This window comes from Eleutherodactylus coqui, chromosome 13 (genome assembly GCF_035609145.1).
Source record: "Eleutherodactylus coqui strain aEleCoq1 chromosome 13, aEleCoq1.hap1, whole genome shotgun sequence".
NCBI classification, from domain to species: Eukaryota; Metazoa; Chordata; class Amphibia; order Anura; family Eleutherodactylidae; genus Eleutherodactylus; species Eleutherodactylus coqui.
The window spans coordinates 53,823,533-53,890,127 of NC_089849.1; the positions used below are offsets into that span (position 1 = coordinate 53,823,533).

At 45.2% G+C, this 66,595-nt stretch overlaps 1 protein-coding gene across 1 annotated transcript; it reads left to right on the top strand.

Annotated features, from left to right (window-relative positions):
- Positions 1 to 26,846: 26,846 nt before the first annotated feature.
- On the top strand, positions 26,847 to 46,421 carry TOP1 (DNA topoisomerase I). The gene is made up of 20 exons (XM_066587556.1): positions 26,847 to 26,944; positions 30,983 to 31,070; positions 31,770 to 32,058; positions 32,154 to 32,206; positions 34,013 to 34,108; positions 34,210 to 34,285; positions 34,365 to 34,462; positions 34,557 to 34,672; positions 35,494 to 35,615; positions 35,703 to 35,825; positions 37,946 to 38,133; positions 39,156 to 39,300; positions 39,623 to 39,766; positions 40,461 to 40,646; positions 40,733 to 40,801; positions 40,999 to 41,113; positions 42,586 to 42,713; positions 42,831 to 42,925; positions 43,417 to 43,566; positions 44,793 to 46,421. Exons 1-20 carry the CDS (start codon positions 26,863 to 26,865, stop codon positions 44,893 to 44,895), a joined length of 2,466 nt encoding a protein of 821 aa, XP_066443653.1. The 5' UTR covers positions 26,847 to 26,862; the 3' UTR covers positions 44,896 to 46,421.
- Positions 46,422 to 66,595: the final 20,174 nt, after the last annotated feature.

Here is a 66,595-nt window from a genome sequence, read left to right on the forward strand (position 1 = left end):
GTCCTCCGTCCTAGTCTGTACCAGTAGGTGGGGTATCCCTTTCACCTTCTCATTAGTCACAGACAGGGGTATTGACTCAAGCTACCACCTGTTCCGTAGTCTCTTGTGCCTTTTTTCAGAGAGAGTAATGGTCATTCCATTCATTTCTTATTTTTCCTGCCAGTTACCCTTTTTCTATTCTGCAGTTTAGCAACAGTGGTATTCTCACTTTTAGAGGAAGTGAAGTTCATTCCACTTGCCTCATATTGTTTGTCTTTGGGGAAAAGAGTCATGTAATTGCCCCATAGCTATACTAGAGTATCCTGAATTCTGTTCAGCCTAGTAGAAAATTTCTCAAATATACTTGCAAGTCATAATTTTATACCCGCTGTCATAAAGAAAAAGCTATACTTGGAAAGTGATGTTTTATGGTAGTCTAAGTACACCAAAAATTGGTTAATCCTTTATATAGGTAACCAGGGGGAGGAGTTGTGTTTACAGGTTTTGCCTTGTACACTCCACTACTGCGCAGAGATCCTAAAGGTGAAATGGGAGTAGAACACTAAGATAGTTTGTCTCCGGAAAATACACTCTGTTTTAGAGGTGCCAAGGTCGGCTTATTTTAAGTAGGGGTGAACTGTAGTGGCCCAGAACGTCTATTCTTGGCCCCTCCATAAATGTCATGCATGTAATGTCTTGTGTAGATTCACTGTGCAGAAACTGTCTTGTCATTTGCTATGTGTATTGCACAGCTGCAGTGGATGAAGAGTTAATGTCTGTGAATGTATCTATCTCATGTCATGTGGTATGTGTGGAGTGTATAAATATGAGTGATTGAGTGTGATAAGGAGTTGTTCTTCAGAGATTGTTCATTAGTAGTTCTTCTTCAGACATTGGTCATCAGGATTGCTTCTGAGTGCCAGCCACATGGGGGTACCTTCAACCCTCATGTGGTGAAGAGAATGGAAGAGAAAGAAAGGTATCTTCAGGACATCAATGTAAAGAGCCAGTAGTGATTGAGGAGAGAGTGAGAGAGAGAGAGAGAGAGAGAGAGAGTACAAAGGCGAGCCCAGACTGCCATGCAGAGGTACTGTGTGATTATCTCTGGAGAGTCTGCCCCTTCCCTTTTTCCAGGAGCGGTCTCAGACAGATAACTAGGACTGTCAGGCCGGTGTCATCCTGAGTATACCCCTTCCAGGAGTGGTTCTGTACAAGTCCTAAGGATTGTAGGACCAGCATCATCTGGAGTTCCTACCAGACCGTCTTTCTCTGTATTGCATGCATTGGTGTATTACTGTACCTTGTGAAGTGTTCCAGCTACTAAAGTTTTCCCAAGCCCTGACCATTCCAGGGACTGAGGTACTAAAATGTTAACAGCATGTGGACTCTGCTTATTACCACCGATGTCCTATACCAGTGGGAAAGGAACGGTTGCATCACCCGTGACAACCTAAAAATTTCAGTAAATGTTTATTGGCCATCCCTATCCTAGGGGTGTCCGGAAGCGGCCTGGTGGCACTTGGGCTGAGGTCATGTGAAGCCCTCCAGGAAGGAGGCTGGTGAGTGCCGCCATGACCTGTGACAGTTTTACCCTCCCAGTTCCTCTGCGTGGGCCTCGTGTCCCGAGTAGACCCTCTGGGTCACTACAAACCTGTCATCAACAATACGCATCATAGACTAAGTTGTGTTGCTTATAGTTTAGATGAGTCTGGGGAGAATCCTTTTAATATCCACCTAGTCCCCTGTTCCTATGATGTCCCACAGCACTTTTTCAGAGGGATGTGCTTTTCTGTTTCAAGAAATTTGGATGGTGATAGCCACTGGACTGGACAGGGATTGAAATTTACCCCAGTATTTGAAAGCACACAGGCTTATTTAATTTGTTGTGAATGTAAAATATTTTTGTTCACAGAAGATCCTGGCTGTTTAACCCCTTAGATACACGTGGTCAATTGTGACCGCTGCATCTAAGTAGTTAGACACAGAAAGGGGCCTCCCACTATGACTCCATCAGCCTACAGTAAAATGATATTGGGGTGCTGATTCCTAGTCTTCGCATCAGGGGTCTAATGAATGCCCTCTAGAATTGCAGTCCTTTCCAACCTATTAGGCAAATTACACTGCAATACAGAAGTAAATGAAAATAATAAAAGGTTTTTATTTTGTAAAAGTAGTAAAATGTAGCAGAAACTATATACATTTGGTATTGCTGTAATAGTACTGACCCTCAGAATAAAGTTAATGTATTACTTTTATTGAGCAGTAAATACCATAACAATAAGACTCAGCAAGAATTCCAAAACATTGCTCAATTGCTGCTTTTTCAACTTAAATGCAATACATCCCGTCAGGTCCTGAATATTTGGGCAGTAAATTATGTGGAAGCACATCGATGCTTCATTCACTTCAATGGGACTGCTGGAGATAGTCGAGTTCAAGGGCTCAGCTATACCGGTGGTCCTACTGAAGTGACTGTAGTAGAAACATGCATGTGTATCTTCTGCTGCCCATATTCTAGGAAGCGCCAAGGCTAAACTCTCAATATTGGGGGGGTCCCAGTGGTTGAACTCCCACTGATCAACAACTTATTCCCGATCCTGTGAATAAGGGATAATTTGCTCTACTGGGAATACCCCTTTAACCCTTTTGGGACATGGCCTATTTTAGGCTTAAGGATGTAACGATTTTGGGGGGGATTTTCATTTCCACTTTTCAAAAGCCATAACTTTTTAATTTTTCCGTCGATACGGCCGTATGAGTACTTTTTTTTGCATGACAAACTATAGTTTTTATTGGTACCATTTTTGGGTACATATACTGTATTGTAAAAGTTTTATTTATTTTTTTGAGAGCAGGGAGAAAACACATCTATTCTGCCATTGTTTTTTTAACTTTTTTTTTACAGCGTCAATCATACAGCATAAATAACACAATACATTTTTTTTTGCAGGTCGATATGATTACGACGATACCAAAAATATTATCTTTTTTTAGTTTTTTCCCTTTTTGCACAATAAAAACCCTTTTTTTGGAAATTATAATTATTTTTACATCACTGCATTCAAAGTCCCATACCTTTTTTTTATTTCTCCATGGACGGAGCTTTTATTTGGGATACATTAGACTTTTTTGATTGCTTTTATTGCACTTTTTGGCTGTGCAGGATAAATTTTCTTACACTCTTTATGTCCCTAAAGATAACTTGAGGCATGACAGCTATGATCGCTATGATAAGGCATTGCAGGACTTCTGTCCTGCAATGTCTTATCGCTTCTAATAGCAATCATAAACATTGGCAAGTCGAAACGCCTGTATCTGGCACCCTGTTGCAATAGCAACCCGTCAGCCCTACGCAATTACATGACATCTACATAGATCAAGGCATGTAGGGGGTTAACAGCAGGGGTTGCTGTCCTAATGTACCCCCAATGTTGCAGGGGGAGGCTGGCTATCAGCAACAGCCGGCTCCCGCTGTGCGATCGCACTGGTTCACTTCTGATCCTGCACCATCCACAGGGCGTAAGCTTACATCCTATTATGTTAAGTACCCTGCAGTCAGGGTGTAAGCTTTCGCCCTGTGATGTTAAGGGCCACCAAAAGAGCAAGAAAAGTTAATTCAAAAAATATATATAATCCTAGCAGGAAGGACGGCCCCCGAAGAGTTTTTGAAAGCCCATATAACAGTTATTCCTAAACCAAATAAAGACCGCACCTCACCCAAACACTACAGACCAATCTCACTCCTAAACCTAGACTACAAGATCCTGACCAGTATTCTAGCTAACCGTTTAAATGCCTTCCTTCCCACACTGACCCACAAAGATCAGGTTGGCTTTATCCCCTCCCGACAGGCATCAGCCAACATCAGAAAAGTCTTCAACGTTATCCATGTCTCAAAAATCTACAAAACCCTGCTAATAACCGTGGCCCTTGATATTGAAAAAGCCTTTGACAACCTCTCGTAGGACTATTTTTTCGCAGTTCTAGAGAAGGTAGGCGTCCAGGGAAGTTTCATCACAGGGCTGCGTTCCCTCTACTCAACCCCCCTCAGCGGAACTAAAAATCCCCTCCTCAGTAGCCAATAAAATATATGTTCAAAGAGGAAAACGACAAGGATTCCCCCTGTCCCCGGCCCTTTTTGCATTGGCGATGGAACCTCTTGCCCAGGCCATTAGAAAAAACTCGAACATCTCAGGAGTTGTGGTGGGGGACAAACAATAGAAAACTAGTCTCTTTGCGGACGATATTCTCCTCACCTTATCTAGACCCCTTACCTCTTTACCGAATCTAATATCTACCCTAGATGCATTTGCAGAAGTCTCAGTCTTGGTAGCTAACATGGACAAAACGAAGGCCCTCTTCTAGGGAATTTCATGTGCAGATCAAATATTAGAAGGCAAACAGGGTGGGGCAACATAGGGAGGGGCAGGGGACTAGACTTCAAAGCCTGTCCACATTATATTACTTACCTGGGTATTAAACTCACTCCCTATATAGATGTACTATATAAATGGAACTACCCACCCTTATTTTCCTCTCTAAAAGCAGAATTGAAAAAATGGAGCCAGCCCTCCCTCTCATGAATAGGTCGTATTAACTCGGTCAAGATGACAACTCTGCCCCGTCTCTTATATCTATTTAGATGTCTCCCTATAGATGTTTCTACAAAAGACATGCAAGAAATGCAGAAATCTATTTTCCAATTTATATGGGGAAATAAGAGACCCAGAATTAAACAAAAAGTGATGCATTATCATAAAAGAGTCGGGGGCCTGTCAGTTCCTAACCTGAAAAATATTACTTAGCAGCCTAACTATCGCAAATCCACTTATCTTCGCAGGTACGGGAAGAACCCTTTGGGTTGACCTGGAGGCTTCTCTTTTAGCTCCGATGGACCTTGGAGCGCTGTTCTGGGACAAAAACTGGAAATTTACAGATACCCACCACTTATCCCCACTAACCCACCACCAGTTTCTGATATGGAGGAAAAACAGATTCAAATATGTCATGATGTTGCCTATCTCCCCACTGCTACCTGTTCTCCCAAACCAGGCATTCCTCCTGAGCTTACAGGATGAAAGGTTCCTGTGGTGGAGAAATAGGCGCATCACGGTTCTTTATCACTTTATGCCACACGGCAAACGCCTTACCTCGCAACAGCTGATCGAGAAATACTCAGTCCTGGATCACTTATGGCTAGAAATGAGGCAAATCTATAGTTTCCTTCACTCCCTGCTAGGCGCCACTGGCCCCACTGTCACTCCCACAGCCTTTGAAAGGTCCTGCATCTGGTCCCACTTCAACCAGACATGATATCTTCACTATATGCCAGCATGAATAAACCCCTATCAGAAACCAAACTCCCTTTCATGACTTGCTGGGAATCGGACCTCGGCATCTCCCTTTCTTTACCCCGATGGCAGCACTGCTGTACTTTCATCTCAAAAGGTAGCCATCAAGTAGCTCTTATTGAATCCTCGCTAAAGATATTACATAGGTCCTATCTAGTCCCCTCCACGATCCACAAATATTCCCCATCTACATCCCCGAACTGTTTCAGGGGCTGTGACAGCCTGGGCTCGATGGCCCACACATGGTGGACCTGCCCGTTGGTTAAGACACTTTGGAGTCGAGTGACCAGACTTATTTTTGGAGTTCTGGGCAGAACATTCCCCCTTATCCCCATCTGCTTGCCTCCTGGCCGACAAGCCCTTGAGTTTCAATTACCAGCAACATAAGCTTTCACAGCATATTTGCATGGTGACTAAAATTTATATTGCTTCTCAGTGGTTGTCATCCACTCTCTCTTTGGACCCTATCATAGCAAGAGTATCGAGACTGATGTTATATTAAAAATGTCGGCCATGAGGGGAGACAGTATGGAACTGTTCCTCAAGACTTGGAAGCCTTGGGCCGATCATCTAGACACACCGGGCATCTCCAGGCCTCTTAGCTCGTAAGGCGTCGGTCCGGGATTGGTGACCGGCTACCACTGGCGCCCTGGCAGTGGGGGGTGAGAGGCAGATCAGACTATATGACGAAGCAACAGCGTTGGAGGGGCTGTGGGTTGGGCTGAATGTTTGGGGGTGCAGGGGCGAGGGAGGAGAGGGTCGACAAGGACTTCACACAACACATACTTCACGTGGGGGGAGGAGAGGAGAGGGGAGGATTCAGGGTTTGATGACTAGCTTCATGGAACTCAACAGAGTGTGTGGAATCTTAGTTGTTCATTTATCTGTTTTCTATGCCCCCTGCGTGGGGAACTCAGTAAAACAGCTTTTTATGTTTTATTACAAAATCTCGATAAAATATTTTGGGGAAAAAAAATAAATAAATATATATATATGCATATACATACATCAAAGACAGTAATATAAGACAACTTTAATAACACAATAAGCTCAGTTACAGCAGCTTAGCTCTATCTCACCATATAATAGTCAGATACTGGTTCTACACAGTGAGGGCTTATTTACACGAGCGTATATCGATCGGTGTTTTCACGGCTGGCTGATATGCGCTTCTATCTATGCAGTTCCCCCCTTCCCTTACCCTCACCGGCTCTCTGTCTCTCTCCTCCACTCTGGCATTTCCAATGGGAGGGGGTGGAGCTAAGCTCCATTTTGTCCTGCCCACTCCAATTGCTGGCTATGGACAAGGAGCGGGGAGGGGTGGGAGCTTAGCTCCACCCTCGTCCTGCCCACTTCCATTGCAAATGGCTCGGAGGGGAGAAGAGAGACAGAGAGCTGGTGAGGGACTGCTCAGATGGAAGCGTATATCGGCCGGCCGATATACGGTCGTGTAAATAAGCCCTAATAGTGATTACAGTGTGATTACTTCCAGTGATCACTGGTGATGTCTTCTATAGTTGGAGTCATCCACTTTTGTCTGGCTTCATCCAGGCATGTATAGGCACAGACTTCCTGTCCTGCTACCCTAACATCCTATACACAGTAATACCCTCTTTGTGCCCCCACACAGACTAATAATGTCCTCTCTGTACCTGTAAACATATGCTCTTTAATAGTGACCCCATGTTCAAAAATAGTAATAGTCTCCACATTCAGGAATAGGGCCCCACATTTAGTAATATGCGTTCCCGTGTTCAGAGCGTACTCCTCTGTGTCCCAACATTCAGTAATAGTGCCCCTTTGTGCTCCATGTAGAGTGAGAGCCACCATGTTCATATAGTGCCCCCTCTGCACTCCCACATTCAGACAGTGCCCCCTCTATGCCCCCATGTTCAGATAATGCCTCCTCTGTGCCTCCATGTTTATACAGTGCCTCCACATTTAGATTGTGCCTCCTCTGTGACCCTTATTCAGATGGTGCTTCCTTTGTGCCTCCACATTTAGACAGTGCCCCCTCTGTACCTCCATATTCAGATAGTGACCTCTCTGTGTACGCACATTTAAATAGTGTCCCCTCTATCATCTCAAGTTCAGACAGTGCCCCCTTTGCTTCCCCACATTCAGAAAGTGCCCCTACACTAAAGATAGTGCCCCCTCTATGCTGATCACAGTAACAGCAACACCAGTTAATAGTCTTACATAGTCCGCCAACCAGCATCCTCTGTATCTTGAATGCTTCTCCCCTCTCTCCTATGCTCCAGTTCTTAGAAAAACTAAGGAAAAATGGTGAAGAGGTTGGTTGAGGCAAGAGCCATCAGCCATCTTGGGAGAAACCTGACCTCCTGGGGGAATTATCTTGTGTTGCACAGTCCTCTGGGTCCCAGAGCGAGACGGCTTTTCTTCTTAAGAAAGTACTACATTGTTGATTTGGTCACACCTAATGTTTCTGCTCTTATATTCTCCATCCTATTGATGGCCTCCTTCATCTACATTGACACCTTTTTGGATCACATATAGAGAGTTCCCATGAACGACTGCCAAATGCAAATTGAACACTTGGAATCAACTCCAGGCCTTTTATTTTCTTAATTTGTCATTAAATAGTGAGAGAACAGGCGGCACTGAACCATAAAACTGCTCATCAGTCAATTGTCCAATTACTTTTGAGCCTGTAAAAATGGAGGGACTATGTAACAAATGGCTGTAATTCTATAACAGTTAATGCTAATTTCACACAAGCGTATTATGAATGTATTTATATGCCCATAATACGGATGAGTGTTCCGGCCCACTGACCTGAACCAGGAGAATCATTGATCTCTATGATGTTCTGGGTTCGGGTCAGAAGACCTCTGAGTGGGCCAGGGTAGTAGTCCATACTATGGGAGCATAAATGAGCTCCCTTGAGTGAAGCTAGCCTAGTGCAATATTTTTTGTTAAAGGGCTTATCTCAGTCAAGATCTTAACTTATCCCCTATCCTCGGGATAGTGGATAAGTCACTGGCGTAACTATAGGGGATGTGGTTGCACCCAGGCCCAGGAACCTTAGGGGCCCTATAAGGCCTCTCCATATAAGGAGCCCAGTACAATGAATAAAGCATTATAGTTGGGGGCCCTGTTACAGATTTTGCATTGGGGTCAAGAAGCTTCAAGTTACATAAGTGTCATAAGTGTCACAAGTGGCATAAGTGTCTGACTTGTGAGGGGAAACTGCTGCGACCTCCAAACATGAGGATGGAGATCCTGTGGCCCTCAATCCCCATATGAATGAAGCAGCCATCAAGTGTAGTGCTTGGCAATATCCTGCAGTCTAATAGACATTCATGGAGTAGCAGCAAGCATGCTTGTCTGCTTTTTTTACAGGCGAGCACTGGACCCCCCCGTTCTCGTTATCGGTGCACATCCTAGTGGTTGGACTTCCAGCAATCACTTATTCCCTCTCAAGATAAAATCTTGGGATAGCCTCTTTAAATGGATTGTACCAAGATAGACTTGTATCACCTATCCATTAGATAGGTGATAAAAGTCTGCTAAATGGGGTTTCACCACCGAGACTCCCACTGATCCTGAGAATGGAGGTCTTGTGTCGCACTGTTCTGTCACTATGGGGATGCTTGTCTCACTCTCACTGATGTCAGATTGAGTGTAATGATGACTGCCCATGCATGGCTGCCACTCCATTAATTTCAGTGGGGCTGACAGAAATAGCCAAACACTTGTTTTTGGCTATCTCCAGCAGTCCCATTGAATAAAAATGGAGTTGCAACACGCATGTGCAGCCATTGCTCCATACATTCTCCTCCTCACTGCCAGGGATGCAACAAGCCTGCAGTGAGAAAGAGAGGGGAACATGGGATCCCTGTTCTTAGGATCAGTGAGGGTCTCAGCAGTGAAAACCCCACTGCTCAGACTTCTATCACTATCCTGTGGATAGGTGACAAAAGTCTATCTTAGAACAACCCCTTTAAACCCCTTGAATTAAAGGGGTTTTCCAGGTAATTTTTATTAATGACCTATCCTCAGCTTACTGAAGTAAGCAGCAGAGGTAATTGCTGAACTACTCACCGTAATCTTTGAAAAATTCTGGAGAACAGGAGAAGTCATAGAAAATTGGAAAAGGGCAAATATTGTCACTATCTTCAAAAAAGTGAAGAAGGTGGATCCAGGAAACTACAGGCCTGTGAGCCTGACTTCTGTGCCGGGAAAGATCTTTGAACAAATTATTAAACTGTATGTATGCAAGTACTTGAATGAGAATGGAGTAATTAACCAGAGCCAGCATGGGTTTGTAACAAACAAGTCATGCCAGACAAATCTAATTTCCTTCTACGACAGAATCACCGACTGGGTTGATCAGGGAAATGCGGTAGATATAGAATATCTTGACTTTGGTAAAGCATTTGACAAAGTATCTCATACCATCCTTATTGAACAAAATGACGAAATAGGTGGATTTACAACTGGCTGAGTGATGGCACTCAAAGAGAGGTCATAAATGGCTGCACATCCAAGTGGAAGAATGTATCAAGTGGGGTACCACAAGGCTCTGTCCTAGGCCCGGTGTTGTTCAACATTTTTATAAATGATTTAAGGAGAGAATTGATCAAATTTGCAGACGACACAAAGCTAGGAGGGATAGTCAACACTAGGGAAGAGAGAGGGGATTCAAAAAGATCTGGACAAACTTGAAGAGTGGGCGGCGACTAACAGAATGGTATTTAACAATAAGAAATGTAAAGTACTACATCTCCTTCAATAGAAGTCTTCAAACAGAGGCTGGAGAGACATCTGGCTGGGATGATTACTGAATCCTGCATTGCGCAGGGGGTTGGACCCGATGACCATAGGCATACCACTAGGGGTCGCCATTACGAACCAGCCCCTGTGCAGGCGTGTGATTGGTGCAGCCGACTGCGTGGCTGTTGAAGGAGGGGAGGCGGGGATGCTGACGCAGCAGGACATAGCCGGATGATGATGTCATCATCCTATCATCCTGCTGCTCTCAGAGACTAAGTGCACTACTCTCCTAATGCTGCGCCTGGGCACTAGTGAACAACAGTCTGTTAGAGAGGTACAAAGCAGCGGTCCGGTTCTGCAGTAACTGCTTCCATTTCAAGTGCGCTGGTCTCATGGCTGTGTGCTCCCTGTTTTTGTGCATTGTGAAGAGAAAAAAAGTCACCCCCCAAGGCTAAATACACTCAGGCTAAAAAAATCCTCCTACGAGGAGCTGTCGAAATGGGATAAAACGTTCTCTGTGTCACTGTACCATTGATATAAGTAAGTGATTACAGTATCAGAGCAAAAGAATAATTTGTTGCGGAGAAATGAATACTTGTGGGGCGGCTCTAGTACCCTGTTTTACCGCCTCTAGTTTGGATGCAAGATGTGATACGTGGGCATGGAGGCTCTAGTACCCTGTTGTATCACCTCTAACTCAGATATGATATGCGATACGGGCGGCATAAAGGCTCTAGTACCCTGTTGTACCACCTCTAGCTTGGATGCAAGATGTGATTAGATATTTTAAATACTGCATGCAGTATTGAGATTCAAAAATGCAACCAAAAACATGAACACAGCTTAAGGGGCTACAAACACATTTTCGTGTATCCAGGGTCTAAATGAGTAGTCCCAATGAAAGCTTATGCCAAGGGGCTTGATCATAAATGTAAATTCATTTTGCAGCTGTACACAGCACAGTTTAGGTATGGGTACGGGTACAAGTGTGGCCCACGAGCTGAACTTTTGCACCCGGGCTCCTGAGCCTTTAGTTACGCCCCTGCTAATGACCCTGGAGGTCCCTTCAAACTCTACAATTCTAAATCATCAATAGTTGATCATCTGGCGACCGTTGCTCAAAACCCCAACAGACCAGCTGTTCCGATGCCTGCTATCACTGACATATTTTGGGATCCAAGGATCCGGATCCCTATTGTGGCGTGCACAAGGTTGGTCCCACCCTGTGGGTAAAGTGGAAGAGTGCTATCCTGAATTGTACTATACACAGTGCTATCACTGACATTACACAAAGGGTACGGCGGCGTGGACCCCTATGTAGTAGTCTGCGCTAGTAATTGCAGACACAGCTGTCATTGATTTCAATTGGACCTGCAATTACCAATGCCAACCACTATACAGGGAGCAATATGCTTCAGCTCTGTACCCTGTGTTTTTTGCCAGGGCACCGAAACAGCTGATTGGTTGGGGAGCTAACCTAAGCCGATCAACCCTATTGATGACCTAGGTCATCAATAAAAAATAGCTTGGAAAACACCATTCAAGCTGCCGGTCTACATTCAATTATATATTGACAGCTACTTTCAACAGAACAGAACAAAGTTCATCTGATCGAATGCTCCGAGTATAACCCCGTCCTGATCCTCTGAGGACACAGCCACTGTGATGCCGGGAGAGAAGTTCTAGATCGCGGAAGAGGAGCGGCCTGCGTCCTCTATACTCCTCCTTGTCCTTTTAAATTCTTAGCGCCTGCGCAGTGCGGCCAAATCGGGACTTAGTTGTTACACAATCTGCTGAGCGTCTCTGCCCACTCTCATTTTGCTTTTGCTTCTCCTGGCTGTGCCCGGCTCCTTCCCCCCAGCCGCACAATACAAGCACACAGCGCCCAGCAGCCGTCCTCCTGCCCAGCCGCCTCTGTGTGCTCCCCAACCGGCACGAGAGCCCCGCTCCCAGCAGCCCCCCATTCATTCAGTGCCCCCTCCTGTACTTGGCGAGCCATGAGTGGGGATAACAGTCAGAACGACTCACAGGTAAGTGCCCCCACCCCGCATGGCAGTGCCCCAACCACATGGCTGGTCGCTGGCTGAGGCAGATGCCCCCTGGGGTGCCCCCAGATTCCTGCGCAGTCCGATCTGTGACCCTGTGCACTTACAGGAATAGTTGTCTCCCCTTCCGTTCACTTCTGCTGCCCCTGAATGATACAATGTAACTCCCTGACTGCTGTATCCCATATACTGCGGCTGCTATGGGGAACCCCATCCTATTACTGGGGCTTTAAACTTTGTGGCTCCCCACGCCATGAGCTGTAGGCTGGTAGAGGGGGCACCCCACTCCTTAGTATAGTGACTAGTACCCTCTGGGGTGGCACTGCTGGGTAGAGATGCCCATCTTTATCATGTAATACCCGTTTTTTGCCAGCTCAGCCCTTGATTTGTCTTCTTGTTCCCCTTCTTTTCCCTAGATTGACTCGAATTTTCGGGCGAACGGTGAGTAATCGGGGTCCCCCCTTGTGGTATCGGGGTGTGGGTACAATGTGGGGTGTCGTGAGTGTGTCTTGGCGGGTGTGGGCCCCTGTTTTCCCCTCCAGTCTCTCCCTTCCCCCTCCTTCTCACTCTCCTTCCTCCTCTAGAAAGGGCAGACATGGCGTCCAGAGACTAAGTCCCGTCTCCTCGCTCACCGGCTCCTTTGTTCACCTCTAGCCCCTCACATCTCGCCCATCCGGGCTCCTATCTGCCAATAAAGACGATATTCTGCTTCAGCCCGAGCCGTACTCCCCGTTCCCCGCCTCCCCGGCCTCCTCAGGCCTCGTTCCCCATGTGTTTTTCCCGTGTGAAAGTCAGCAATCAGTCGGTGGGGACTTAGTCTCTGCGCCATTTTCTTTTTCTCTGCCTGTCTGTGAGGGAGGCTCGGGCCTGGGCTGCGGGGTTGACATGGCTGCTGCTTCTGACAGAAAGCACGGCCCAGCTTGGAGGAAGGCACCGTTCTCCTCCCTGCCAGCTCGTTTTTTTAGGTCATTTTGTGTAAATTACGGCTATTAACAGTCCATGTGTGTCTCCAGCTGTTGTGGCACTACAAGCCCCAGCATCTCCTCACCCACAACCCCCTGCAAATAAAGGACTTTATAGGCACATTATTCATGCAGAATAGGTCAGATTTTGAGAAAAAACGGAGGAAAATAGTTGATATTAACAGCTTTTTCAAACTCCTGAACGGCAACTTTTTGTCTATTGAAATTTTGCGTACGGCGGCGAGGCGGTATAAGTAGGCAGAGGGGCGTTCGGGAAAGCTGGGTGCGGTAATGGCGGTCAGCTGTCACCCGGCTGTTCCAGAAAGAGGTTTCTGTCAGAAACGTATTTACAGGGGACTTTTATTTTATTGAAGGGACTGATTGTAGGTCACAAAATGGAGGCTCGTCGGAATTTACCAAAACTGCACGTGATAATGACTCGCAGGTGTCGTTAGTAATTATACGTTACCGTGTGTGGAGGTAGTGATGAACGCCGTAGTCACCGCTGGACGGGCACAGTCACACTCTGTGCGTATGTAGGTGTAATATATATATTACACTCTGAGATACAGATTACCAGAAATGGCGCAGCTGCGCTATTTCATACTAAGAAGGTTCAGCCAGAAGTTAGATGCGGGCGTGAGCGCAGTCTTAATGACAGTCGGGTGAACGATGGCACCAGCGCAGATGTCACCGCTAAGGTCGTTCACACTCGTGCAGAGCGTTTAGACTGACAGACCACCGCTGGACCGCGGGCTTCTCGCTAATATGTGAAGCGGGGAGCGTTCACACGGGACAAGCCCGCGACCCAGCCATGCTTTTTAAGCTGACTGAAAGTCTGCAATTAAAACCCGTGAAGTAAAAGTGCGACTTTTGCGTTGATGCTGCACAATTATCGCTCAAATCCACTTGTTTGAACGAATTTTGAGCGATCATCTTCTGTGTAAATGGCGCGTAACCTAAGGGTGCTTTTAGACGGAAGGAAGCAAGCTAAAGGGAATGGTATTCATTCGGTCTTAACGCGAGTGAACGGCGAACGAGTCGTTCGCTTTTTGCTCGTCACTTGTTTTACGTAGGCGTAAACAATCATGGTCGACTCGTTTACTTATCGGTCACTTTACACAGCGCTCATTCAATCTTCCACATTTGCTTAGAAAGCGAATGTGAATGAGCCAACAATGCCTCTGCCAATCTAAACGGGCTGCACGAGTGCGAACGAGCTAGCGGTGGCGGCAGTCGCCCGTTCAGATGATGATCGGCTAGTCTAAAAGGACCGGAAGTGGATGTAGGCTCCGAGCGGCGGGCGTTCAGTTGGGGTGTCGGTGGCCGTAGCGAGGGCTCCTTACAAATCTGCACGTTACGGGGTCCGTAAAAATAAATGTGGCGTCCATGTTGGATCTGCTCCTGGCTTGCATTTTGTTAAATAGCGATGCAGGCAGGTCCTGGGCCGGCTTCACACGACCGTAAAAATCGTGTGAGATTTCTGCGATGTGAGACGCACGAACATGCAGCCGGCGGATGCGCTTGGGAAGTCGACGATGTGCCACGCACATGCGCCATGCCTTACCGCTGCATGGATGCAGTGACAGCTGCGGACATGCCACGGATCCGGGCGGCTTCCCTTGGTTTCAATTGGAGCCATCTGTGCGGGAAAAGCGCATAAAAATGGAGCATAAGTCTATTTATGCCGTGGACACGAGGCCTTGGGTGGATTTCCCGACTTGGCAAAAAACGCAGCTTTTTCGCCAGAGACCATCAAAATCTGCACCATCTGTGTGGAATTTTTTGACTGAAAATCGGCGGCCCTTCCGTAGCTGACTTCCGAAGTGTTCGCGCTCTCGGCCCTTCCTTCATCCGGCGGCCTTTAGTGAGTGCAGCCCCGCTGATCAGCTGATGCGGAAGTGGTATCACCTGACCAGCGCCAATGCGATCATTAGATGCCACCGAGTGGAGGAGTGCCAAGAACTAGAAGGTGGTGAGCGGGAGCGAGGGATCTGAGATGGTATGTAAGGCTGCAAGAAGACGCGTGTGCAGCCTATTAACCCCTGATATTCATCCGTATTCCACAGCACTTGCGCTACGTGTAAACCTACCCTTAGGCTGGGTTCACACGGAACTGAAATCTCACAGAAATGCCACAAGATTTCCGTGTGAGAAATGCGGCTTTCCGCTGTGGGTTTTGAAGCTGCTTCACCGCCTGCATTCCGCTGTGGCCATGTTTCCCCATAGAGAGGACAGAGGCCGCCGCGGAAATGGGGAAAGAATTGACATGCTGCGTCTTTGAATTCCGCGCTGCACATCGATTTCAGCACGGCTTGACCGCAGCGTGTGGACGAGAGTTTTGCAAGTCTTGTCTACTTTGCTGGCTAATCCCGGGATGAAAAGCCACGCAAATGTTCCGCGGCAATTACACCCCATGTGATCCCAGCCGGACGGTCTCGTGATTTCTTTCCAGTCCGGCACTGGAAGCATTTAATGCCGGCGTAGTTCTGGATTGAGTTGCGGGATGCGAGACGAACTCTAGATCTGTGTGGCGTCGCCTGCAGGAGTGTTCTCATGCTCGATCTGCAGAAATGGCTGGCCTGTAGAGCGACCGGTGAGGTTGTAGAAGGGCCTGGTCAGATTCCTTTTAGAGCCCCGGTCTTCAATTGTACTTAAAAATCTAGAGGACAGCTGGACAGAGAGTGGAAGCAACCCCCATTATATAGTCATTGGGGTCTCTTGTTTGGTTCCGGCATAAGGTAATCCCTTTGGCCAGTAGGTGCAACTTTCCTGCTCCTATGGACAGCTGAGCCCGAGGTGGGGCCTCCCTGTAGTAGTTGGGTTGGGAATCGGGCTGTTTCTACAATTGACTCATCGACTATCCATAGGTTAGCTGATGAGTCTGATTGGTGGTGGTCCCATCACAGATGATGCAAACGGGGGTCCTGTGTCACAGTCCTTCTCACTGCACCCGCTGAACGGAGAGCTTGCGCATGGCTTTCGCTAGTAGTCCCATTGAAATAGATGGAGTAACAATCCACTTGTTTGGCTGCTACTGCTCTATTCAAACTTCTCACTGCAGGGGGCAGTAAGGAGAGGAAGATATGGGACCCCATAGTCATGGCCTAGCATTGGGACAACCATAATCAGATTTATCACCTAGCCTGTGGATAGGAGAGTTGTCTTGTGGGAATACCCCTTTAACTATCCCTTTTGCTGCACCACGAGAGGTTTGCTTCCTGCCCGGGGTGCTTCCATGTTGTCGTCTGACGGCACACGCCATGGTACACGGTTTTCTAGACTATTGGAATAATTTCTTTCTATTATAAATGGGTATTTATGGGGAAAATGGCTTTTCAGAAGTTGGTGGCTTTCAGTAAACTTGCTGCCGAGCCTCCATGTTTGTTAGGAGCAGATGGTAGCGGAGGGGGTATTGGCTGGAGCAGAGCAGTCTTCTTGATCTAAGGGGCCGTTTGACCAAACGGTTATTGTTTGAATGAGCCAATGACGCTCGTTCGCTCTTGTGCAGTCTGTTTAGACAGGCAGATACATCGTAGGCTTGCTCAAATGAGAAATCATTCCCATTCACTGTAAAAGTGAATGAGAGGGACTGCCTATTTACTCTGAATGTAGGCGGGTGGCCTCCATTTAATGAGCAATTATCGCTCCTATATGAAAGCACAGGCGCCATAATTGTTGGGACAGCTGAAGCATCTGGCAGTAGTCCCATAGTAAAGTACCCTTAGGATAAGGAACTTTAGATATTTGTGCACATCTTAAAGGGTCTTTTTGGCTATCAGGGTAGGTCATTAATAGCTGATCAGCTTTAGCCCGTCATTTGGGACCCCGAACTATCAGCTGTATGGACACCGCAATGCAGGGTGCGGAAACAGATTGCGCCGACCCCTGTGTAGTGGCTGGTAATGGTAATTGCAGGTGCAGCTCCCATTGAAATCAATAAGAGCTTCGTCTGCAATTCCCGGCACGGACCCCTATATGGGTCAGCGGGATCTAGTTCCAAGCGGGAGACTAGCTCATCAATAAAAATAGCCTTTTACATGGATTGTTAACAAATGTTCCTTTGTTCACACGAAGGTGCCTCGGGTCACCCGATAAACACGTAATCGGTCGTTGGTCGAGTGATCTTGTCTTTTAGGATGCCTTTACAGGTGGCGAAATCACAGTACAAGCCATGGGGAGGGGGTTTAAAATAAATCTCCTTTTTGTGGAAGTTTTCCGCAACAAATCTGCAGTGTTTTTGAAAATCGCTGTGGATTATGAATGCACAGTGTGTATATTCACATTCAGAATTCAAGCAGTTACATCCTGCCGCTGGTCCGCACATAAATAGTCCAGATATGGCGGCATTTTTAGGGGCGGATTTCCAGCGTAACTGTGAGTATTCCGCTGCGGAATGCCTGCCGCAATTTTGCCATGTGTGAAGTCGAACCAAAAGTCACCTGTCTGCAGCGCATTGCTTCGTGTAAGGGGCGATGTGCTGCGGGCAGCGATGTTATACATGTGCTTGAACTCACACTAATGAGCATACAGGCACTTACAGGCGTGAAGGCTGCTCCAAGTGAACGGGGCTGACCCAGCGCAGATCAACCAAAGGCCCTTTAGCTTTATCTCCGTATAATGCACTAACGGGTCTGTAAAGTCGATGCCAATGTTGGTACTTCTGTATGGTGGCAGCCTAATACAAACCGGTTTATGTTGGGTAATGGGGTTTTTGGAGTCTCGCTGTAACTGGGGAGTAACTTCTAGATAGCCCAGCGACCCTGTAATGCAGACAAGTGAGTAATTAATGACAAGTAGCATACGGCCTCCGCTCCCACCTTCATACTTGGGAGCCTCTTTGACTTCAGGGCCCTGACACGTGTTTCCCAGAAGTTCAAGAGTGTTCTGCTCTTTGATGTAATTGCCATCTGTCATGTGTAAAGTCCCAGTGCAAAGTCATCATCTGCCGAGGAGCGCTTCCCCTAAAGGGAATGGCCAGAGGTAAAGAAAAGGAACCAGCGGGGGTTAATCTGCATACTTCAGAAACTGCTAAAAAAATAGAAATCATTGCAACCACACTAACACGAGCGTATGCAAAAACATGTTTACCGCTGTGAGCCGTCCGTTAGTCGATCGCTGCATAAGGCAGTGATCGTGCCCTGCACATGGCGGCGTTTCTCACGCACGCTGTCATGGGCAGTGTGCTGGGATCTCACAGCGGAATCGGACCCTGTGACCCCTGTGTCTTCTCTCTCCTGTGCGGATGTGCCGGCTGGCATGTCGCCACCCACGCGCAGTGCAGACAGTCGCGCTGGCGATGACTTAGATCCGCCGTGACTCGCCGTTGGACGGACTGTTTCTATTGACTGCGATGGAAGCTGTCCGTGTGAGGCTCACACTAAAATAGGCCATGCCGCGATTTTTTAAAAAAAGGATTTTTTTTTTCTTCTTCCCCCGCGAGCAGAAAATCACAGTGGATTTTCACTCTTAGACATAGAAAAGCGTTTTGCTTAGCACGTCCTATCGATATTTGCTGCGGGATCTGGAGGTGAATGCCCACGCCGGATCCTGCCGTGCAAATACGCCCATGTGCACTGCGCCTAACACAAGAGGTTATGGTACCGTTCAGCAGATGCTTCTAACTGACTGATCGGGCTACAGAACAAAACCCAACTCTGACAGTTTTACTGACTTTATTGGGGTGTTCCTGGTAGAATAGCGCGCCCAGAGCCTTACTGGACTAGATCTTCATGTTCCTTGTAAAACCCAGGCAGCTGGACTCATCCACAGAAGTTACATGGTTCTGATCAGGTCATTCATTTATTAGTTGTCCATGTGATAGATGGTAAATGTATGATCGCTGCGACCCACAGGGATCATGAGCGCATCCGGGGTCCCCCTTAGTGAACAGGGCAACAGTGTATGTGTGTCCATTGTTCACTTCTGCTCAACTGTGCCCCGTCTCACATAAGTGTGGTGTTCTATCATGTTCCACCTGCGGGCTTTGGGCGCAAAATCCGCTGTACTGCTCATTACGCCTGCGTAGATGCCAAGATGTTGCTGCCAATCGCCATGCACTTACATGCGCAGTACTCTGCAAACTACGGCCGTCTGATATAAACGCAGCACCGGGCTACAGAGCAGTGGTGGTCATGCCTATCCATCATTGGGGTTCAAGGTGCACCCTTTTTGGGATCCCTGAAGGTCCCTTGAAGGACAAATCGCTTGCTCTCAAACTTGCTCGGTTTTTAACCAGACTAAAAGTTAGGTCCCTGTTGGCCCATGTAAACGGGGCAATGGAGGCGGGCAGTTCTAGCGATCCCCGACCACCCCGCCTCCATTCACAGGAACAATAGTCGGGCAGAAGCCTTTGGGTCTTTCTAGACGGTTTACATCGTTGGCTCATCCAAACGAGAATTGTTCAGTCCCTCTTATTTGCTTATACAACAAATATGAAGGACCGAACGAGCCAACGGGGGTTTTTGCGATTGCCTAAAATGAACGACAAACAAAAAGCGAACATTTAGACTGAGCGATGCTTGTTGAACAATAACACTGCTCAACAGCATTTTTCCATCTGGTGTGCGATATATCAATTGTTATGGATTTTTGGGTGTAGAATCCGAATTTACCTTTAGAAATGATGTATCACGTAAGGTTTTTATGTAATTTAGGTTTGTTTTTTTAAAGGTTTTTGTGTGTTTGCTCATTTTCTGGTGAATTTATATAAAATTGAATCAGTGACTAAGCTAAACTCTTTATTTGAATGTAATACACAGTGGATGAAGTTCTAAAAATGGTCACTAGATGGCAGAACAATGTAGTTGAGCAGGAAGGTCACCGACATGAGCCTATCTGTACTGCTGTTTAGTGTTTGTAATCTGCATGAAGCCCTTCTCTTCAGTCTTACCTCAACATATCGGGGGTTTTTTGTTTGTTTCATTCACAAATGCATTACCAGAAAAACATTATTTAGTTCTGAGTGTTTTTTTTTTTTTTGTATTTAAAACCAGACAATATTTGGCAATACTGTATTATTGTCTGTGTAATAGTGCTATGTATCTCATAAATGTGACATGATAGACAGAATTCTTCCACTGAATTCAGCACTAGAGATGAGCGAACGTACTCGGTAAGGCCGATTTCGCAATCGAGCACCGCGATTTTCGAGTACTTCACTACTCGGGTGAAAAGTACTCGGGGGCGCTGTGGGGCGGGGGTTGCAGAGGGCAGTGGGGGCAGCAGCGGGGAACAGGGGGAGCCCTCTCTCTCTCTCTCCCCTGCTCACCCACAGCGCACCCGAGTACTTTTCACCCGAGTAGTGAAGTACTCGAAAATCGCGGTGCTCGATTGCGAAATCGCCCTTACCGAGTACGTTCACTCATCTCTATTCAGCACCCCAAAATTAGTTGAATCAGCCTGTTTTCAAACCTGATACAGAAAAAAAAACCTTTTGTTTTGTTGACCAGTGAAATTGTCGCGTCTGAAAGCGCCTTATGGTGCGGCTGTTGGGCACTTACACACCCCACAGTCCTCTCGTGTAAAAGTACCGTTGGGCTCAGTTCACACTAGCGTTTTTGGTTTCTATCTAAGCTCTTCCAGCTAAATGGGAAGAAAATGCTTCAGTTTTTGCGCCCACACATATGCATTGAGACCAAAGACCTTCAGTTTCAATCCGTTTTGTGACTTTTCCATCGCCGTTCGGCTGGGTTCACACGGGGCGGAATGTCTGCAGCCGGTCCGCATGGAAATTCCACACGGTTTCCGCAGCTGAAGTTCAGAGACATTTGGCTCCGGTTTTGAAAGCAACTTATTCCGCTGCGGCCGTCTCTCCCCATAGAAGATAGCCGCCGCGGAAACTGCGATACAATCGACATGCTGCGGCTTTGAATTCCACGCGGCATGTCAGTTTCAGCATGGCTTGGCCACAGCGGAGTGTCTGCAGCGTGTGGAGGAGATTTTTGGAACTCTCGTCCATGTTGCTGCTTAGTCTTAAAGGAGATGTCCCGCGCCGAAACGGGTTTTTTTTTTTTTAAACCCCCCCCCCGTTCGGCGCGAGACAACCCCGATGCAGGGGTTAAAAAAACCACCCGCACAGCGCTTACCTGAATCCCGGCGGTCCGGCGTCTTCATACTCACCTGCTGAAGATGGCCGCCGGGATCCTCTGCCTCCGTGGACCGCAGCTCTTCTGTGCGGTCCACTGCCGATTCCAGCCTCCTGATTGGCTGGAATCGGCACGTGACGGGGCGGAGCTACACGGAGCTACACGGAGCCCCATAGAGAAGAGGAGAAGACCCGGACTGCGCAAGCGCGGCTAATTTGGCCATCGGAGGGCGAAAATTAGTCGGCACCATGGAGACGAGGACGCCAGCAACGGAGCAGGTAAGTATAAAACTTTTTATAACTTCTGTATGGCTCATAATTAATGCACAATGTACATTACAAAGTGCATTATTATGGCCATACAGAAGTGTATAGACCCACTTGCTGCCTCGGGACATCTCCTTTAAGATTCCGCATGGAAATTCCACCCTGTGTGAACCCAGCCTTACAAAAGTGCAGGCTGCTGTGCTTTTTTTTTTTTGCTTTTCTTTTCTGTTTTTTCCCCATTGACAACCATGTTAAAGAAAACCGGAAAATTATCAATTTGCTTCTGTTTTGTTTTTTTTTTTTCACTTCGGTGTTCTTTCCATTTAGCTGCGCCAACAGCGGAACAGGTAGACAAACAAAAATTGATAGTGTGAACTGGCACTTAATGGGTTGTTCAGTGCTTCAAAAAACTTTTACTGGTTTACAAATGTATTAAATACGGAGAAGTCACATAACACGCCTACTTCAGGAACTCCCTGCCCAGCACACGGAAGCTGGCAGTCACGTGCTGTTCGTTGTGCAGCCAATCACAGGCTTCAGCAGTGATTCTGCCATAACCAATCAGAAGCTTGATCGGCTATGGCAGAATGTGTCGGCTTCATCTGGGTTCCTAGCAGTTGGCTGGATGGGGCTTCACTGGAGCAGATCAGGATGCGGTCTTTCTTTTTTTTTCATTGGCTCAAAAATGTTTGGGTTTTTTCTTTTGTCATGTAAAAACCTTTTAACCCTTTGAGAACCACGGGGCATATTTGTTCCACAGTTTTAAACTGCCTCAAGTTGAATTGAATCTATTACGGACCTTAAAGGGTTAGTAGATCACTCTGATAATGTGCAAACCTGCCTTGACTCATGAAATTGGGGACGCTCACCGTTTTAGTGGTCCGTAGACTGAAGGACTTCTGGTGATTAGAATGTGTAAGAATGACCCCAAGGTGGAGGGAAAGGGTTAAAAATTGGCCTCTCTTTCAGCATATTAGGTCTTGAGCTTTGGCCCCCACGGATCTGATATTGATAAGTAGTTGATCGGCGGGGGTCCTTCTGGCTCTGCGCTGGGGTCGGAATCGGAAGTGTAATAGTTGGCTTCGCTCCAATTGATTTTACTGGGTATTATACTTCCGGCTCCAACCCAGATGACGATGACCAGCCCGCTGCACTGATGACGGGCCTGATAATCAGCTGGGATCTCGAGCGGCGTCGGGCTCCTGCTGATCAACTATTGATGACAGCGGGTAGGTCATCAGTAGTTAAAGCCCCCAAAACTCCTCTTAATATTGAAAAAGCCTAGTAAAGTAGTTCAGTTCGCAGTCGTTATGTACATAGATCAGCAGCAGCTCGCTCACTTCTCCTTGCATCTAAATGCTTCCTGCTCAGTATTTACTTAGGAATGTGAAGCACAGAATGAAAAGTGAACAATTCTCAGCGATCTGCCTGTCTAAATATTCAGCGCAGGCTTGAACAACTGGGAATCAATTAGCAGTGAAGTCACACGCTTGCTGAAACGAGCATCTGCTTATATAAAAAGGGGCATTGGACCATGACTTTATGGCCTATGGGTGCTACATATGTTTCCCTTATCAATAGGTGTCTAATTGTTCCATCTTCCTTATTTGCATGTATTTCCCAGAGGAGCGTGCATGGCCTTATAAGTCTCCTCACTCACCTTTATAGGTGCTCTCCTTAAGGAGAGATACCCTTCCCGACCCACATCATAGGCCAAGCCAGGATCCTACTGTACACTGATGAGGGGCAAACACCCCGAAACGGCTGTTTGTGTATGGATTCTGGCTTGGATTTCAATTCCCAATCATTGTTTCAAAGACCTATATAAAGGGTCGGACATTGATCTGCAGGAATGCTGCCATCCAATGGGTGGCGCTGCAGAGGTATTGTTCTATCTTCCTTTTAGTGGCGAGTGTGTCAGTAGACACCATACCATAGGTCAGGCAGCTGCTGGTCTTCTGTTGCCGTCAGGACTATCAATAGAGGACAGACCACCAGTTAAAGGGGCTTTCCAGCTGTCGGTAGCAGCAGCCTCTGCTCCGAACCCCATGTATTTTGGCGTTGATCGGCCGGCGTCTTGAGCGGTGGACGTCGGCTGATCAATAGTATGGAGCTTCAGATATTGGCACGTTGCACAATTGCTGTGGTGAAGCAGCCTGTCTGGTGATGGGCTTCAGGGATGACGTAAGAAATCTCATTTGCTCTTGTTAATTATAATGAGAATATTCATTATCGCGTTTCTTAATCTACAAGCAGTGACTCACCTTTAGTTAACCCACTGAGAACCTTCATGTTCATACAAGATGTAACTTGAGTCTTGTATCTCCTATCGATCACTGGTTAATGCACAGCAATTTGATTCCTGGTTTAGTCGTCCTTATTGGCAGCTTCAAGGGCAGTTCGTATAAAGCGAGGTTGACATTTCATTGAAGGTATACAAAGATGTCCAGTAGCATCCGACACAGACATTAGCAGCTGGTTCCTTAAGTCCTATAAACTGTGAGGTGTGGCCTTCACGGATCAGACTTGTTTTTCCAGCACATCTCATAGATGCTTGATTGGATTGAGATCTGAGGAATTCGGAGGCCAAGTCATCATCTTGAACTGTTGTCATGTTCCTCGTCTGTTCGTGAACACTTTTTTCCATGTGGCAGGGCAAATTCTGCTGCGGAAGGTCACTACAGTAAGGAATATGTTGCCATGAAGGAGTATACTTGGCCTGTACAATGGCTAGGTAGATGGTACGGGTCAAGGTGGCATCCCATGAATGCCAAGACTCAAGGTTACCCAGAGCATCATATTGTCTCTGTAGGCTTGTCTTCTTCCCATAGTGCATCTTCCTCAGGTAAGTGTTGCTCACACCCCCATGATGTAAAAGGATATGTGGTTCATCAGTGTAGACCACCTTCTTCCATTGCTCCAGGTCTACTTCTGATGCTCGCATGTCAATTTTAGGCACTTTTGGCAGGGGCAGTATGGGCACTCTGACACCTTTCTAAAAGCCAGCAGTGACTTTTTCAGCAATTTGTGCTAAAGTAGACTTTCTATAGAATCCTACTAGACGGAATAGCCTTTTTCTCCCAATGTCTGTCTGTGAGCCTTGGGCTCCATGATGCATGTCCTCAGAGCTCCTCTATCCAGTGCAAAAGACTGACCGGGATGGAGACTAAAGACGTCTCTGTCTCGTATATTTCACCTTCCCAAAAACTAGCCCCAGTCACATAGCCTATCGACTTTTGTATGTGAAAGCACTACAGGAACCAGTGTGCCAGTCGTTAACTTTTTAGCTTCTGGAAAACCCCTTTAACTTGGCAACCCTATATATACATATACTCAGAATACTAAAATTGCCATGGGCCATGTTACCTCTAACTAGTGAATGAGTGAGTTAGCTATCTAGAAGCACCTCAGAGTAGTCCAGTGCCAAAGTATTGCCATAATTTAAAGGGAACCAGTCACCTACTTACTGCACCATAAATTAAATTATGGTGCCGTTAGGGAGCAAACATAGCTGGGGGAGCACAGTGCTCGGAGAAGGGCTGCAGTCCCCTTATTTTAGCAATCAGCGGGATCCTCATTGATCAGAACTTCTGACGTGTCAAAAGCTTTCTGTAAGTGCAGGTACCCGTTAAAGGTGTTCTGAGTAACATCCGCTTCCTATGCACTAACCTAACTAAGCACATACTCGCCGCTCCCCACTGTCTCGAACAGCTGCTCCACGTTTACTGGATGTCGCAGGCACTGCAGCCAATAAGTGGGGAAAAAATAAGAATCAGCTCACCATTAACGGGCATTTAAACCAGCATGGACAATAGCAAGGGCAGAGAAGGGGAAAGCCAAGCTGGTCCTCGGGTAACGACATCCAGAAGTCTTCAAAATCCAAACTTTGTTCAAGCAAGACTAAAAATTATAATGTCTAAATCCATAGATTAAGAAGAAGAAAAAAAACACGTTGACACGTTTCAGATCTCTGGGGTCTTTTATCCGCCTCAAAAACTGGCAGTAATTCATAGACATACCCTTAAATATCTGGATTTGCACACAGGTTAACCCTTTTCCAATGGTCATATCCGTGCAGAAGAAAGTCTGCAACATATAGCCTATAGTGCGTTTTCTCATTGACAGTAATTGGGTACTCCATGGTTGCAGAAGCAACAGATTCCATGTAGATTCCACATCAGAATACCGCCATGTGACTATACCAGACTTTTTGAATAAGCTGTTATGTGTTTGAGGTATGACACTGTATGTGGCCATTATATGGCTTGTATCCTGTATTTTTCATTAATTTCTTAATTTTTTTTGCTTTTACCTTGAGCTGATGCCAGGAGCCTGCTGCTTTGATAGTTCTATACACTGCATATGGGGAAAACTGCTTCCCTAACTCTTGGTAACACACAGATATAACTGCATCATAGATGACCGTGTACAGCAGTACTGCACAGTATAGATGTGATTTCAGTAGCTGTAAAACAGTAAATCACTTGCTGTTAGCCATTACCGCACGTCTTTAAGAGGCCCAATGTCCACGTGCACGGATTACACTGCTTAATCCCACAGTGGTATCCATGTGTGCCTGCGGACATGAAGAGGAAAAGATGATTTCTTACCTCTCCGGATCCAGCGTGGGTCTCCTCTGAGCCGGACGGATCTTCTTTCTTCAGCACGGCGGATGTGTCTGGGCGCGCCGCTTAGCACATGGGCAATGCGTTCTCTTTTTTCAAATCTGCTTTCCTGCAGATCCGTGGCCTGTCCACAGTGACAGCTATGGGCGGTCCATCGGACGGCTTCCATTGACTTCAGTGGAAGTCAGCCACACGGGATCTGCAGAAAATTGGAGCATGCTGCGGTTTCTTCCGGTGCGTGCATTCCGCTCTCCAGGGGGAAAAAACGCATTCACATGCTTTTTACTGTCCTGCGGACGCTAATGCATTCCTATGGGCGCTTGATTTGCAGATCTCCCGCATGGTTACCGCAAATCAAATCCGCCCGTGGACATTGGGCCTTTGTCGCTCTGTAGCATCCTTAACCTGTCCTGGCCTCTCCATAGACGTCTGTGGGCAGCATGGGAACAGTCTCCCCCACTTGTCCATGTCTAGTAACAGATTGATTAACAGGTAGTGGACAACAAGAGACACTCCTAGGACCAGCAGTTTAGAGGGACTTTTCAGCACATTAAAAAAGCCATTTTGGGTAGTGATTTGCACTCTTCTATCACATAAACACAAGCAGGAGTCTTTTAAAAAATCGGTGACCGTTTTAACTTTAGTTTCTTCTTCTTCCAGTTAGCCTTACCAATAATATCATGTAAGAGCAGATGTTGTCATCCTGATTAGACACACAGGCCCTTTGTAAATTCTCTAGATCTCGTAAGGCGTTGAAAATAATACAGAAGTAATTTGGACCAGACAATGGGGACCTGTGTGACACAATCAATGTTGATTTGGTATGAACTACAATATAATCCCTCCTGGGTGCCGAATATTGGGAGCTATCAAGCCAATTCTATTAACCCAGGTGAATATAGGTAGTGGGGGGGGGGGGGGAGAAAATGTTGACTATTTAACTCTTTTTATGAATGTGGATGGGTCATTGGATTCTCTCTGATCACTGCTTACAAATTGTTCCACTGTTATACATTTAGGGGTGTAGATTCTTTTTGGAAAATGCTAAAAATCTTATTGGAGCCCTGACATTAAACCACTGGACAGATGAAGTGAATGGCATCAATTATCTTGTGAAAATGGTGCTTGTCAATCAATTCTCAAAGTCAATGTATTGGAAACAAGAAAATGGGCATATGTAATGATCTGAGTGACACTACTTCTGGTCATTATGTTTTATATGCTGCATTTTCCTCTGAAAGGTGTACATCTGATTCTCAATTCTCTCAGAACTAGAGGGAGGAGCCTTGCTGCTGCTCTGTGTTCTACAGACCGTGCACAGAACTGCAGATCCTGCTCTGTTACACACATCACGTAGGAGTAGTGTGCATGTTAATAAACCGCAGCAGCTATATCTCCGTAGATCGCCTCTTATCGGATAGGGTTATATATTTAATTTTCCTGGTATTTTATTGCAAGTATTGTAACTCGTTGCAACTATTGGCTTTAGTAACAAACGTTTGCGGTTGACTGGTGCAGCTGTGTCGGGAGTCTACTGCTCTCTACACCTCTGGAATTTCCAGCCACTTCTTCTTGCAGTAAAGACTGACTGTCTCCCAACACTAGAACGTGGAATCTTTGTCCACCATTTTTCCCTCCAACATGACTGGATATGATCCCAACGACTCGATTATGATGTCGGTTATCATTAGTGGACTTTCTTGCACTGAAATCTTACTATATAATGTAGAAACTTCATTGGAACCAGGAATATACAAAGACGGTTAATTATTAGGTCTGTAGAAAAGTGCCCATAACTGTTTCAACCTGCCGGTGTGTTGGGCCGGTCTTGTTATGTGACACTACTATGTCAACTAGTATTCTCTCTGTGGATATATGCAAGCTGCTATAAATAGTGACCTTCCAACTCGTCATGGCGAAAGTTTGTCAACCTTAACTACTTCTGTGTAAACAGTCGGCTAGAGAGGAGCACCCAATTACCATCTTCCCATGACATGGTCACTGAGGGCCAATGGGCTAGTATGACTGCCTGGAGCCTAATGAAGACTCCCAGGATTGTTGTGTATGGATTCCCATTAAAGGCTTCATAGACAACATTAAAAATCACTACATAGTGCAATATTGATAAAGTATTGCAATATAGTACAAATGATCGTAAGCTTAAGTCCCCTGTGAAGACTAAAATAAAAATGCAAAAAAAAAGTTTGTTTTAAAAAAACTGCAAAAAAAATAATTTTTTAGAAAAAACATTCATTTTTTTTTCTATTAAAAATTTCAAAAGAAATTGAAAATGCCCAAATTGGTATTTCCATGTCTGTAAAAGACTGAATTATTAAAATATCTCTATTTACCTCACATGGTGAAGGCTGTTAAAGCAAAAGTATTAAATGCCAGAACTTGCAGTCTGCAAATCATGTCCTATGAGGAACGGTTAAAGGATCTGGGAATGTTTAGCTTACAAACAAGAAGGCTGAGAGGAGACTTAAAGGGGTTGTCCCGCGGCAGCAAGTGGGTCTATACACTTCTGTATGGCCATAATAATGCACTTTGTAATATACATTGTGCATTAATTATGAGCCATACAGAAGTTATAAAAAGTTTTATACTTACCTGCTCCGTTGCTGGCGTCCTCGTCTCCATGGTGCCGACTAATTTTCGCCCTCCGATGGCCAAATTAGCCGCGCTTGCGCAGTCCGGGTCTTCTGCAGTCTTCTATGGAGCCGCTCGTGCAGAATGCAGGCTCCGTGTAGCTCCGCCCCGTCACGTGCCGATTCCAGCCAATCAGGAGGCTGGAATTGGCAATGGACCGCACAGAAGAGCTGCGGTCCACGGAGACAGAGGATGCCGGCGGCCATCTTCAGCGGTAAGTATTGAAGTCACCGGAGCGCGGGGATTAAGGTAAGCGCTCTGGTAAGCTTTCTTTACCTCCCTGCATCGGGGTTGTCTCGCGCCGACTGGGGAGGGGGGGTTGAAAAAAAAAAACCCCCGTTTCGGCGCGGGACAACCCCTTTAACGGCTGTCTACAAATATCTGGAGGGCTGCACAGTGCAGAGGGATCAGCCCTATTCTGATTTGTACAAGGAAAGACTAGAAACAATGGGATGAAACTGAAAGAGAGGAGACATGAATTAGATATTAGAGAGGGAGGTCCTCAATGAGCGGAACAGGTTGCCACGGGAGGTGGAGAATCCTCCTTCAATGAAAGCCTTCAAACAAAGGCTGAACAGATCTGTCTGGGATGATTTAGTGAATCCTGCACTGAGCAGGGGGTTGGGCTCTAGAACCGTGGAGGTCCCTTCCAACTCTACCATTCTAAAAGTTAAGAGATGTATGTAACCCAAAAATGGTACTAATAAGAATTTCAACCTTTCCTGGGAAAATGAGACCCTCACAGAGCCCAATTGATGAAGAAAAAATTATGGATCTCAGAATTTGGTAACGTATGAAGCAATTGTTAAAAGAAAAAACAAAACTATTTTGGTATTGCTGCAATCATACTGAAACAAAACAAGGCTTATGTCCTTTTTTTTTTTTTTTTTTGTACCAGAAACGCTGTAAAACACCCCAAAACTGGACATTTAAAAAATGCTGGTTTAAATACATTATATGGTACGTTAAAATAATACAAAGATTATAAATCCACAAAAAACAAGCCCTCATACAGCTATGCCAACGGGAAAATAAGTGGTAGCTCTTGGAACACGAGAACGCGAAAACAAAAACTCTGATCCTGAAAGGAGTTAAATAATCTGATGCCGTATGTTTAATGTGTGCCAATATAGTGCCGCCTTCTGCAAGGGAACCTTCACTTGGGATGGCTTCTGTCCTGCTATTAAATGGTTCCTGACCAGGGCTTCCCTGCTGTGTTCCGGGCGCAGTACGTAATGTCTCAGGTGTTGCCATAATTGGTTCTCACGTGCAGCAATAGGGGTGGATTCACACTACCATTTAAACTCTATTTTAACCTTCCATGTGAAACGGATCCATTTCTGCCGCCACAGTCTTGTTTTCTTTTATTTCCTTTTTCATTTAAATAAATAATTGTAAAAAATAAAAATCTTTCCATCTAAAAATCACCCCAATGGGGTGGCTGCACATGGACTACTGAATAACTGCTCAAAAAAGGGAACTTTGCAAACTATTATGTAAACAAGGCTAATTTACTCATTAATAGTTTCTGGTCAGCTCCCCTAAAAAGAAATAGTCACTTGTTGATCAAAAGCTGTCTGTTGTAAAGTCAGTTATTTGTATTTGAGCAACTTGGGGCCCTTTTACACGGGCGACCTTGCTAGGTGCAGATGCCCAACAGGTTGTCCCAGCAATGATCACCCCTGTGCTTTTACACAGGAGCGGTCATCACTAGTGAATGGAGGTGGGGCGAGTTGGGGATCATTCCAGTCTGCTCGCCTCTATTATAACCAGGTAGTCGTTCATAAGTGTAAACTGCCTGTTCACATGGACTGAACAGTTCGGTTTTCTGCATGAGAACAAATTCTCGTTTGTTGTTCAGTCGGGATATGCGTTTATACTAAACGACATTGTTCAGATTCCGGCTCGGTGTAAAGGTACTCTAAGCGGTCAGTCCGGCCTCACTGATGGCCCTTATTGAGACTTAGACTGCAGTGTCTATATACAGTGATATGCACAAACTGCAGAAGATCAATGGTGCAGCAATTAAGCCCTATTGCAAAAATGACTGACAGCCCAAAATGCATGCATTTAAGGAAAAAAAAGACCCCCACCCCCAAAGATGTCCATAGCCTTTAGATATCTGACAATTGCATATTGAGTACCAGCTTCCATCATCTTCATCATGCGGGCCGTGTTAGTAGGATCTTTCCATCACTCTAGTTGGCAGCATAGACAGAATCTACTGCTTATGGCTACATAAATGTCTCTGCAGTTTTATAATTTCCTGTTTTTGTTTCAGATTCTCATAAACATAAGAAGGACAAGGAGCATCGTCACAAAGAACATAAGAAGGACAAGGATCGGGAAAAGTCCAAGCACAACAACAGGTTAGTCCATGGTTCCTGGAAATGTCACTAGTGTTGAACATCTATCTTCACGTACATCGTATCTGGGGTTGTGCTTTGGTACTTGGGAGTCTTTTATGATGTGAGGTTGGCGACCACTAAATGAAGCCTTTGCAGTTCTTTTGGCATTGCCTTGTGCTTTCCAACTTGTCTGCGCTGCCCATCATTTTAGGGTCTGAGGTCCAGTAATCTCTGCTCCTAGAAACTATGGGCATTGTGATCTTGGTGCTATATGCAGATGCTGATTTCAATGGGAGAAAAGCCACTTATTAGACTTCCTTCTCTGACCCCAATTACCACGTCCGGTCCTGCTGCATTGACAGGGGGCCGGATCTACTAATCAGGCTGCGATACCAAAGTGCATCATGCTGCCAATCTACTATTGATGACCCAACCTGAGAATTGACCATCAATGGTAAAATCCTGGAAAACCTCTTTAAAGAGCAAGACCTATGCCTGCTCATAGTGGGATCACCACCCAGCTGGGAGCAGGCAGAGCCACAGCACTTGCAGTAGGATAGGATGGAGAGCGAGACCATTCCACCCCACTTCCCCCTTGTTAATAGCCGGGTGGTCTGCTATCACTGATAGTATATAACCATCTTCAGCCTTATGTATTTCAGTCTTATTTTTATACATTATAAACTAGAATGTGATGATATTTTGTCTTTTCACCTTTAGTGAACACAAAGATCCTTCCGAGAAGAAACACAAGGACAAACACAAAGATGGGGAGAAACACCGGGAGAAGGACGGTGAGAAGCATAGAGAAAAGGATGGGGAGAAACACCGGGAGAAGGATGGGGAGAAGCATCGAGAGAAGGATGGGGAGAAACATCGGGAGAAGGACGGTGAGAAGCACAAAGATGGAGAAAAGCATCGGGATAAAGATGGGGAGAAGCGTAAAGATGGGGAAAAGCATAAAGAGAAACATCGGGAGAAGGATAAAGAGAAGAGGAAGGAGGAAAGGGTGCGTGACATGCTATTGGTGACCGCTTAGTTCAGGAGATCTCCTGTGCTGCTCCTGATGTAGCATTCATTCATTCAGTGTATTTTGTCTTGCAGCTCAAATCTTCTGGCGACAGCGCCAAAGTTAAGAAAGAAAACGGTTTCTCCAGGTAAGATGAGAACTAAAGAGGGGATTCTGTGATTTTTTACGATTGAGTCCTCTTTGCTGCTAAACATGGCTGACTGTGTAATATACCAGCGTATGATAAAACCAACCCTTTTACATAACTGTATCCTGATGAGTCGTGACTTGCGGGAACAGAAACAAAAGCATAAGCAACTTTCTAGTGTACTTTCAAAAAATGCAAATGAGTCCAACAGCAGAAAATGTGGAAATTATAAAAATAGGCACTTTATTAATACATTTTTTATTTCCCCCGTCTTGTAAGTGCTGTGGAATATGTTGGCGCTATACAAATAAAGATGATGATTATTATATTGTTACATTGAACTGGATTAACAGGACTGCCTATTTAGATACTTTCCACGTTTTCATGTTGGACTTATTAGTATTTTTTGGATTTCTCCCTGAACTTATCCAAGGTTAGTCCGTGCACAAAACCCATTTATTATCCATCGTTGGGCATTCTCCCCATTGCAGTGGCCTTTTTTATATCCTTCTAATGTACGTTATTAGTTTCTGTTTTCAAAATCTTGTTGCTGACAAGTCATCTCACAGCTGAAAGGCTGATTGTTGGATGCAGTCTACAAAATGGTCCAACTAAGAGCTCGTTCACATGGGCGTATGCGTACAACACTGCGGGCCTCGGTCTGTTGGCGGACCATTTGATGGGCTGCCAACCTCTGCAAGCAGTCCAGGCTCTCTTTTTGCTGCTTCAACTAAAGACCCCTTTTTATGCTGCTTGACGTCACTGTGACCCCCTCTTGGCCAGGAATGACTACCTGTGCATGTGCTGTCCTGAGTGTGGTGCAGCCACATTGTAGGTGGAACACTTGAGGTCTCCAGTGGCTATTGCTGGAAGGGTGCAAGGGCGTTTTGTTTTTTTTTGTTTGTTTTTTTTTTAAGCTGAAGTGGCAGGGAGAGAGCCTAGACTGCTTGCAGAGGTGGACCACCCCTTCAATGGTCCGCTGAATTAGAAAAAAAAAATCTACAATTTCTTAGTAGGGTGACCTGCAGTTTTTATTGGTACCAGGTTGGAGAATATACAGCTTTTTGCCTGCTTTTTATTCAATGTTTTCTCTCTCTTGGAGGCGGGATGCCAAAAAAAGTGCACTTCTGCCGTTTTGGGTTGTGTGTTTTTTTTTTTTTTTTTTGTTTGCTCACAGCGGTCAATGTGTGTGCAGAATAAGTTATATAATTTAATAAACTGCACTTTTAAAGACCTGGGGATCCACATTTTTATTGGACTGGGATAAAGCTTTTTTACTATTTAGGAAAAAATGAGTAATCTTACATTCACACCTTGTTTTTGTCCCCAATGGGGATTTGAGCTAGCGCTTGTCTGATAACATATATAATATACTGCAATACTTCACAGGCAAGGCTTAATAGGAAGCCATTCATGGCAGGCCTGAGGGCCTTCACAAGGCCCCAGGCAGCCTCATTAACTGAACAGTAACCCACATTCTTGTTGGGGGCAAGTCATTCAGGTGACAGAGGGAGCTTCCCCACTCGAGCCATTTTAATGCTGCCATCAGAACGGACAGTGACCTCTAAAGGATTAACTGTTAAGATTAAAGTTCTTTGATCCTTGTGGCCCGGCGTCAGCTGAGTATAGAATAGGCTCTGCTCCCAAGCCCACTCTGTACAGCAACGCCGACATCCAGCACACATGTATGGCAGATGCCGGGAAGAGGTTTTGAAGAGTTGACTTACCTGATGCCTTGTATCTGGTTATATGTGGTAATACAAGGTCATTGTACCTCTATATTCACCATATTACTTTCTTTACCAGTCCTCACCATATTAAGGATGAGCCCGAAGACGACGGCTACACTTTGTCTCCTAAAGAGCAGAACAAGGCACTGAAGAGATCCCGGGATGACGAAGAGTATGTGGGGAGAAGGGAGCGTGCTCATAGCGTTTGTGTAGGGTTAGGTATACACATTCTCAAAATCCACCATTCTCTAAATCACTCATCTCCCTTTGCAGCTCTGATTACAAGCCCAAAAAAATAAAAACAGAAGATGTTAAAAAAGCCAAAAAACGAAAACAAGAGGAAGTGCCGGTAAGTAACCCGCATGTCTTATGATAAAGCTTTTAGGGATGAGCCATGTCTTTATTTTCATTGACTGAATTGCTTCTAGGATGTCAAACCTAAGAAAACAAAGGGCAAAGATAAAGGCCAAGTGGTAGAAGGCAAAAAGAAAAAGGTGAAGAAGGAGGAAGAGGAAAAATGGAAATGGTATCAATGGAACCTGCTTCTGCATTTTGTATGTTTTCTCTGCTGGTATGTCCTACTTTACTCATCAGCTATTTGTTATGTTTTCTGCTCACAGGTGGGAAGAGGAGCGTCATACTGATGGTGTCAAATGGAAATTCCTGGAACACAAAGGCCCTGTATTTGCACCGCCCTATGAGCCTCTCCCAGAAAATGTGAAATTTTATTATGATGGTAATGATTGTTCTTTGACGAGCAAGACTTTATACTCCATGTTCGTTTACATTGCTTAGTCCTTTCATTGGTCCAGGAGTGCTAGATAATGATCTTCTAATATGTTTACTTGCTTATTGCTGTAAATGGGTAACATTGTTTTGTGCAGGGTAAAAAGTATATGTCGTTTTATTTTATGGGTCGTTATGTAATACCAACATTTTTGGTTTTTGATGACTTAACAAAAAGCACGCCAAAAATGGGTGGCTTTTTTTTTTCTTTTTCTTTTTTTTTTTTTTTTTTAAACGATTCCTGTTTTTTCACGCCCCTGCAGAGGACTTGAACCTGCAGTGCTATGATCGCTCTGATAATATGCATTATTGCTGATTTATAGCGATCACTGGCCATGCAGACCTGGTAACATTTATCGCTGCATGTAAGGGGTTGTTAACAGCGGGGATCAGTGTTCTCATTATCTTTTCTTTTTCCTCCTCCGCCTGCTGTTGCAGCAGGTGGTCAGCTGTTAGTCACAGCCAGATACCCCTGTGGATGGCATGGGTAAATGGCCCTTTTTAGATATTTTATGCCATCACCACAATCAAGTTACTTCCCTACATCAGAGTATTTTATTACCCATCTACCTGTATTGTCGAAGGATAGAGGGAGTTTGAACGACTGTGACATTCATGGCTAGGATCAGCTGCTTTTGAAGAGATGGGCATCTGGCTTTCAATTTCTAAATTAAAATCTACATAAAACTGTATAATCGGGGTTCAAAGGTGAAGATGTTTTGAGTAAAAAATATCCAAAAAGTCCAAAAGAACACGTTTTGTTGACTGCAGGTAAAACCGTGAAGCTCAGTCCCAAAGCCGAAGAAGTAGCCACATTCTTTGCAAAAATGTTGGACCATGAATACACTACAAAGGACATCTTCAGGAAAAACTTCTTTAAAGACTGGAAGAAGGTAAGTTAATGAATGCTTTTCTTTTATTTTTGCGGTTTCATATTCATCTATTCTAGCTCTGATTTTCCCAAACCAAATTTTTTTCAGGAAATGACTGCTGATGAACGAAATCTCATCACTGGCCTGAGCAAGTGCGACTTCACCGAGATGAGCAGCTACTTCAAAGCCCAGTCCGAGGCCAGGAAGCAGATGACCAAGGAGGAGAAACTGGTATTGTAACAGTTTTAAAAGTGCTGTCTACTTTTAGCGCGGTATTACACGGACCAGCTATCGGTCGAAAAATCGCTCAAGCAAGCAATTTTGACCAATAGCTGTCCTGTTTTAAACCAAGAACCCATCAGGATACTGAGAAACGGCTTAGTTTCTAGTTACTTCATATAAATAGCAAGTTGCTGGCCTTTTGGATCACTGCCTGTTCAAAGAGAATGGAGGCGGCAAATCTTTGGTGCGCTCCACCTCCATTCACTGTTTTTGGGGCAACTTTTAGGCACTTTTGTGCCCAACAGTCGTCGCGTTTAAAGCCACTCTTAGACTTCGCTTTCTCGACTTTTGCCTATAGGAAATGCACCAGATTTTCCTGCAGCCTCTTAAGGTGAAAGGGGCGATCAAAGCGCCATTCTGTAGGGTGTAAACTCTGCACCGTTAATAAACTGCAATTGGTTTATTGGCATGTCTTGACACTGGCAGTTGGTGTGCCAGTAATGAGCATTTTTTTTTGTAACTTGATTGGCATTTGCTTTATATAAATGGAGCTGAACAATCGGCTGCCTACTGTATATTCCCGTGTGATTGTTGTCTCCATTACTTGGGCACATACAGTTCCATTGTTGGCAGCACATCACTGTTTACACAGCTGACAACAGATTTATGGTGCCCCAGGGAAAAAAATCGCCCAACAAACAAGCTTTTGCTAGTTTTATCAGCTAATTAGCGAAACCTTAATGGACCATTTAGGCAAAGGATCCCTGACACTTGTCCCCACACATACTGCCTCCTGTGCTGCTGAAGCTAATATTGCTGACTCGTGGAGGCCGGTGGAGATTTCTCTCCTTGCTCTCCCCCACTTCTCTCCATTGACCCAACATGGCGGCCGTTCAGTACTACACGGCTGCTATTTACACTCGGCGATCTGCTCATCGTCCATCGTTTATGCAGCATGAACTATGGGCGATGAGCTGATCGTTCAGTACTGAACGGGTGCTTTGTTAAGGCAATGGAGAGGGGCAGGGGAGTGCGAGGAGTGAAATTTCCTGCTGGTTGCTCTGTGAGCGAGCTGGAGATACTGACTCCCGTGCAAGAGCACAGGAGCGAGGGCACACAGGGATGAGTTTTGGGCATCATTTGCCCGACATTCGTCCCGTCTAAATGGGCCTTAATACTGGTAGATGATCAGAGGCACTTCCCTTTTTGATCATTGGCCCATGTAAAAGAACCTATTGTTTAGTTTGCCTCAAGTATCCTCCAATCTCTCACGCATTTTGATTTTGCAAGGGTGTTGGATGTTATTTAACTCCTTAAGGGCAGGGCCTTTTGTTCTTTTTCCTCTCCTTTCAATTTATTTAGGCTTTTCCTCCCCACTTTCAAAAAATCATTACTCTTATTTATCAATCGATGTCGCTGTCTGAGGGCTTGTTTTTTGTGGGATGAGTTGTATTTTTCAATGGCAATATTTAATGTACCACATAATGTGCTGAAAAGCGTTACAAAAATCTCGAGTGAAAGTAAGAAAAAAAACAATTCCGCCATCTTTGGGGGAGCGGTCTTGTTTCTGCATAGTACACATTACAGCAAAAATCACTTTATTCTACAGGTCAATCTGATTTACTGCACTACATTTAAAAAATAAAATTTCTGGAATAAAATTATTTCTGCCATCTTCAGACAGCCGTAACGTTTTCTGTCGCCCTAGTTGTGTGAGGGCTTGTTCTTTTGCGAGACGTCCTGTAGTTTCTATTGGTACCATTTTGGAGTTATATACGACTGACCGCTTTTATGAAACCAAAAAAATTTCTCTGGTGAGATGGTAATGACCAAAGAAATAGCAGTTCGTTTTTTGTGTTTTTTTTTTCTTCCCCTGAGCCCCTGGAAGCTACTGTCAAGTTCTCTTGACTGGTAATTGGTTACAGTGGTGGCCTGACCAATGAATGTAAGGACATCACTGTAGGAGCTTCTGGGAGTGAGTTGGCGCTGCTGGAACACCAAAACATTTAAAATGGGAGTAGACTCGTTCTTAAAAATTTGACAACCCCTGTGATTTTAGGTTTTTTTTTAGTTTTTTTTTTTATGCTCTTTACAGAATAATTATTATATCCTTCTCAAATGTCTTGCAGAAAATCAAACTGGAGAATGAGCGATTGGTTGCAGAATACGGCTTTTGTGTTATGGACAACCATAAAGAAAGGATTGCAAACTTCAGGATAGAACCCCCTGGCTTGTTTAGAGGAAGAGGAAACCATCCAAAAATGGGCAAGCTAAAGAGGAGAATCAGGCCGGAGGACATCATCATTAACTGCAGCAAGTACGTAATGAAGAATGGGGGACCATGCAGACTGGTGCAGAGTACTGAAGTGCCAGGGAAACCAATTCAAGTTTAGCAATAAAATAAGTTGTCCGGTTACTGGTCAACATTCCTGTACAGGTCCACCGGTGCTAAATTATTCTCAGCCCCCATGATCCAGCACTGCGGCCCCATCGATCTCGACTGGTATTATGGAGGGTGACGTCACTGAATGTTACCTCACCGCAGCAGTGTTGGCGTTCTGAACTTCTGGCATCGTAGCGCCCAGAATGGGAGCTCTTCGTTATTTTTTTTTGTTATTTTTTAGCAAGGTTGGATCTGTATAGGGAATGATTTTTTGATATTCTGACAATGCCTTTAAGCACTGAAGAGTGTAATATCTAATGTTCTGGCTTCGTAGAATAACTACTTAACTACACCTTTATGAAGCAGAATGTTAAAGGGGCTTTCTGGGACCAGTGAACTTACATTTGCATCTTAAGCCCAGCCACAATGCAATATTCTAGAAGTTCAAGATCTCTATGGGTCACCCGATCACATCGCAGGTCATGTGGTGCCACCAAGACCTTCTGCTGACGTGTTGTACGTGATTGTGTGCCCTTCCGGCAGGCTCTGTGTAGCCTTTCAACCATCCTCTGACTATGCTCGGTTCAAACACATGAAGTTTGCTCCATACATTCACAACCTTTACTGCACCTCTATGACTTTTCCTTCGCTCGGCTGAGTAGTGGAGTGGGTGGGCAGTGTCTGTTACCAAGCGGGTGTATTGGAAGGACTTTGTTTGACTAAGCCAGCGCTGTGCAGAATAGGAAATGTAGGCTGTGACTGCAGGAAACTGCCACAGACCTGAACATCATGATGTAACTGCACATGCCTGCAGACTCTGAGAAAAGCAGCAAATTACTGAAGTATTTGGGAGACGATACATAATGTGCTTGGACCATTTTCCAAAACCCCCCTTTTAATGGTCTCCAATGAACTTGGTGCTATTAGGGTCTCAATAAACTTCTTGTCTAATTTAGAGACTCCAAGGTTCCCACTCCTCCTTCCGGTCACAAGTGGAAAGAGATTCGACACGACAATAAGGTCACCTGGTTAGTGTCCTGGACGGAGAACATTCAGGGATCCATCAAATACATAATGCTGAACCCTAGTTCCCGTATTAAGGTAAGTGTGGCGCTTTTATAAATCTGTGTATTCTGTATATAATCTGTTGTTTTTATGATCGCCGCAGTGTGTAATAACAACATGACCAGTTTTTCCTATTACTGTAGTCACCCCTTGGTGAATCCTGTTGCGCTCATTTAGTGTCTCTTACTTTTTGTGCCCATCTGTGCTTATATATAAGCATTTAATACTTATGAATACGTTTGCTTCAGTTGTCCTCCTAGTTGGTGGGGGATCACAGTAATGCCGCTTCCTGTTTTAGGTATATTTTGTCCTCAATGCCTTGTATTTTCTAATCCAGTGTGTTCCTCCTTTTTATCAGGGAGAGAAAGATTGGCAGAAATATGAGACGGCTCGTAGGCTCAAGAAATGTGTTGAGAAGATCCGAAACACATACCGGGAAGACTGGAAATCCAAGGAGATGAAGGCCCGTCAGCGATCTGTTGCACTGTACTTCATAGATAAGGTGAGAGTACTGGTGCTGTCAAATCTGACAAGACAATATATGCATTCAGAATGGTTCCTGGTTTGTTTAAAGAATATACTGTACCATAGATGTGGGTCCACCCATACCTATGTCAAGAACTGGGTTCCCCCAGCCCAGCTGTATGCTGTGGTTGGGGGTAGTCAGGAGTATAGAAACTGCATATTAGAGCCCACTCGGCTGTTTCCATACTCTCAACTGCCATGTAAGAGTGGTATTGCCATCTTAGCCTTTGCCTTAGATGACAATGCCTCTTTTTTAACTTGCAACGGACTGATTAGTCAGGTTCATTCTAAGGCCCAATGTCCACGGCACACATGGATTTTCAATGCGGATGCACCGTGGATCATCTTTAAAAATGATTTTATTTTTTTATCGCTTGCTGGTGATCGCAGATTGGGAGGTTTCAATATAATAGAGCATGCTGCAATTTTAGATACGCGCAGGGCATCCGCAAAGCGCCTAAAAATCAAATCCACGGGGTTTAATTCAATTGTGGACACTCCATTGTTTTCTACGGGCGACTAGAGCTGCGGATCTCCCGTGCGGGAGAGCCACTCGGTTTTATTAAATCAAATCTGCATGTTGGCCTTGGGCCTAAGAGGACAGCTCGTGTTTTGTTCTTCTATTGCCTGCTGTAATCTATGCTCATACATCCACCTTTTTGTATATCTAGCTGGCTTTGAGAGCTGGTAATGAAAAGGAAGAAGGAGAAACCGCGGACACAGTGGGTTGCTGCTCTTTGAGAGTAGAACACATAAAACTTTACCCAGAAATGGATGGACAAGAGTACGTGGTAGAGTTTGACTTCCCGGGTAAAGATTCCATCCGTTACTACAATAAGGTGCCTGTGGAGAAGAGGGTATGTACTAGTGTTTTGTAGTGTACATTTGTATGACCAGATCATTATGCCTCCTGCTTCACACTTGTCATATGGTTCGGTAACAGGTCTTCAAGAACCTGCAGCTTTTCATGGAGAACAAACAACCAGAAGATGACTTGTTCGACAGGCTTAATGTAAGTGTGTGTTCTGTCATGCCTTTAAAGACCAGGATGAATCTGTTGTAGATGTGAGAAGGCACAGATTTGGGTCAAGCACGCAGTGTTTGTATCCATTTCTCCTTTTTTCTGTAAAAATGTTAATTTTTGAAAAGGCGTTTCGAAATATTTCTTCCTTGAGGAAAAAAAAACAACCCCCTTTTTTTTTTTTTCAGACAACTATTCTAAACAAGCATCTTCAAGATCTCATGGATGGACTAACAGCCAAAGTGTTCAGAACATACAACGCCTCCATCACCCTGCAGCAGCAGCTGAATGAACTTACCAACCGTAAGTGTAAAACTTGTGTTCAGAGAAGGAATTTACAACTTGACGTGACTTCTTGATATTTGTGGTAGTGAAGTCCTTAAAATGGCCTAGTACATTCACACAGGACAGTCTTTCCAACAACTTTCATACAGGGGCGATTAGTCGTTCCGTGAATGAAAGCGGAGCGCCCCAACGATCTCCTCCGGCCTCCATTCACTGTGACAAGCAGTCATTCAAAGATTGAACAACTCATGTTTACATTTAGCGTGATGGTGCTCACTAGTCGTTTCGTTAAGCTGAAACAAAGCGACTACTGAGCAGTTTCTCACTCTGTGCCCTGACGGTGGCTGAGTGTACACGATATACAACGATTACCGAAAATTGCTATTTCAGGCAACAATCATCCTGTGTAAAGCTACCTTAAGTGTCAAGTTTAGTATACAGTGCAAGGTCGGGTTCGTACAACCATACTTTGCGGCCTGCGAGAGGAATATGCGTGGCAAGTACGTAATTGCACTGCGTACTTGCTGCGACCCACCCATAGCCATGTACTATCTTGGAATATATACATGCATAATGAGTACCATGATAGAACATGCTGCAATGTCTCTTGGTGCCTATGGTCTATTGGTAGAGCCTATTCCGCATGCAATACACTGTAACGAAATGGTCATGTGAGCTCGGCCTAAGGCTTCTGACAACTGAGGAAGCAACTTGGTGGATACTCACTAGGTTGTCCCTTTATCTTGTAGATGCCTATGTTTAAAGTGTACCCATCTGATGGTATAGACAGTTATGACACCATTAGTTTGTTTTTTCACACAGTTTCCACTGTGTACTTGTCGGAATTCTGTCAATCCTCAAAAATTGCATTCAGATGGAATCTTGACTAGAATCATAGACTTTAATGTGTCCAACGGAGATCATTTTGGTCTGTGGTTGACATGGTTTCCATGATATATCAACTTTTGTTCCCATTCCTCTGAACAATGAATGCTTGGTCTAAAAGCACCCTGAGCTTTTCTGTTCTCCCTAAATGACAAATGGGTGAAAGTGAACGAGAAGCGTTCGGTCTGAACACAAGCCGACAAATGAGAATTGTTCGCTTTTCATTCGTCATTCCATGCCGGCATAAAACCCATCGTTGGCTCGTTCACTTGTTACAGTTTAAACAGCATTCGTTCAGTCTCTGTATTCGCTTATTCAGCGACTGAATGTTTCTCCTTTTGAAGGAGCCAACGATGCATTTGCCTGTCTAAACCGGCTACATGAGGAACAAGTAAGCCATGAAGTCGCTGGTTCAAACGATAACCTGCTTCTCTAAAAGGACCCTTAATCTGCACTTTTGTTTTTCCTAAATGAGAGAAGGAACAAACTGCCAAACAGACCACAAACGTCTATAGATCAGTCTTCAGTTATTCAAATAGAACCAATGATTTTTGCGCTTGCAAATATTAGTGTTTTTAAGTTTTTTTTTGTGTTTTTGTCTGCAGCCGATGATAATGTTCCTGCCAAAATATTGTCTTACAATCGTGCGAATAGAGCTGTGGCTATTTTGTGTAACCATCAACGTGCTCCTCCTAAGACTTTTGAGAAATCAATGTTGAATTTGCAGACCAAGGTATGAGCTCCCTAATTAACATATATTGCTACAATGTTCATCGCCTGGATGGGACATATTTACACATGGTGTGGATATAGATTGTGTATATACGTATATTGTTTTTATTTGCATTAGATTGATGCCAAAAAGGATCAACTAGCAGATGCACGCCGCGAGCTTAAAAGCGCCAAAGCAGATGCCAAGGTCAAGCGTGATGAGAAGACCAAAAAGTATGTCAAGTTTTTTTGTTTTTTTTTTTGTTCAGCATCTGATAGTAAATTAAAACTTTATTCATTGTATTCTTTATCTTTCGAATATCAAATTGTAACTTTTTTCAATTTAAGACTTTTGCTGGCATGAATGAGACCCTATATCATTTACATCATCCTGTCTTGATTAAGGTGTGCGGCTCATTAGGGCACTTTCAGACTAGCAGAATATTTCCACAAGAGACACTGAAAGATGCAGAAAATGTGATGCCCCAATCTGCATGTAGACACGCAGCTGCAGATTAAGCTTCATCTTGTGGAAATAGTCTGCACATCTGAAAGCACCCTTAAAAGGCCCAGCTCTGAACCGGCATGATTCTAGATGGATGCGATCAGTGTGGGTGTTCAGCCACTGCATGAATGTTTCCATAAAATGCTCTGTGATTTCTATACAGTGTTAATGGAAGGGGTTTCATGCTCTTCAAGCTAACCTTTCGTCTTCCTTTATGCAGGCTTGTTGAAAGCAAGAAGAAAGCCGTACAAAGGATAGAGGAGCAGCTGATGAAGTTGGAGGTTCAAGCAACAGATAGGGAAGAGAACAAACAAATTGCTCTTGGAACCTCCAAACTTAATTACTTGGACCCAAGAATCTCTGTAGCCTGGTAAGAATGTTGTATTATGCGGACTATAATCATAAAGGTTTTGCCCAGTACTTTAAATATGGATGGCTTGTCCTTTTTAGGCTATCCTATCGGTGGGGTGACCCCAGCATCTCAGTTGCATGACGAGACTGTGGCACTGCAATACCAGGCACTGCTGTTACAAAATGAACAGTATGCTCCCTGGTATACAATGAACAGATAGCAATGCTGCAGCTCCTTCAAATAGCTGATTGGCAGGGGTGTCAGTAGTCAGACCCCGGCCATCTGATATTGATTACCTATCCTAAAGAACTAAATTAAGGGATCAGCCTCCTTTTATAAAGGGATTTTCTGCCACACACACCCTTCCCTCCTCCCTATTGATTGGTGGGGACCCGCCGCTTGGATCTCTGCTAATCGTCTGATTCCCAGGACTGCTGTCACTGTGGTTAGCGCAGTCCTGGAAAACCCCCTTAGGTCTGCGCTCTGTGAGACTCGAATAGGTCTGCCAATACAAAGTAACACCAAGGGTCTTTTGCGACCTGCTTTTATAAAGGGAGCAAAACTGACCAAGCATTGGGGTACCAGCACTATGGAGAAGCAGTGATCTGAGGTTATGGTCATGTCATTCTAGTTCTTGTGACTTAGGCCTCATGTCCACGGGGAAAATCTGGCCCGCTTCGAATTCTCCATGGAGAATCCGTAGCGGGTCCCTCCTGCCCCGCGGTCATGAGCGCTGAAAATAAGAATGAACTTACCCGCAGGGGTCCGTGCAGATCTTCTCTTCTCCGCGGCCGGATCTTCTTTCTTCGGCCGGCGGATTTGCTCGGCACGGTGGCGGCATGCTGCGCGCATCCGCCGGGCCGAAGAAAGAAGATCCGGCCGCGAAGAAGGGAGGATCTGCGCGGTCCGCTGCAGGTAAGTTAATTCTTATTTTAGGTCTCCCGCGGATCCGGACGGCTTCCATAGGCTTCAGTAGAAGCCTGTGGGAGCCGTCCCCACGGGAGACCCGCACGAAAATGGAGCATGTCCATTTTTTTAAATTCACTTTTATTGACCATCGGCGGGTATTTATCTACCCGCGGGTGGTCAATGCATCCCTATGGGGTGCGGATCCGCATGCAGGAGAAGAGTTAAAATCCGCTGCGGATTTTAATTCTTCTTTTCCCCGTGGACATGAGGCCTTAGAATGTAGTTTTTTATTGTAACCTTTTGTGTTTAACTTTATTTGTTTTTATCCACGACAGGTGTAAAAAGTTTGGCGTTCCTATTGAGAAAATCTACAACAAAACTCAGAGAGAGAAGTTTGCATGGGCTATCGATATGGCAGACGAGGACTTTGCATTTTAATGAGTGCGAGAGACAATGTTTGTTTTATAATTTGTTTTTAATTATTTTATTTTAAGCCTGGATGTCACCTCAGAAAGGGATTTTTTTCTAGAGAGCTGTGAGCCTTACCTTTATCAACTTTTATTATATGACGGGAAGGGGATATGCAGCAGATTAATGGGGGACAAAAAAAAAAAGACATGGGAAACAAAAACCCCACCAAGGCTAAAGCCTGCTCGCTAAACATTGGCTACTATAATCTCCATGCTGCCGTTAGTATTGTCCCATGGACAAGTAGTATATACATATGTACAAAATGGGATATCTAAAATTGTGATTTAAAAAACGTTGTTTTTATGTGTTTTAAGATGGGAGGTTTTCACCAGGCATAAAAAAAAATCCGCTTTTCAAAAAAGTCTGTATTATAGAATTAAGAAAATATCCTGTGTGTTTTTACAGTTTTTTTTTTTTTTTCAATAACTTCTATTTTAATAGAAAATATAAACTTAACCCTTCCCTTTCATCTGAACATATCCCCTTACCCCCCCTGGTTACACTGAAGAGAGAGGGGCCTATTGTCTGGCAGCTGAGGGGGTCAGTTTGACTCCTGTTTTTTTTTCCCAGTAAACGTGAAACTTTATTCAAGCCGATCGTAATTGTTTGGTTTTGAAAAGTTGCATCAAATGTGATTTTCTTTTTTCTCAGATTTCTCAGTTTTCTGAAAGGGGCGGGGGGGAGGTTTTTCTGAATTTTTATTTTGTATTAATGTGAATTTTTTTGCTTTCTTTGCCCAATCTTATCTATTGTACTATTACTTCAAGTATTTAATCCTTTTTATCTTCTAAGAGAAAAAAAAAAAAATCTACCAGTTGTACAATTGTAGGGACATTTTAAATTCTTTTCATTTCAGCAGATTTTACCACGGAATTTAATTTAATGTGAAGAGTAACTTTCTAGAAGTGCAATGAAGACCAAACTTGTTGTAACCTTTTTATATAAGAAAAACCCCATTGTCAGACTGAACGGCAGCGCCTCACTTAAGCGGCAGTCCCTCTTTGTTTTATGTGGTACTCCAAGTTTTTAGCTTTATGAATGTCATTCGGCAGCCTGTTTTTGAGGGGCTGAGGGTCAACGGCAAGACTTGATTAACTATTAAAGATCATTCGGTTTCCTGGAAGGAATGGTGGTTGAGAAAACGATAAAATGTCAAAAAAAATTTACTTGAATGCGATTTACACTATGGACTTCCTCATGTTTGTAAAATCAATTGCAAAAGATTGGTGAGTTTTTGTGCTGATTGCTTTAAAAAAACATAATAATGCCCTGTAAACAAATTTTTGTGACACTTTTGTTTTGTTTTGCCTAGAACGCTTTTTAATATTTTAATTTTTTTTTGTTTTTAAATATAAAAAGCAAGTGTTCAGAAGACTCCTTTTTTTTTTTTTTTTTTCTTTTTTTGGACATTTCCCCTCCTATCTTCTATTTTTATCATGAATTGCCATTATATTGAGTGTAGGTTATTTAAAATAAAACCCTACAACTTGCAATCTGCCTATGTGCCGTTATTTTCTTTTGCGTAGTTACTTTAAAGAGCCATTCCCGTAAAAAAAAAAATTATATGCATGCATACATACATACTCACACACTTTTTCCTTAAGTAGCTAGCCCCCAGTATACATGGCGGCTTGTTGGCTAGCATTACTTTGGTTATATTTCTACCTAAACGTCTCTTCAGATAGGTCATGTGATCTCATTGAGTCTCCCATGAGACCGTCGGCACCACATAAGCGCTCCACAACCATCCCATCGACTATTGCTCCTGTGCTTTCACACAAGAGCAATCGTTGTCCTGCGAGTGGAGGCGGAGCGGCCAGAGATCTCTTCCGGTTACCTGCTTCCATTCATTGCAGGCAGGCAGTCCTTCATTGAACGGCTGCCTGTTTACATGGGCCAATAGTCGCTTGATTTCAGGTGAGCTAAAAACCAAGCAACTCCAACAAGTGAGCGATTTCATGCAATGCCTTTCACTGCATGTACACAGGGAACTATCACCCAAATTCACGGTTTGCAGCGACTTGGTCGATAATCGGCCCGTGTAAACATACCTTTTACTGATGATGATTAGAGGCATCGGTCACACAGCTTTATAATGCAGGAAATGATCCTCCTTTCTGGTTCATACTTATGGTCTTAGCTTATTTAGGTGTCTATAGATGGTAGTGAAGATAGTTACATTGTCCTCCCAGAAGGCAGAGGTGGTACTTTTTCTAGTTCATATGATGCATCACATGACTGCTAGAGAAAGCAGCAAGACATGTTTAAAGGGAACCTTTTGGCATTTTTGAGCTTGGCAACCTCTATTACGGATTGCACAAGAGCATAGCCATCTGAAAAGAGTCATGCTATGTCTGTGTGCTGCTCTCTTCACACAGCATTGGAATGGGTCACCTAGTGAGTAGGAGACACAGCTCCCTGGACCTCCCTGTCCCCTCACCTAGTAACCCCATAGCATAGTTTCTGGAGCTCAAATGTGCGGACAGATACCATCTTGTCTGTAAAATTGAACCTAAGTATCGTCCAAGGCTGCACTGCACAGAAGTGACTGCAGTATACATGAGACCTTGAGTATGATAGGCAATGATGGCAAAATGTGTTTTTGCTCGAGTGGCACTTAAGGCAGAACGGATTGTTACGTTGCCGCCATGAGGGCAGTACAGGTAATGCTGTACTTTGCATCCTACACTTGTCAGCTACCATTTGCCACTGTATGGGATTTAGTTACTTGGGTGTTCACATACAGCTGATTTGTGGCAGAAATGTCTATAATTGCAAATTGATTCCATACATCTGAATGGCATTTTGTCAGCAAGTTCATAGATTTCTGGGAGCCGCATTCAGATGACTGAGGCAGTCAGAAAGTTGTGCAGCAAATACTGTATGTGAATAAGTTTTAATAAATCTGCACCATTTAATAGACCATAACATGTAAACAGGCAGATGTAAGGAGCCATGGCCATATGACTTCATGGGCCCGAGGTATTTCACAGTATGGCCCTGGATGGTTTGATACAACTTGATAAGGAACTCTGCAGGGACTACTTCCAACCCGGAGAATGAGGGTTTGGGCTTTCAGGAATGAAGAGGGCAGCAGTTGCATATTTGCATCATTCATTTCATTGGGGCTTAGTTGAAGTATTTGGTTCTCTCCGCCAGTCCCATTTCAATGAGTAGATCTGCAGCGTGCATGTGGCTGTTGCTCCATTCATTCCAAGATCCGCCTGATCGATGGAGGTCTGACTGTTGGGACTTCTCTTATGAAACCACCCCTTATGAAATAGATTTAGGCTTCAGTTGTTCTATGCCACACAATCCACAGCAGTAATTACACCGCATAATACGGAATTGGAATTACTGTTGCAGATGTGTTGTGGATTTCATTTTCAGAAATTTTACTTAGCTCTGAAGTCTGATTAAAATGAGGCGTTTTAAAAGTTGCAAGGGTCAGGAAGGGTATTTTCACCTTTAGGGAGAGCGCCTAGAAGGTGTGAAGAGACTTGGCCACCCATGCTCCCCTGGGAATTATGCAAATAGAAGATTTCTTTGGCTCATAATTCTCAGGCATTGTTACAAAGCTTGTTTAAAAAGTCTGGTGAAATTGACTTGCAGTAATGCTGCCTTCCAGTAGGTGGCGCTGTAGAAGTATTCCATTTTCCCATTTAAAAGTTGCAAAGAACGGAAAATGCTGCAGAAAATATTTCTGCAGTGGAAACTTTAACTGTAAGCGGAGGATCGGGTTTTCAAGCAGGGAATTACAGGAGGCCGATGTCTGCTGTGGCTTTTTGTTTTGTTTTCCTCCCCTGCACGAAAAATATGCCACAGCTTTTTCCAGCAAAATGACAGACCCCTCAAATTTAATGGCAAATCAGTTTTCAGATTGACCATGAACACACAATATTAAAGGTAAACAGTTGTTTTACCAGCTAAACTATGCAGGGTGGGCTCTAGTACCCTGTTGTACTGCCTCTAGCTTGGATACAAGATGTGATACTGGCAGGTACAAGTTCCCCCATAGAGTGGGGACGCATAACTTGTAAAAAGTGTAACTTTTTAAAATCAAACACTTTTCCAATTTATAAAAACAAAACACTAATGTTAAGGTAATGTCGCGATGGAATGGATTTCATGCGCATCAAAATCCATTTGGTGTGGCTTTTGATACAGAGCTCACACCCCTCATTTAAAAAGGTGGCATCTACACTGAAAACAGGGTGCTATAAGGCTAACTTCACACGTCCAAGAGCAATATGAAGCTGTGAATCGCGCTCCCTATCCATGTGAAATCCCCATGGTAAAACAGCCTTGCATCGCTTCGGAGATGCAGGGATCCGCTGACACAGCCATGTGGAGAAAAAGGCAATGAAAATTTTTAAAAAAGACCTTTCCCCATTGAAATAAAATGGGGAGAAAAACAGATCATTATTTTTTCAGTTTCTCTTCTCCTACAATGGAGCAGAGAGATCGAAACTCTGAACTGACCCTAACGCAGGTATGAAAGCGGCCTTATTTCTTCAGCACAATTAAATGACTGACTTGCTGTAGCGGGCTGAGTAAAACCAGACGCAACCACAAGAGGGTGGTAATAGCTTGACGATTAATTGGTGGTTCTGCAGCACCTCCGCCACAATCCAAACTGCTAACAGAAATGTTTTATGGGGCCTGCACCCAGAGCAACATAAAAATGTGCGGATGTCTTTTTTTCTGTTTGGGGTTCAACGTAACTAGCAAATTTTAGCTAGTGGACATTTTACCGTAATTGATGATCACCATTGTACATTTGATGTACACTGGCCTCAGCGGTGTATGGCACAAGACCACTTGGATCAGTCGTCAGCTGCAGCAGTCACACATCGTGTGATTTTTCTTGCCCATGTAAAACCACCCTCAGAACCCTTTCACACGGCCATAGGCGTTTTTACATGCGCCTGCTGGTACCGTAAAAACGTGTAAATGGGCACGACACATATACGCCTAGGCTGCAATGCTGTTGCCTCCCCCTTGGCGGCTCACCTCCTCTCTCCTTCCCTCCTGTAATTAGCAATGGGAGGGGGCAGAGCTAAGCACCCACCCCTTGTCCGCAGCCCGCAATGGGAGGTAGCGGAGCTTAGCTTCGCTTTGCCACCTCCCATTGCAAACAGCCAGAGGGGAGGAGAGAAGATGAAGGGAGTTTAGCAGTCACACTGCTCAACTCCCTCCCTTCTCCGGCCGCCATCATTGGCTCCCATAGAAGCCCATGCAGCGGCCAACATAGTCCAGAAGCAAAGATAGTTCCAGGACTATCATTTCAACCCGGCATGAAAACGCTCAGCGCTATATTGGCTGGACGGGCGCGTTTACATCACGGAAATACAGCCATGTGATCTGATGCATTGGAACCCAACGCATCAGATCACAGAGTATATCAGTCGGGTGTGAAAACAGGGTCCGATATACTCTCGTGTAAAAGACCCCCTAAGCATACGTTTCTTTCTTGGTATTCCACTAAAGAAGACGATGAACTCCATCCTTTCATCAAAATAATTCTAAATCTTCTCCAGGCTGGGATTGAGAAAGGCCTAAGACCATCTACACTAAGAGTACAGGCGGCAGCCATCTTGGGTTTTACAGCTAAGCCTATTTCCCAGGACCTTCTCATAAAGAGATTCCTGAAGAATCTATCAGATTGAAACCAGTGGAGATACCTTTAGTCCTGAAAGGGTTTTGCCTTTCCATGCTAGAAGTTGACTATAAAAATCTTTCTGTTAGCCATCACTTCCATCCTGAGAATTAGTAAGCTGCAGGCCTTCTCCTCTAAGGACCCTTATCTTACTTCTTTCCTTCCAGACAGGGTTATCCTTCGTTATTAATAGGGATGAGCGAGTATACTCGCTAAGGCACTACTCGCTCGAGTAATGTGCCTTAGCCGAGTATCTCCCCGCTCGTCCCGAAAGATTCGGGGGCCGGCGCGGGACGGGGAGCTGCAGGGGAGAGCAGGGAGGAACGGAGGGGAGATTTCTCTCTCCCGCCCGCTCTCCCCGCCGCAACTCACCTGTCAGCTGCGGCGGCCCTCGAATCTTTAGGGACAAGCAGGGAGATACTCGGCTAAGGCACATTACTCGAGCGAGTATACTCGCTCATCCCTAGTTATTAACCATATTATGGACTAAATCGTCTATCTTCTGGTACTATGCCCTAACCTCTTTTCTGGGGAGAAATTTAGTCTCCACCTGTTCTGTTGCCTTAAAATCTACCGCTGCACTGTTAGACACTGATTGATCATGAGCAGCTATTAGACAGAAAATGGCAGCCGCCATCTTGGCTGCCCATAGACGAAGCACTGAACCAGTGAAACAGAGGGGCCAGGAAGAGAAGATCAAGTACAGCTAAGATACAGATGGGGGCAGAAAAGTGGCAAATGATGTTTAAAACTGATAAATGTAAGGTTCTGCACATGGGCAGAGGAAATACATGTCATCATTACACACCAAATGGGAAACCACTGGGGAACACTGACATGGAAAAGGACTTGGCGGGTTTAGTTAACTGTAAGCTTAACTAGTGCAACCAGTGTCAGGCAGCTGCTGCCAAGGCAAATAGGATCATTGGGGGCATCAAAAGAGGTCTTGGGGCGCATGTACAGAGAAAGGACAATATTCTTGTCAAGTCACTGGTCAGACCACACATGTAATATTGTGGACAGTTTTTGGGCACCAGTAGTCAAGAAGGACATATCAGACCATGAGCAGGGGCAAAGGAGGGCAACTAAAGTGATAAACGGAATGGTAGGACTACAATACCCAGAGAGGTTATTAAAATTGGGGTTATTTAGTTAAAACAAAAAAAAAAAGACATCTGATGGGCGACCTGATAACCATGTACAGTATAAATATATCAGGGGACAATACAGAGATCTCTCCCATCATCTGTTCTTACCCAGGACTGTGACTGTAACAAGGAGGTATCCTTTATGTCTAGAGGAAAGACAGTTTCTTCCCCAACATAGGCGGTTCTTTACTGTAAGAGCAGTGAGACTATGGAACTCTCTGCCTGAGGACGTGGTGATGGTAAACTCAATAAAGGAGTTTAAGAGGGGCCTGACCGTCTTTCTTGAGCGATGCAATATTATATGTTATAGTCACCAAATACTGCAAAAAGGTCAGTGATCCAGGGATTATTCTGATTGCCAGACATGGAGTCAGGAAGGATTTTTTTTGCTTCTTCCTCATTGGGATTTTTTGCCTTCCTCTGGATCAACACTGGGAAATAGGCTGAACTGGATAGAGATGTCTTTTTTTGGCCTAGCATACTATGTTACTATGGATGCCACTGCCTGTATGTATGAATCTTCCTGAGAACTGTATAGATTAATGATATTTTTTTAAATGATCTATTTTAAATGGAATAATTTTATCTTTTTATGGCAGTGTAAGGCTTTGGTGCCTCAGTGGTTGTATGGTACAGAGTAACTTCAGATTTACTTATAGGTTATTTGGGAGGTGCGAACATTGGTATATATTATGGATCCTGGCCAAAAATGTATGTTTTCGTTTGTCAACAAAGTTGAATTAATTTAATTAAATGGTATACTAGTTAAGGGCAGGAAAACCATGAACGATCACTAATATATATATATATATATATATATATATTTTCTATATCTATACACACACACACACACACACACACAAGGGGCTGCTGATAAGTCTTTGGCTTTGTGTTCTTTTTTTTGTTTCTATGGTAACAAATGTTACATCACATGAAAGCCTTATGTGTCTAATATAGGTTTTCAAAATGTTGTGTTTGTAGCTTATGACAACAGTGATCTCGGCACGCTGGAAAACAAAATGGCGGAGTCTAAGGCGATATTCACAGCAAATGAGAGCAGAGGAGTGATAAAATTCTTGTTTCTGCAAGACAGGTCTACGAAGGATATTCATGGTGATATGTCGCAGACATTGGGGGATCAATGCCCTTCATATTCTACAGTTAAGAATTGGGTTGCCAAATTTAAAACGGGCCACCTCGGCACCAATGATGAGGAACATCCTGGACGACCGAGAGAGGTTGTCGTTCTGGAGATCGTCGATGCTGTGCACAACCCCATACTGGAGAATCGGCCAATTTCAGCTGCAGGAATAGCAGACATCATGGGGATTTCTGATGAACGTGTTTGTGTCATTATCCATGAACATTGGAACATGAAGAAGCTATCTGCAAAGTGGGTCCCCAAATGTTTGACAACAGATCAGAAAAGCATGCAAGTGAAAACTTCCCGATCCATTTGTCAGCGTTTCCGGACTGATAAGAACTTCCTGGATCGACCGGTCACTATGGATGAGACCTGGATTTATTTGTATGACCCTGAAACCAAGGAACAGTCAACAGAGTGGAGGCACAGTGGTTCTCCTCACCCAAAGAAGTTCAGCCACTAAGGTGATGGCGTCTGTGTTCTGGGATAAGGAGGACGTGCTGCTAGTGGACTACCTTCAAAATGGTTCCACCATCAATGCAAGGTATTACATTGAACTTTTGGACCAATTGAAGGCAGCCCTGAAGGCCAAAAGGTGCGGCAAGCTGTCCAAAGGAATCTTGTTCCTGCAAGACAACCCCTCTGCTCACACTGCACAAGAACAATGGCAAAACTGGTGGAGCTAGGCTTCCAGGTGGTTGACCACCCACCTTATTCACCAGATCTTGCTCCCTCCGGCTATCATCTGTTCCCAAACCTGAAGAAACACCTCAAGGGTACCAAATTTCACACCATTTCTGATGCCATGGCTGCTACGGATGACTGCTTTGAGGCACAACCAAAATCCTTCTTTTTACAAGGCTTACAGAACTTGGAATACCGATGTAAGAAGTGTGTTGGCATCAGTGGAGAGTATGTGGAATAAATGTAAAGTTTCATCTTCCTATCTCGTTTCTTTCTGGGTAAAGCCAAAGACTTATCAGAGAGTGAGTGAGTGAGTGAGTGCTATATATATATATATACACACACACACACACACACACACACACGATGTTTTTCATCTGTAAATACAGGATACATACGAGGAGGGCCGCAAAAGAAGCTGGAATTCATTTATTAAAAATAATCTATTTATTTGTGTATTCTGAAGCTTCAGTCTCCTCTCCATTTGAAGCAATACATTTTTAAAAATCGTTGTTATTGATGTATTTTAGTACTTGTGTTGTTTTTTTTTTCACCTCTTCAACTTCAGCAAAATGTTTTCCTTTGGGGCCTTTCTTAACCCGATGAAATGTTTTAAAAAATGTTGCATGGAGCGAGATTGGGTGAGTATGGAGGCTGAGGCAAGGGTGTCATGCTGTTTTTCGTCAAAAAGTACTTAACCCTTTCCAATCCACTGTCTGCTGTCTTCCTACATTCTGATTGAAGCATTTACAGCTTCAATGTCAGAAGACTTCCAACGAGGTATTCTTACCATCTATTGCCAGCCACTCTGCTGTTGGAGCATCTCTGGTGCACACACACACTGGCATTAGCCAGCAGAGAAAGCCTTTTAGGAAATCCTAAATCCAAAATTGGATTGGAAACACTTAAACTTAGCAGGTGGGCAGGTGCGTTGTCATGATGGAAGAACCAGTCCCCTGTACACCACAAAATCGGGGCGTTTCCTCTGTACATCGTGACATTTTAACTCGTTTGAAACAGGAGAACCATTCATAATCTTGTGTTTTACTCATGGCAGCTTCCTTACAGGTTCTTTGTAGCATAACAGCCGTATCTGTTCCTTTTTTTTCCCAAAAAGGAAACAAAAATTTCAAAGGTGCACATTGTTTGTATGAGTCATCCATCACAAAATAGGTGAAAAACTGAACAACTTGGTCAAAAATAAATCACTGGAGACGAACATAACCTTACCCAACAACGGTGGCTGGAATACTACCTCAGAAGGGTGCGGCAGACATTCATCTTATAAAGGAAACCTATACTAGTAATACCCCATGCACTAGAAGACGACTCCTGGTTCTTTTGGGTACCCCCTCGTATAGTCTTTCTTCTAAGTATTTGACCTAACATAGCTAGAAATTCTCAGCTTCTCTTTAACTTCTCACTTAAAAGGGGTTACACCAAACAACACTTATCCTCTGGACCCCCACTGATCCTAAGAACAGGGATCCCACTACATTCATCTCCAATGGGCAGGTGGAAATAGCTGAACATTTCTACTCGTCTATTTCCATCAGCCCAAATGAAGATTAATGGAGTGGCACTGTGATTACACGACCACTACTCCATCAATCTCTTCCTCACTGCAGGGGAAGGGGGTGACCCCCACCAATCAGACTATATCGCCTATCCTGTTGTTGATCGTGGTACAACCCCTTTAAGATGCACAGTACAGTAACATGAAACAGCATCTTCTTACAGTCTCTGTTATCCACAGTTGTCAAAACCGCTCCACAATGAACCAAAGCCAAATACCTTGAAACGTGTTTCAACTTTGTATGATGAAGATGCTCCTTCATCCCTACAGCAAATATCTCAGACTATTAAATAAAAACACTTTTAAAAATAGGAGTCTATTACTAACTTTACCTGCCATAAACAAGTCTGGGGGATTTGATGAAAACTCTGTCTCTGCCTTTACTTCTCCGCACAGTGGTATCAAGGCCTTGCAGTCTCCGTTTTCACGCTGCATGCTAATTAAGTGTGAACCATCCAATAGGTGGTTCACATGCTTGGATTAGTCTTGCTCTCTTTCCTTCTCCTTCCTCCGAAACCCCTCCTCTTGACTAATGATTGATGTCCCCAGTTCCCTTGAGCTGGAGACACTCCATGTTTTAGTCACTGGGCATGCGCCTATTCCCTTTAAGTGTTGGTGACTGACTACACTTAAAGTGAGGTTACACTATGCATAGTTTCTGAAGACCTAAAAGGGTTATCCCGTAAATCCCTTATCAAGCTAAAGCCCTAAAGGCTGTTAAAAGTTGTTTTACTAGAACTTGCAGTGTTTTTGTTAGGGGGTTTTAACCCTTTCCAATCTACTGTCTGACGTCTGAAGACATTATGATTTAAGGCTGTATAGTTCCGATGTTGGAAGACGCCCGTCGGGGTTCTCTTACTGTATATTGCCAGCCTCTCTGCTGTCGGAGCCTATCCAATGTGTCACTTCATGCAGTACTGGCTTTAGCCAGCATATATAACACCATTGTATAACAGCAGAAAAAGAGTAAGCCCCCTAGGAAAACCAGGATACAAATTACATCAGAAAGGGTTAATAGGCCTTGCAACATGTTACCATGTGTATTGAGGTTTTCCAAAGTTTGCCAGGTTTTTAGTGGTCTCAAACTGATCTCAGTACACCATGCTCTTCAATAAGGTCTTCAACTCCTATGTTGCAGACCATAGTATCGGCTTATCTACATCAATTATAAATTTTATGATTGATGAGAAAAGTTTTTTTGTTTTTTTTTATTGTAACGGTTTCTTTAAAGTTTGATGCCGCCATAATGGTGGAGTTGCTTGGCATGATGGTGCATGGTGTATGAAGGGGTGGTACAGCATTAAACTAGGGCAGCTTCCAAGCTGATAAAGCTCTATAGAGAAACGAAAGTTAGAATGGTGATGCAGTAGATTGTGGAAAAAGTCCCAAGGGCTGACGTGATAGATAGTGACCAAACATTGCTGATTCAAGTAAGAAATCGGAGAGAAAGGAGCTGCTTATTTGTGAGGATTTCCTGCACGATCCGCTAATGAAACTCAACACCAGGTGATCATAGTAACGGAAAAGAGCTACCTGTGTTTGTTCCTGTTGAAGTTACTTGTTAACAAACCATGTTGAGCAAGCAGCAATGTGATCTGAAGAGCCATATGGTGCTGGGACAGGCTTGCAACAAGGCTTTCTTTAAATGTTTCCCAGTAGCACTCTGAAAAGAAGAGTTGGTTTGCCCCATGGTCTTCCCCTCAGTAAATTGAGAGAAGTTCTTGCCTGAGCCCCACCCCCAGGCCAAGGAGTTCTTTCATTTCTAGAAAAGAAAAAACGTTTTCGTCAATTTTTATTTCCATCTTTTCCCCCTTGGTGCTGCTGGAAGCAGGCTGGGGCTAGAATTAGTTTCCTTCTCCCTGTAGCACCTGACAATATAATATAGTCCCTCCTTACTTCCTCTGCAATTGGATTCCTCTTTGCTATACTGCTGTGTTAGCTCCCAACCTTGGAACAAAGAAAAGATGGACAAGTACTAAGGTGCTCTAAAGTGCAAATTTTTGTTAGCCCACTCCCTCTTTAAATAATGATGTCATTGAATGGCTGTGATTGGCTGATGCCGGTGCTGGCTAGCCAATCAGAGCATTATCTTTGTAGGAGGCGGAGAATTCAAGCGCCACTTCCAGAAAGAAATGCTCTGCCGGCACAGAGGACATCACGGCAGCCTGCAGGAGCGACGGGGACCCGCAAGCGTACCGGAACGCGGGCAGTAGGTGAGTATTGGTGTTTGTTTTTGTAGTGTAGTGTAGTTGAGGTTTATTTTTGTGTAAATGTTTTTTCCAGAATTTTGGGTGGGAAGTAGGGAGTGCGTCTTCTGGTATATGGGTTGGGGAGAACTATTACTATTGAGGGGGTTACTACTATTGCTGATGGAGGGTTGATATTGCTGAGGGGGGGGGGGGTTACTATTATTGTGCAGGTTAATATTATTACTGAGTGGGGTTAATAATATTAGAGAGGGGGGTAAATATTACTGTGGGGGTGGTGTCGCTATTTCTACTGGGGCCACTGTGGGGATCACCATTTCAACTGAAGCCACTGTGTCAAGTGATGCAGCAGCCAGCGAGGTTGTGATCACTAGAGGCCACTGGGTGCCCGGAGGTCAAATAATATGCTGTAATAAGCTACACCTCCAAGCTACGCCCCCTTTTTTTACCATGGCCGCTATTTTTTCGTGACAAAGGTGGCAACCCTAATACCACCTGACAGGACATAAAGTGATACATTTACAGACAGTCAGCTCACAGTTTGCAGACATTAACCTCATTTGCTGCAGCTGTGCAATACACATAACAGAATGACAAGACAGTTTTGCACAGAACATCTACATAAAACATACATGTATGACATTATGGAGGGGGCCAGGAAAGCATGTACTTGGCCACTACACCATGATAGTGGCAACAAACTTCTGAGCATTACATTTCCTATCGTGTGTCCTCCACTAAAAAGAAAACATTCAAGAATAGAGATCACATTGCAGTCCTTATATTTTCTTGACTACAAAAACAAAGCAAGGTGCATGTTAGAAAATATCACTCTATTTAAAATCGGAGGAGTATAATGTTGAGGAATGATCAGTTAAAGAGTAGAGATGAGCGAACGTACTCGTCCGAGCTTGATATTCGTGCGAATATTAGGGTGTTCGGGATGCTCGTTACTCGTAACGAGCACCACGCGGTGTTCCGGTTACTTTCAGTTTCCTCTCTGAGACGTTAGCGCGCTTTTCTGGCCAATTGAAAGACAGGGAAGGCATTACAACTTCCCCCTGCGACGTTCAAGCCCTATACCACCCCCCTGCTGTGAGTGGCTGGAAAGATCAGATGTCACCCGAGTATAAAAATCGGCCCCTCCCGCGGCTTGCCACACATGCCTTGTGACTTAGCTGAGGGAAAGTACTATCGTGCTGGAGCTGCTGTAGGGAGAGCGTTAGTAGTTAGTGTAGGCTTCAAGAACCCCAACGATCCTTCTTAGGGTCACATCTACTAGTGTGCAGTACTGTGTTAGCACTGTATTTTTTTTTTTTTTTCCAAAATTGGATCTGCAGAGCATTGCGCCCTGCAATAGGGACAGAAGTGGGGGTTAGGCAGGGAGAGTGTTAGGAGTTAGTGTAGGCTTCAAGAACCCCAACGGTCCTTTCTAGGGCCACATCTATCCGTGTGCAGTACTGTCCAGGCTGCTGTTAGCAATGTTGCATTTTTTTTTTTTTTTCTCAAAACCGGCTGTGCAGAGCATTGCACCCGGCATTAATACTACAGGGATAGAATTGTGTAGGCAGGGCCAGAAGACATACATTATTCATTGAATACACGCAGTGTGGGTGTTCCTTGTAAAAAGCAGGGAAAAAATTCTATTTGGCCTGCCTCTGACAGTACTCAGGGCTCTGTGTACGTGTGTGCTGTGCGTTGAACGTTCAGAAAAAAAATCAGACGCAGTCAGCTACGTTTTACCGCAGGCGTGCGGCAATTTTTTTCCTGCATGGGAAATCCCTGATCTGCTGTAGGTAGCAAATTACTTTGCATCACTGCAGTTCTGGGACAAATTGGCAGGGCCACAACACAGTTATTAAACTTAGTATTCATTGAATACACGCAGTGTGGGTGTTCCTTGTAAAAAGCAGGGAAAAAATTCTATTTGGCCTGCCTCTGACAGTACTCAGGGCTCTGTGTACGTGTGTGCTGTGCGCTGAACGTTCAGAAAAAAAATCAGACGCAGTCAGCTACGTTTTACCGCAGGCGTGCGGCAATTTTTTTCCTGCATGGGAAATCCCTGATCTGCTGTAGCGAATTACTTTGCATCACTGCAGTTCTGGGACAAATTGGCAGGGCCACAACACAGTTATTAAACTTAGTATTCATTGAATACACGCAGTGTGGGTGTTCCTTGTAAAAAGCAGGGAAAAAATTCTATTTGGCCTGCAGGCTTGCGCCAATTTATTTCCTGGCTGTGAAATCACTGGTAATACAGCATGCTGAGGGGTAGGGGTAGGGCTAGAGGACGTGGACGCGGCCGAGGACGCGTAGGCCCAAGTGAGGGTGTGGGCACAGGCCGAGCTCCTGATCCAGGTGTGTCGCAGCCGACTGCTGCGCGATTAGGAGAGAGGCACGTTTCTGGCGTCCCCACATTCATCTTACAATTAATGGGTCCACGCGGGAGACCTTTATTAGAAAATGAGCAGTGTGAGCAGGTCCTGTCCTGGATGGCAGAAAGTGCTTCCAGCAAGCTATCATCCACCCAGAGTTCTGCGCCGTCCAGTGCTGCAAATCCGAATCCTCTGTCTGCTGCTCCTCCTTCCTCCCAGCCTCCTCACTCCACTACAATGACACATGCTCAGGAGCGGGAAGACTCTCAGGAACTGTTCTCGGGCCCCTGCTCAGATTGGGCAGCAGTGGTTCCTCTCCCACCAGAGGAGTTTATCGTCACTGATGCCCAACCATTGGAAAGTTCCCGGGGTCCGGGGGATGAGGCTGGGGACTTCTGCCAACTGTCTCAAGACCTTTCAGTGGGTGAGGAGGACGATGACGATGAGACACAGTTGTCTTGCAGTGAGGTAGTAGTAAGGGCAGTAAGTGCGAGGGAGGAGCGCACAGAGGATTCGGAGGAAGAGCAGCTGGACGATGAGGTGACTGACCCCACCTGGTGTGCAACGCCTACTCAGGACAGGTCTTCAGAGGGGGAGGCAGCAGCAGGGCAGGTTGCAAGAGGCAGTGCGGTGTCCAGGGGTAGAGGCAGGGGTAGAGGCAGGGCCAGACTGAATAATCCACCAACTGTTTCCCAAAGCGCCCCCTCGCGCCATGCCACCCTGCAGAGGCCGAGGTGCTCAAAGGTCTGGCAGTTTTTCACAGAGACGCCTGAGGACCGACGAACAGTGGTGTGCAACCTTTGACGCGCCAAGATCAGCCGGGGAGCCACCACCAACAGCCTCACCACCACCAGCATGCGCAGACATATGATGGCCAAGCACCCCACAAGGTGGGACGAAGGCCGTTCACCGCCTCCGGTTTGCACCGCTGCCTCTCCCCCTGTGCCCCAACCTGCCACTGAGATACAACCCCCCTCTCAGGACACAGGCACAACCGTCTCATGGCCTGCACCCACACCCTCACCTCCGCTGTCCTCGGCCCCATCCACCAATGTCTCGCACCACACAGTCCAGCCGTCGCTAGCGCAAGTGTTGGAGCGCAAGCGCAAGTACGCCGCCACGCACCCGCACGCTCAATCGTTAACCGTCCATATCGCCAAATTTATCAGCCTTGTGATGCTGCCGTATAGGGTTGTGGAAACGGAGGCTTTCAAAGCTATGATGGCGGCGGCGGCCCCGCGCTACTCAGTTCCCAGTCGCCACTACTTTTCCCGATATGCCGTCCCAGCCCTGCACGACCACGTCTCCCGCAACATTGTACGCGCCCTCACCAATGCGGTTAGTGGCAAGGTCCACTTAACTACGGACACGTGGACAAGCAAAGACGGGCAGGGCCACTACATCTCCCTGACGGCACATTGGGTGAATTTAGTGGAGGCTGGGACAGAGTCAGAGCCTGGGACCGCTCACGTCCTACCCTCCCCCAGAATTGCGGGCCCCAGCTCGGTGGTGGCATGTTCGGCAGTGTAGGCTTCATCCACTAAAGCACCCTCCTCCTCCTCCTCAACCTCTGTCTCGCAATCTAGATGTGTCAGCAGCAGCAGGACGTCGCCAGCAGTCGGTGTCGCGCGGCGTGGCAGCACAGCGGTGGGCAAGCGTCAGCAGACCGTGCTGAAACTACTCAGCTTAGGAGATAGGAGGCACACGGCCCACGAACTGCTGCAGGGTCTGACAGAGCAGACCGACTGTTGGCTTGCGCCGCTGAGCCTCCAACCGGGCATGGTCGTGTGTGACAACGGCCGTAACCTGGTGGCGGCTCTGCAGCTCGGCAGCCTCACGCACGTGCCATGCCTGGCCCACGTCTTTAATTTGGTGGTTCAGCACTTTCTGAAAAGCTACCCACGCTTGTCAGACCTGCTCGGAAAGGTGCGCCGGCTCTGCGCACATTTCCGCAAGTCCCACACGGACGCTGCCACCCTGCGCACCCTGCAACATCGCTTTAATCTGCCAGTGCACCGACTGCTGTGCGGCGTGCCCACACGGTGGAACTCTACGCTCCACATGTTGGCTAGGCTCTATGAGCAGCGTAGAGCTATAGTGGAATACCAACTCCAACATGGGCGGCGCAGTGGGAGTCAGCCTCCTCAATTCTTTTCAGAAGAGTGGGCCTGGTTGGCAGACATCTGCCAGGTCCTCCGAAACTTTGAGCAGTCTACCCAGGTGGTGAGCGGCGATGCTGCAATCATTAGCGTCACCATTCCTCTGCTATGCATCTTGAGAAGTTCCCTGCAAACCATAAAGGCAGCAGCTTTGCGCTCGGAAACAGAGCCGGGGGAAGACAGTATGTCGCTGGATAGTCAGAGCACCCTCCTGTCTATATCTCAGCACATTGAGGAGGAGGAGGAGCATGAGGAGGATGAGGAGGAGGGGGAAGAGACAGCTTGGGCCACTGCTGACGGTACCCATGCTGCTTGCCTGTCATCATTTCAGCGTGTATGGCCTGAGGAGGAGGAGGAGGAGGAGGATCCTGAAAGTGATCTTCCTAGTGCGGACAGCCATGTGTTGCGTACAGGTACCCTGGCACACATGGCTGACTTCATGTTAGGATGCCTTTCTCGTGACCCTCGCGTTACACGCATTCTGGCCACTACGGATTACTGGGTGTACACACTGCTCGACCCACGCTATAAGGAGAACCTTCCCACTCTCATTCCCGAAGAGGAAAGGGGTTCGAGAGTGTTGCTATACCACAGGACCCTGGCGGACAAGCTGATGGTAAAATTCCCATCCGACAGCGCTAGTGGCAGAAGGCGCAGTTCCGAGGGCCAGGTAGCAGGGGAGGTGCGGAGATCGAGCAGCATGTACAGCCCAGACAGTGCAACAGTCTTTAAGGGCCTGGACAGCTTTATGGCTCCCCACCAAGACTGTGTCACCGCTCCCCAGTCAAGGCTGAGTCGGCGGGAGCACTGTAAAAGGATGGTGAGGGAGTACGTAGCCGATCGCACGACCGTCCTCCGTGACGCCTCTGCCACCTACAACTACTGGGTGTCGAAGCTGGACACGTGGCCTGAACTAGCGCTGTATGCCCTGGAGGTGCTTGCTTGTCCTGCGGCTAGCGTCTTGTCGGAGAGGGTGTTTAGTGCGGCTGGGGGAATCATCACAGATAAGCGTACCCGCCTGTCAACCGACAGTGCCGACAGGCTAACACTCATCAAGATGAACAAAGCCTGGATTTCCCCAGACTTCTCTTCTCCACCAGCGGACAGCAGCGATACGTAAGCAATACGTAGGCTGCACCCGCGGATGGAAGCTACGTTCTCTCTCACCATCCAAAACGGGGACATTTCTGCTTCATCAATCTGTGTCTAATATTCCTCCTCCTCCTCCTGCTCCTCCTCCTGAAACCTCACGTAATCATGCTGAACGGGCAATCTTTCTTAGGGCCACAAGGCTCACTCATCTAATTTTTCTAAACAATTTTTATATGTTTCAATGCTATTAAAAGCGTTAAAACTTTAACTTGAACCAATTTTTCGTTAAACTGGGCTGCCTCCAGGCCTAGTTACCACTTAAGCCACATTAACCAAAGCAATTAATGGGTTTCACCTGCCCTCTTGGTTGGCCAGGGCCAATTTTTCTGATGTACATTAGTACAGTTGATACAGCAATTTTTGTGGGCCCTCGCCTACAGTGTAATCAAATGAATTTTTAGCCCACCTGCATTACAGCTGACGTTACATCCGCTGTGTTGGGCAATGCAATGGGATATATTTATGTACCGCCGGTGGGTTCCAGGGAGCCACCCATGCTGTGGGTCCACAGAGAATTAAAAATGCATCTGTTTCCACTTGTAAAGAACCCCAGTCTGACTGGGGCATGCAGTGTGGGCCGAAGCCCACCTGCATTAAGCACGACATTACTACCTAAGCTGTGTTGGGCACTGCAATGGGATATTTTTGTGTATCGCCGGTGGGTTCCAGGGAGCCACCCATGCTGTCGGTCGACAGGGACTTCACAATAGGGAGTTGTACCTGCCTGTGTCTATGAATTAAAAAGCCCGGTCTGACTGGGGCATGCAGAGACACCTTGACAGAATGAATAGTGTGTGGCACATAGGTTCCCCATTGCTATGCCCACGTGTGCAGCTCCTGATGGCGGTGGCACAGGATTCTATTTCTCATTGCTTCTGTACAGCATTGTGGGCTATCGCCCCGCCCCTTTTAAAGAGGGTCGCTGCCTAGCCGTGCCAACCTCTGCAGTGTGTGCCTGCGGTTCCTCGTCATGGCAGACGCACTTCTAAATAGACATGAGGGTGGTGTGGCATGAGGGCAGCTGAAGGCTGCGCAGGGACACTTTGGTGTGCGCTGTGGGGGGGGGGGGGCGGTTGGGCAGCATGTAACCCAGGAGAAGTGGCAGCGGAGTGTCATGCAGGCAGTGATTGTGCTTTGTTGTAGGTAGTGTGGTGCTTAGCTAAGGTATGCCATGCTAATGAGGGCTTTTCAGAAGTAAAAGTTTTTGGGAGGGGGGGGGGGGGCCCACTCTTGCCGCTATTGTGGCTTAATAGTGGGACTTGTGAACTTGAGATGCAGCCCAACATGTAGCCCCTCGCCTGCCCTATCCGTTGCTGTGTCGTTCCCATCACTTTCTTGAATTGCCCAGATTTTCACACAAGGAAACCTTAGCGAGCATCGGCGAAATACAAAAATGCTCCGGTCGCCCATTAACTTCAATGGGGTTCGTTACTCGAAACGAACCCTCGAGCATCGCGAAAAGTTTGTCCCGAGTAACGAGCACCCGAGCATTTTGGTGCTCGCTCATCTCTATTAAAGAGGTATTCCCAACTTAGCACATCATGGCCAAGAAGAGACAGCCAGGCGGGCTGTGTTATGCTGTTTCTGTAACTCCCATAGAAGTGAAAGGGAGTTAAAGAAAATGCATAAGAGTTTGCTTGGCTGCCTCCATACTCCCGACCACCCCTGATTGCTTTATAGAGATGGGATAGCATTGGGGGAGGTCAGATCTTGAGATAGTTGAGGGTCCCACCTCTGGGATCCACACCTATCAAACTTTTATGGCATAAAAGTCTGAGATGCGATTGCCCCTTTAAGCCCACTATGAATCCAGTACATTTACTTACATTATTGTATGGCCAATATTTACTAAAATTGGTATATTTTATGTCAGTCTTACAAGGCTGACACTGCATCGCCACGAGAAAATTGCAGCTATATCGCATCACTGCTCCGTGCAATATCACTGCGTCTTCTCGTGTCAATACCGTGATTTTGTAGCACCACGTGCAAGAATTTTCCGGGGGGGAGGGAGGGGTGTTAGTTTGAGATATAATGCTTTATTCATAGTACTCGACTCCCTATATGGAGAAGAGAGGCCTCATGGGCCCCCTAAGGCTCTTGGGCCCGGGTGAAACCGCATCCTCTATAGTTACGCCCTTGGTCCTAATTGATGACCGTACATACTTAACATCACTATAAGCAGACAATTTTTATTTTTTACAGACCCTATACACTCCCTAGATATTGCACTATTGGTATGTCACGTATTTTGGCAAGGTCTCGAAATGCAAAATAAATACGCAAAAATCTCAGTTCCTACCAATTAACTTTTCCAAAACAAGTATCTGTTCAATCGGCAATTTGAGGGTATTGAAAGTCTGGGTATTATAATAACTACTTTAACACAAAAATTTATACTAATTTAATTTTGAGCCCATGCTTAAGGTGCTGCAGGAAGAACCTCAACGACTTTCTAAATTTAAGATCTCATGGTTGGGAAGGAATGCTACTTTTAAAATGCATTTATTACCAAAACTCATCAAATTTGCAAATTACACAAAGCTAGGAGGGATAGCTAATACTAGGGAAGAGAGAGAGAGTATTCAAAAAGATCTAGAAAAGCTTATACAGTGGGCGGTGACTAACAGAATGGTATTTAACAAGGAGAAATGCAAAGCCTGGGAAAAATGAAAAAAGCACATATAGAATGTGAGGAATTAGGCTAAGCAGCAGCACATGTGAAAAAGACTTGGGTATACTAATAGATCATAGACTGAACATGAGTCAACAATGTGATGCAGAGGCCAAAAAGGCAAACACAATTCTGGGATGTATTAAGAGAAGCATAGAGTCTAGATCACGTGAGGTAATTATCCCCCTCTACTCTTCCTTAGTCAGATCTCATCTGGAATACTGGGTTTAGTTCTGGGCACCCCACTTTAAAAAATACATAGACAAACTGGAGCAAGTTCAGAGAAGAGTTACCAAGATGGTGAGCGGTCTGCAAATCATGTCCATTGAGGAACAGTTAAAGGATTTGGGAATGTTTAGCTTGCAGAAAAGAAGGCCGAGAGTAGACTTAATAGCTGTCTACAAATATCTGAAGGGCTGTCACAGTGCAGAGGGATCAGCCCTATTTTCATTTGCACAAAGAAAGATTAGAAGCAATCAGATGAAACTGAAAGGGGGGGAGGGAGACACTGATTAGATATTAGAAGACACTTTCTGACAGTGAGGATGATCAATGAGTGGAACAGGTTACCACAGTAAGTGGCGAGTTCTACTTCAATGGAAGTGTTCAAACAAAGCCTAGACAAGTATCTGTCTGGGATGATTTAGGGATCCTGCACTGAGCAGGGGGTAGGACAAGATGACCCTGGAGGTCCCTTCCAACTCTACCATTCTATGATTGAGGCGTACATCCCGAGGTCTCCAGACACAAACATGGCCATCATCAGTGCCCAAACTAAAACTAGATTAATTGTTGAAAACAACCCTGTTCCACTATGTGGCAGACCAATTTTGTCATCCATGATACCACTACAAACGGTGGCGACAGTGGGTGTCAAAGGCAGTACACA

Bases quoted from the DNA above. Each gene is read 5' to 3' on its own strand.
- TOP1 (XM_066587556.1), top strand. From the start codon at position 26,863: ATGTTGATTTGGTATGAACTACAATATAATCCCTCCTGGGTGCCGAAT. The intron at 26,945-30,982 runs GTGAATATAGGT...TTTTTGTTTCAG, and splicing joins AGCCAATTCTATTAACCCAG to ATTCTCATAAACATAAGAAG. The intron at 35,826-37,945 runs GTATTGTAACAG...AATGTCTTGCAG, and splicing joins TGACCAAGGAGGAGAAACTG to AAAATCAAACTGGAGAATGA.